The sequence below is a fragment of the Amblyomma mixtum genome, chromosome 10, assembly GCF_055824585.1.
Source record: "Amblyomma mixtum isolate Tamu chromosome 10, ASM5582458v1, whole genome shotgun sequence".
Taxonomy (NCBI): domain Eukaryota; kingdom Metazoa; phylum Arthropoda; class Arachnida; order Ixodida; family Ixodidae; genus Amblyomma; species Amblyomma mixtum.
In genome coordinates, this window is record NC_143021.1 from 158,460,600 (window position 1) to 158,521,547 (window position 60,948).

Sequence of the window (60,948 nt, forward strand, 5' to 3'; positions counted from 1 at the left end):
ATGGGAGAGGCCTTTGCCCTGCAGTGGGCATAGTCAGGCTGATGATGATGATGAACAACAAGCAGGCTGCCTGATATTGAGGACAAGTGTCAGGATAGTGCACCAACAAAGTCGCTTAAGCATTTCTGTGCTGATGCATTTTTACTAAAATCAGCTCATAGCTTAATATCTACATCCATGGGGACATTTAGCATATGTTTGGCATTTGTTTGACTTTTAATTCGCTAGTGTTTGCAGCCTTTAATGTTGGTCTTAAGACAGTGTAAGCATTGTTTCACTGTGTGGGATTTTTTAGCTGTTTTGGAGAGATGTGTGTGTATGCATGCAGTTTTTTTCCACGGGTTTGTTATGTGGCTCATGGAACTTTCATGTTACAGAAGAAATTATTTCGTTTCTGTGTTGTACAGGAAAGTGAGCAGTATTTATATGCACCAGGTGTTTCAGGAAAGAATAAGTAGTTTTCAAAAATATGGCTTTTGCTGCATAATATTACCAGTGTTAGCAGACACCAGAAAGCCGGTGAGGTGTATTTAGTAAGCTGGTTAACTAATTTTTGATAATTAACTTTTTAACTAACACAGGTTTGCAACTGGTTGCAGTTAGAGACTTTTAGCCAGTTGTTCGTAGTAGCCATATCAGTTTCTGGAATGTACAAAACATGATTACTTTCGCCGCTGTGGCTCGACAAAATTTGGCTGCGTCGTGCGAAAATACATGTGCTTTTGAAAGCACACAGGGAAAGAAACCCCTCCAGTGCATGTAACTGCTACAAATCTCTAATGGCAACTAGACGCCTAACTCTGATAGTGAAGGAATCATATTCTTAGCAGTAAGAAACACACACAACACCAAGACACACACACACACAGGACACCCGCTAGACTTCAACTATCTTTACTGGACACTTGTACAACATAAATATGTATCACTGAGCACACGCAGGTGCCTCGTCATCCGCAACAGGTCTAACTACGCCCTGCCCTCTCCTGCAAGGCATACGGTTGCGCCGATAAACAATCTCTTTTTCTGCCAACACCAGGGAGGGAGTGCTTACACATGTCACCCGCCTCTTGAATACGAAAGACTTCGATAATTTTTCTTTCTTTTTTCTCGGCTCCCAGGCCTTTCGTATTCAAGAGGCGGGTGACGTGTGTAAGCACTCCCTCCCTGGCATTGGCAGAAAAAGTGATTGTTTATCGGCGCAACCGTATGCCTTGGAGGAGAGGGGAGGGCGTAGTTAGACCTGATGCCGATGACGAGGCACCTGCGTGTGCTCAGTGATACATATTTATGTCGTACAAGTGTCCAGTAAAGATAGTTGAAGTCTAGCGGCTGTCCTGTGTGTGTGTGTCTTGGTGTTGTGTGTGTTCTTACCGCTAAGAGTATGATTCCTTCAAGCCGTTACCAACTAGCCGAACTTAATGTTTTAACAAAGTTTCTGATAGTGAAAAGGTTCATTAATAAAAATTAGCTAACCAGCTTATTACGTAAGACTCTTCACAAGTTTTCTGGTGCCTGCCAACACTGGTAATACTATGCTGAAAAAGCCATACATTCATCTCAAAATACGTGTTTTTTGAAAATTACTTAGTCTTCCCTGAAACACCTCGTATATATGTAAGAAAAACCTAACGGGATTTAATTGACGATGTTTTGGTTGGAGGGCCAGTCGTTTTCAAGTGTACTACAGCATTTGAAGCGCACAGCTTTTGTTTCGAATGCTATACTATACTCGAAAAAAGGCTGGTCCTCCAGCCGAAACATCGTGAATTAAAACCTGTTATGTTTTTCAATTGCTGTGTGTCAGTCATTGTTACTCAGAGGGAACTGAGGGGAAGCGTGCCGAAGGCAATATTCTGTTCCTCTATTGTTCTCCATAAAATATTTTGATGCATCATGCATGTGTTGTAGTGCCTATGTACACTTGTGCACAATAAATGTAATAATTTGCATTTTGCTTCTATTATTCTTTAAGCACTCCAGGATAGTGTTCACAAAATGATTTTGAAGTGATAAAACTATGTTGGTAAAAGTGTTGTACTGTGTAGTTAACATACACTTTTCCAAAAGTTGATGTAGGAATTATACTTTCTTCGTACTTGAGTCTTTTGAATAACGGTGGCCAATTGTCGGAAGACCATTGATAGGGTGTTGGTAGACATTGTCGGTATGTGGTTGATAAGAAGTGTAAAGACTTTCTATGTACTTGAGTCTTTTGGATAACGGTGGCCAATTGTCGGAAGACCGTTAATAGGGTGTTGGTAGACATTGTCGGAAAGGGGTCAGTAGGAAGTGTATACAAACTCGATAAGGGGATGATAGGAAGTATAAAGACTTTCTATGTACTTGAGTCTTTTGGATAACGGTGGCCAATTGTCGGAAGACCGTTAATAGGGTGTTGGTAGACATTGTCGGTAAGGGGTCAGTAGGAAGTGTATACAAACTCGATAAGGGGATGATAGGAAGTATAAAGACTTTCTATGTACTTGAGTCTTTTGGATATCGGTGGCCAATTGTCGGAAGACGGTTGATAGGTTGTTACTACAATGTACAAAGGCGTTTAAAAGACTTTCTATTCAATGTTGATAGGTTCTATTAACAATTGTCGAAAGACTTTCTAAAGAATGTTACTAAAAATTTTTGTAAGGGATATAGCTCGCCCAGAACGCCGGCACGCGTCCCACTCGGCTGGCCCAGAACGCCGGCACGCGTCCCACTCGGCTGGTCCAGAACGCCGGCACGCGTCTCACTCGGCTCGCCCAGAACGTAACACTGCTAACAAAACAAACCTCTTTGCGAAGGATGCGGAGATGAACATACAGTTAACCACATATTATTTCCTTGTGTGAAACTAGAAAAAACTAAGATAAAATACTTTACTCAGATTTATAATGAATGCATTCCTTTTCATCCGGCATTGGTTTTAGATGATAATCGCATTGCTACCATACCTTCTCTTTTTAGCTTTTTAAAAGAAGCAAGCGTACTTCAAAAACTAAATTTTCATCCACTGGTTCACTTTATTAGATGATACACCTCAGCCGCTTTCTTATTCTTGAGAAGCAGGCTGAGGTTTTTATTTAACTGGTTGGGAGCCTCGGGATTCTTGCTCAGCCAAGGATGGCTGCTGAGACTACCTGACCTTCTTTAAGGCTTTTAACGTTAGCCATTCCTAAATTTCTTTTCCTCTGTCTATTACTAGGTAGTACAATATATTTAGGCCATCTGTACCACCAATGATTTTTCACATTTCTAAAAATTCCACAGAAAACTTACTCTATACCTTGAGCTTGGCACATGATAGCCTTAGCTGCCTATGCGCCATAAAACCCAACACAACACCTCTGCAGACGTAGCACTAAGATGGCCTGGCACCGGTGTCATTAGCCAGGGCTCTAGCGGAGACCCACTGTCCCCTGTGTAACAAACAATGACGCACAGTTAGACATGCCCTTTGTCGTCGCTGAGTTCACACCATTGAAGCAAGTTCTACCGTACAACGCAACATTCACATCACGTAGCTTAGTGCCACGTTTCGAAATGCCTGATATTCATGGATACGCATACAATGCATGATTGAAATGTTAAAGCAACTTTAAGCAACTGCCGCTGCAAAACTAGCCTTGTAACTTATCACGGTGTGCTACGTTTTGCTACACAACACAGACGCCTTCTACATTCTTTTAAATTGCCCAGATAATAACAGTCCACTTCAGCAATGGTTCATATGCCTTGTGTTCGGCGTGATAATAAGTAACATACAGACACCTCGGACAAGGTGTGTATACCATACTACACCGCATCTTCGAAACACTAACTTGAGCGGCTGATTCTTGTAGCTTAAGTGCATGCAGGTGACTGCGTAGTGCTATATATAACCGAGATGGCCCGATATTTCACAGGGCTCTCTTACTGCTTACCGAGCAGAGGCTCTCCTTCAGCCAGTCGCCCTCCCTCCATCTCTCGCCGGATCCACGAACAGCGGCACACAGAGGCATCATGGCAAGATCCCGGGCTCCGGGGATCGACGACCAGAATACGCATGTTGGCGTCGCAGATCTGAGCTGAAAACAGACAGTAAAAATTCAGTCGTGAACTTCCACTCTCGAGGCCTGAACTTGTAGCCGAACACATGTGAGCAAGCAGAGGCCTAAGTCTACTCACGATCTGTGTAATCAGGGCACAGTATCGCTTCCGGCTCCAGAAGGCTGCCCTATGGGCAGCCTTCCTTGCAGTGCATTGATGGCAACGCCTTGATGGCAGTGCCTTGATGGCAACGAGTGTGGCATCGACACACTCGACGACGCCGCAGATACTGGCATTGCGAAGTTAGCGCTCCATCGCCGCCGCCTTCTCCTTAGGGCTCTCGGGAAACTGAACCCAGCCCTTCTGGGCACAAACTTTGCATATTGCCTCCGCCACCCACAGCACGCACTTGCTCAATGGCGGCTGTGCGATGCCGACGTGCGCCTACCGACGCACACCTCCAAGTTCATCAGTGAGTTCCTCGCACAGCCGCCCCGCAGTGTTCTCCACTCGAAAAAGGCATCGAAACAGCTCATGCGGCAAGTCAAACGCGTCTCCGTGCACCCTTCTTCGCCGCTGCTCGCTTTGGCACAGCCGCCTCAGTCATGCTACAAGCAGATGATCGTTTCCCTAGGGGTTGTCAATGACATCCCAATTAAAATCCATAAAAACAGACGAAATAAAAGATAAGTCTATGCAGCTTATTCTTCTCGAGCTTGGAGAACAGTATGAGTTTTTCCCGCTATTGGACAGGCAGACATTATTTGACAGAATAACATCTAAAATACAACCCCTAGTGTATGTTTCCACGCTTCTCCAAAAACCGAATTCAGCATTAAAATCCCCGACTACCAGAGATGGCTCTGGTAGCTATTATAAAAGTGTTTTTAAGTCGTGAAGTGTAACTGTTAGGTGCTCGAGATATATGAAACATACTATTGGGACAGTTTTAAAATGAACAGTGACTGCAAGAACTTCATATCTGGTTTTTAACTTAATTTCACGGGTTGCAGAACCAGACTGGATGATAATCGCAACACCTCCAGAAAGCCTATTCGCTTGCTCTCGGTCACACCGAAAGACATTATAGATTTTTAAAATGTTTAGAACCTAGGTTAGTTCCCTGTGGGCATAAAGCCACAGGGGAAAGCGAGTTTAAAAGCTGTCATATCACTGTTGTTTTTAAAAGACCCCGACAGTTCCGAATAATGAGGAATGCCATGTTGAATAAGTTTTGAGGGTGCAGTTAAACCTATGTGTCCGATTTTGAGGGCCCTGTTACTGCTGTCCTGACCTCTCTTTTTCGCTCAAGAGAACTATGCCGCCGCTTAAGCGAAGCGAGTTCTGTGTTGTGTCTGTCGCCTCACTAAAGGCTCTGGAGGCCCGCGGAGAACTTGTGGGTGTATTGCGGGAGTTTTTCAGGGGTGGCAGGGCAGCCTTAGCCGCATCTGTCGGGGGCGGGGATGGCCCTGCCAGAGGCTTTGCCTGGTCAGTGGCCGAAGCCGGGTGTGGTGCTCCGCCCCTGCGCACCACATCCGCGAAGTTTGTCTTTTCCGTAAATGCAAATAAGTTTGTTCATGCCAATTTTTTTCTGGCTTCTGTGAATGTTGTAGTTTCTTTTCTTTTCAGTGTTATGACCCATTTTTCGTTTTTCCGTCTTGGTGAAGACCTAGAGTAAGCAGGGTGATCTCATTCGCAGTTGGCTCAGTGGAACGCCACTGCATCGCAGTTCTCAACTGCGTGATCTTCGATGGCACATTTCCCGCAGGTTTTGTGACCGCGGCAACTGTTCGACCCATGGCTGCATCTTTGACAGCTGAAGCATCTGCGGGGTTTGGTATATATGGACGGACTTGAATTTTCAGATATCCCGCTTCGATTGTTTCCGACAATGTGTATGTTGTAACTATGCGTCGCTGCCGCTATTCGTTGGCCTAATCATAAATGATCAGACTTGATCCAGTCGATGAACTTAACTCGGTGAATTATATTTACATATTAAATACAAGGATTCAATAGCAAGCAACTTCACATCACCCCGCAGGGGCGTCTGATTCATGCAGACGATGGTGAGTTGCGACACCACGGGTACCTGAGCATCCGCAGGGACATCCCCGCAGGGGGATGATGGTGAGCAGTGTGCCACCACGGACCCGAGCACCCGCGCTTAGCCGTGCGTGGCATCGCCGTGTCCGGGGAAAAGGGGATCCTGATGGTTGAGCCGATGCCGAGCGTTTGGACCCATAAGGCCCCTCGGCGGAGGCAACACACCACTTTGGCCCCAGCTTCCTGTAGACGGCACCTCCGGCCTGACCCGACCGGGGGAAATCGGCAGTCGCCTTTTCCTGTTCTCCTCTCCATCTTTCACTTTCCTATCTCTTTCCCACCACTCTCCTGTCTCCTCCTCTTTTCTTCTTTTTTCTTTACTTTTCATAGGCGGCTAGGGTTAACCGTGTGTGACCAACTACCCTGAGTTGAGTCATATTAGGTTATAGTTAAGGTGTACAGCTGGCGTGGGCAGGACTTGCTTGCAAGTTCCTGTCCCGTCCCCTTGTTGGGCTCCATGGTGGGTGGCTGGCACCATGACCGAAAAACCTGAATTTTTTATGGCTCCCCCCCTTTCAAAACCTGATCGCTCTCTAAAAAGAGTGCGGAACGAAGCAGAGAACTTTTTTCGAAAAAGAAAGCAACATTTGCCAAATTCCATGTCATCCACAGTGAAGTTCACGATAAACAGGCCAGAATTCTTTCTCCATTCATGGTATCGAAATGCTTAACAGAAGCTTTGGGCCCCGGCTACAAAGTATCAAAAATGACCAGTGGCGATTTATTACTGGAACTCCGAGACAATGTCCAAACCACCAAACTCTGTAACATAGTGTCTATTGGGGACACACCTGTCTCCATCACTGCACACCGATCACTCAACACTGTCCGTGGCGTCATCTCAGAAAATGATTTTCTACATCTCACAGAGAAAGAAATGCTGGAAGGACTCTCTGATCAAAGTGTCATAGATGTGTACCGCATCAAAATCCGCAAGGACAACAAAGAAATAGATACCAAACACCTAGTCCTGACTTTTAACACATGCACATTGCCCGAAACCATCGACGTTGGATACCTCAAAGTAAATGTAAGACACTACATCCCTAACCCCCGAAGGTGCTTTAATTGTCAACGGTTTGGCCACGGATCACAAAGTTGCCGCGGCCGCAAAACTTGCGCGAAATGCGCGTCAAAGGACCACCATTCTGAGGAATGCGACGCAGCTCTACGCTGCGCAAATTGTGAAGGAGACCACGCAGCGTACTCCAGGGCGTGTCCGTCCTGGAAGAAGGAAAAAGAAATAATCACCATAAAGACAAAGGAAAATATATCATTTCGAGAAGCAAGAAAGCGGTTCGCACTCACGAACACTTTCTCTTTCACAGCAAAATCCAACTTCGCTGATGTGGTGCGCAGGGGCGGTGCACCACGCAGCACTCCGGCACCTGTCGAGGCCACTTTCACCGAGCCTAGGGCAGGGCCATCCACGCCCCAGGCAGGGACAGCGAAGGCTGCCCTGCCATCTTCAAAGCCGGGAGCGCCGGTCCATGGGTCGACATCCCGCAAGGCTTCCCCCCGTCGGGGGAGGCCTGAAACCCACACACCCGCGGCTTCACCGCGGTCGTCCAGCGCCTCTGACGAGGTGATGGATCTAACCCCCAGCCCGCCTGCTTTACAGCGGCGGAACAGCTCTCTTGAGCGAAAAAAAGACAGGGCCCTTATAACGGGTCCAGAAAATAAGTAAACCCCAAACATAAACATGGCTTTTCTAGTTCAATGGAACTGTATAGGACTGTTGAAGAATTACAATGATATAACAGATATTTTAGCGTCAATGTTGCCGGTAGCTTTATGTCTACAGGAAACAAATCTTGGTCCACAACACATGAATATCCTGAAACATTATAAAACATTTAGACGAGATCGCGAGCTGGCAAATAGACTCTCAGGAGGCGTCGCGATTGTCGTTCAACGCGGTGTCCCTGCTCAAGAGATCAGACTCAAAACAAAACTGGAGGCAGTTGCGGTCAGCATTGTCAGCTACAAAACTATAACTATCTGTTCTGTATATCTTCCTCCACATATAACATTAACAGTCCGTGACCTACAGGAACTCATCAATGAACTGCCAGAACCATATCTTGTAGTCGGGGATTTTAACGCTCACTCCCCTTTTTGGGGCAGCGAACGCTGTGACGCTAGGGGTCAGATGATCGAAGATTTTATTCTCACAAATAATATATGTCTTTTAAATACAGAAAAGGCTACGTACTATTCCCCAATGTCTGGAAGAATGAGCTGTTTAGACTTGTCTTTTAGTTCACCATCTGTTTTTAACGATTTTAAATGGGATGTTTTAGACAACCCGTATGGGAGTGATCACCTACCAGTTTTTATTAGCCTATCATCCTCACCTGCCATCCTCCCATCTAAACCACGACGATGGAAGCTCCATTTAGCTGACTGGGCATTATTCAGCGAAAAATCCAGTTTACAAAGCATTTTCGCAGAGACACTTAGCGTAGACGAACTGAATGAAATTCTCACGAAGTGTATCATCGATGCTGCACGCCTAGCTATTCCCCAGTCCGCAGGAATGGTGCGCCAGAACCACAAGGCTTGGTGGACACAAGAATGTAGGATAGCGAAAAAACATCAAAATAAAGCCTGGGGTGTTTTTCGAAGGTATCCAAGTCACGAGAATCTCGTCAGTTTCAAAAAGGCAAAAGCTAAAGCCCGATACATACGTCGTAACGCTGAAAAAACTTCTTGGCAAAGTTACGTGTCCTCCATAAACAGCACAATAACATCTAAAAAAATGTGGGAGCAGGTTAGAAAAATAAATGGCACCTACTCCCCATTCACAGTTCCTCTTCTAACAGAACCCTCTGTACAGACGAGCATTAAAGAACAAGCAGACATTATGGGCCAACAGTTTTCAACAGTTTCTAGTTCGTCACATTACACACAGTCATTCTTAGCATACAAAAACGCAATCGAAAAACAAAGGCTCCCTACGGCAGGCAGCACAAAGGAACCCTACAATAATTTGATTACGCTTCAGGAAATTCAGAGAGTACTGTCTATAGGTAAACAAACTGCACCAGGTCCCGATGAAATTCATTATGAAATGCTGTCTCATCTATCTGGACCCTCTGTAGAAGTTCTGCTACAATTTTTTAACAAAATACGGGTGGAAGGAAAAATACCAGCAGCTTGGAAAAAAGCAATTGCTGTTCCATTCCTAAAATCAGGAAAACCACCAACCTCCCCTGGCAGCTACAGGCCTATAACTCTTACAAGTTGTTTAGCCAAATCTTTTGAAAGTGTTCTCAATATTAGGTTAATGTTTATTTTAGAATCTCGTGAGCTTCTTGATGTCCACCAGTGCGGTTTTAGAAAAGCTTGCTCCACAGCTGATCATCTCGTCCGCCTTGAAAACACGGTCCGAGAGGCGTTTATACACAGACAACACTGCCTTGCTGTCTTCTTCGATATGGAGAAGGCATATGACACAACATGGAGGTTCGGGATTCTTCGTGACTTGGCAGAGCTTGGCTTCCGCGGGAGAATGCTAAAATGTTTAAGCGACTTTGTGTCGAACCGTTCATTCCAAGTTCGTCTCGGTTCTACCCTCTCGAAGAATTTCATCCAGGAGAATGGAGTCATCATCATCATCATTTATTAACCCTTAAGGGTCCCGTGGGGACATTACATAAGGGGGGGGGGGATACAAGTGTCCGACGGTCATACATAAGAAAAGGCAAAACAAAGAACAAGAAGAGAGAAAAAAAGAATAAAAACTAGAAAGAAAGCTAGACAAAGCAAAACAGTAAACAAATTATGAAGTCAATCAAAGACAATGTGAGAAACAAGCAAAATAGTAAATACATTAATATAGTCAATCAAAAACAATGTGAAAACAAAAAACATACAGAAATACACACCACAGTAAAACAACGCGTCCAATAAAGCGATCATTTTGTAGCACATCGCAGCTGATACATGGAAAGTTTTATTTTTCTTGGAAATGGTCGATGAGTAGCTGTCTAAAGTTGGAAGGATTAGTTTCAACGACAATGTTTTCAGGTAAGTTATTCCAAAATTCGATCGCGCAAGGAAGAAACGATTTGTTGAATGCATTGGTGGAGCCGTGTAAGCGCTGAATGCTAAATGAATTATATAAACGGCGAGATGATCGTACCGGAGTGCGCAGAAGGTTTTCACGAAGTGCTGGAAAATTAAAGTACAGTTTGTGGAATAGGCAGAGGATTGAAATTTTTCGGCGAAGCGCTAATGATTTGAGACCGAGAGATGATTTCATGAGAGTAACACTGAGCCGAGGTGTGTACTGCGAGGTGATGAAACGTGCTGCCCGGTTTTGGATGGCCTCGAGTGAGTCAATAAGGTAGGCTTGGTGCGGGTTCCATATTGTTAAGGCGTATTCTAGTTTGCTGCGAATATATGTTTCATATGCTAGTTCTCTGATGGCTGGGGGGGACATGGCAAGTGATCTCCGGATGAATCCAAGTGACCTGGAAGCGCTAGCGCATAATTTTGTTATGTGATCTGCCCATGTTAGACTGGTCGTTATCTCAATGCCGAGGTACCTGTATGAATTAGTTTGAGACAAGGCTATGGAGTTCAGGGTGTATGGGAAATAAAGATTGGAGCGTTTGCGTGAAATGTGCATGAATTTACATTTTGAAACATTGAGCTGCATTAACCAGTCGGAGCACCACTTCTGGATTCTGCTGAGGTCTTCCTGTAATATTGTCTGGTCACTGCTGTTGCTGATGCGGCGATAGATGACGCAATCGTCCGCGAAAAGACGGACGGTTGATGAGATGCCAGAAGGTAGATCATTGATAAATATTAAAAACAGTAACGGAGCAAGAACCGATCCCTGGGGGACCCCGGAGATTACTCGAGTAGTTTCGGAAGTACGACCGGCGATGACTGTGAACTGTTGGCGGTTGGTTAAGAAGCAATGAATCCAGGATAAAGTAAGAGGGTCGAGTGACAGACGGGAGAGCTTGGACAGCAGGCGTTGCTGGGGGACGCGATCGAAGGCTTTGGCAAAATCTAAGTAGATGATATCGGTTTGAAATGAGGAGTCTAAATTTAAGTGAAGATCAGTAGTGAGCTCGAAGAGTTGTGTTTCACACGAAAAGCCTGCCCTGAAACCATGCTGATTGAGAAAGAAAAAAGAATTCTGATCGAGGTGAGATGCAATTTGTGAGTATAATATGTGCTCGAAGAGTTTACACGAGATACATGTCAATGAAATCGGTCGGTAATTCGAGGGGTCGGTGCGATCTCCAGCTTTGAAAATTGGTACAACTTTGCTTATCTTCCAGTCTTCCGGAAGTTGGCTAGTTTCGAGAGATTGGGCGAAAATCAGTTGTAGGATTTGGCTTGTAATGTATTTTGTTCCTTTGAGGATCTTGGCGGGAATGTTGTCTGGTCCAGGAGAAGTGTGTGGTTTCAGGTTGTCAATGAGATTTAAGATTCCCTCTGACGTGATGACAATAGGTGGCATAGGTGCATAATTAAGGGTAGGCAGGTCAAAGCTGCTGCTTTCTGTAGGCTCATGAGTGAAAACAGAGGTGAAATATGTGTTCATTACATCGGAGCGCTCGAGATCTGCAACATCGGAGCCGTCTCGCGCCTTCAAAGAAATATTGTAGGAATGGTTTTTATTGGGCATGAGTAGGCTCCAGAATTTTTTCGGGTTCACTCGTAGAATGTTCATCAGGTCGTGGCAGTAAAATTTTCTTTTCGAAGATCGTAAAAGGTGTATGTAATCGTGTAGGCAATCGACGTATTTCTGCCACCTCACAGTGCATCCTGATTTCTTGGCACTGCGGAAAAAGCGTTTCTTTTTTCGAGATAATTTTCTGAGCGCATTGGAGTACCAGGGTTTACCGGTGTCCCCTCGGATGCAGATTAGCGGGACATAAGTATCTATAAGAGATAAAAGTTTTTCCTTAAAAAAACACCAGTTTTCATTCACTGATTTCGTGTGTCTGGAGATTCCAAAAGTGCAAAGGAAATCTTCGAGATGGGCGTTAATGCTCGCGAAGTCAGCCTTGGAATAATCTCGGATATATTTAATGGACGGTAGGCGGATGGGAATTTGAATGGAAAGGTTGAAAGATATTAGGCAGTGATCGCTTAGTCCACTAGTACACGAAAGCGATTCGATCAATTCAGGGTTAGAAACGAGGACTAGGTCGAGAATGTTTGAACCTCGCGTTGGAAGGCACACAGCTTGAGAAAGGTTGAAGGTAAGGACTAGTTCTAAAAAGTCTTTGGATTGCCGGGACGATGCAGTCAGGTTTTCCCAGTCGATGTCAGGGAAATTGAAGTCCCCACAGACTGTAAGATTGGCGTGAGGGAAACGATACTGTAAGTCTTCAAGAACAGAGTGAAGGTCATTAATAAACGAGGGATCGCTGTCAGGGGCTCTGTAGCATGCGACTAGTATGTTGGTACCAGAGGGAAAGGAGAATTTAATGCATAATATTTCGCTATGGCTGGTAATACTAACTAGAGTGGAAGAAAAGCTTGATTTCACTAGGGCAAGGATGCCGCCTCCCCTGCGGTCTACTCTGTCTCGCCGGTACACGTTAAATGACTGATTGTCATGAAGTAGTTCGAAATCTTGAATGTCGGGTGTCAGCCATGATTCAGTGAATAATGCGATGTCTGTGCTGAGGTCATCAAGAAGGGCTTCAACTGTTTCTTTTTTAGGCAAGTAGCTTCGAATATTTGTTAACAAAACCGAGGTTTTCTGATAGGCTGCAATAGGGCGTGGGCACTGAGAAGGACTTGAAAGATGAGATTGCGGGTCGTGCGGTGCTTGCGGTAATCGCTATGGTTTCAGCTCAACTACAGAATCCGTATCTGCTTGATAGACGAAATGTTTTTTGCCGATGAGTAGCTTGTCGAAACGAATCTTGAATGATGCTTTGCTTTCCTGACCGTAAGCGAAAAGTTTCCTTCTAGCTAATCGAACCTTAGCTGAATAATCCTCGCGAACAGAAAATGCTGTTTCCTTAAGCTTCGGCCCGGCAAGCAATATTCTCGATTTGTCTTTGAAGTGTGCCAGCTTGACAATGATTGGACGGTTTTTGCCTGTCTCGAAGCGACCCAAACGGTGCGCACGTTCAATCTTATTATTATCAATTGATATTTCGAGCTTTTCGGAGCAAAAGGAAACAACATGAGCTTCGGACTGTTCCCAAGTTTCACCGAGTTCGTCTGTGATGCCGAAGAATAACAGGTTCGAGCGGCGTAAGCGATTCTCGGCATCGTCGTACTTATCCTTCAAAAGTTTGAAGTCGGATGAAAGCTTAGTGAAGTCAGAGGTGGTTTCAGGAGCAGCGCAACTCTCAGGGTTGACTGCTACGATTTTTCAAGGATTTAAACGCGTGATGAAAGTCGACGTACGGAGTCCTCAATGCTAGTTTGTGCGGATCTGATCACGGCAAGCTCTGCCAGAATGGTGTTCTGGCTCAATTCGATGCGCAGTACTGCTTGGGAGATTGTTTCTAAAGACGGAGGGATGTCGTTCTCGGCAGGACCTGGGTTTAGCTCGACATCCCCGGACAAAGCGAGCAAAAGGCAAGTAAGATGAGCATTAAGGCAATAAAAACCAGCAATACATAAAATCCTTCGACAAAAATCACTGGTGTCTTTGGGGCACGACACCGCCAGCAAGAAACGATCACTAGAGCGGAGACATTTGGCACCAGGTAAGTAACTAACCTGCAGGAGAAGAAAATGCTTCTGCATGACCGGTTGATTTGCGGCGGCGTGCCCCGAGTGGCTCCAGCAGGGCAGCGGCTTATGTAGTCGTGCAGTTCCGGTGGTGGTACTGGCAATGGGTTGCCAGATGACGGTCCCGTCCATCGCCAGGAATCGCGGGTGAAGGTGAAGCTTGTAGTCATCACTGCTGTTTCCGGTCTCGGCCGGCAGCCAAGTGAAATGGTCGGTGTCGTTCACCGCGAAAGGGAACGAGCAGTCAATGTCGAGCTGTTCATATGCGATGGTTCAGGATAAGATAGCCTGTAGGAGAAGAAAATGCTTCTGCATGACCGGTTGATTTGCGGCGGCGTGCCCCAAGTGGCTCCAGCAGGGCAGCGGCTTATGTAGTCGTGCAGTTCCGGTGGTGGTACTGGCAATGGGTTGCCAGATGACGGTCCCGTCCATCGCCAGGAATCGCGGGTGAAGGTGAAGCTTGTAGTCATCACTGCTGTTTCCGGTCTCGGCCGGCAGCCAAGTGAAATGGTCGGTGTCGTTCACCGCGAAAGGGAACGAACAGTCAATGTCGAGCTGTTCATATGCGATGGTCCAGGATAAGATAGCCTGTAGGAGAAGAAAATGCTTCTGCATGACCGGTTGATTTGCGGCGGCGTGCCCCCCAGTGCCTCAGGGATGCATTTTAAGTACTACATTGTTCATAGTAAAGATGAATTCTTTATCCAAAATAATTCCACAGTCCATTATATACTCAGTCTACGTCGATGACCTCCAGATTTCGTGCACATCATCTAGTTTATCAACTTGTGAAAGACAAATACAGCTTACCATAAACAAATTAGCAATCTGGGCTGACAGAAATGGTTTTAGGTTTTCCCCGCAAAAAACAGTTGCCGTTCTTTTCTCACTCCAAACAGGACTGCAGATTGATCCCACCCTCCGCTTAAATGGAGCCGTACTTCCAGTAAAACAAGAACACAAATTTTTAGGCCTAACTTTCGACAAAAAGCTCACGTTCCTACCGCACATAAACACCCTAAAAAAGAAAGCAACCCAATCCCTGAATATACTTAAAGTGCTGTCACGAAAACGCTGGGGTTCTGATAGGATGTGCTTATTGCACATCTATCGGTCAGTAGTGCGCTCGTCCTTAGACTATGGATGTATAGTATACGGGGCTGCGAGGCCATCGTACCTTAAAAAGCTAGATCCAGTACAGAACCTTGGTTCGCGCCTCGCAACTGGGGCGTACAGAACATCCCCTGTAAATAGTCTTCATGTAGAAGCAAATGAGCCACCCCTCAACATAAGGAGAACAATGCTTACCTCTGCTTATATACTTAAAATAAGGTCGTTGCCAAAGCATCTGTGTTACGCCATAGTTACCAAATGCCCATCCAGAATACTCTTTACCAATAAACCTCAAGTTGTCAGACCACTCCTGCTCCGCTTCGAGGAAAAATGTCAAGAAATAAACATACTAGACGCACTTCCCGATCCTGCATGGAGACCTGAGCCGTTGCCACCTTGGTACACGTTTCCTGATGTATGCGATTTCACACTAACACACATTCACAAGAGGCATACCCCACAGGAATACATACAGCAAGAGTTTTGTGCAGTACAAGAAAAATACAGAAATTATGCCGATTTCTACACGGACGGTTCTAAAACAGCACTATATGTAGGGAGTTCGATAGTACAAGGTAAATGGGAGAAAGTAGTCAGGCTGCCCCAGTGCGCTTCAATTTTCACAGCAGAATGCTTCGCCATTGCTGTAGCAGTAGATCACATAATCAAGAAAAACATAAAGAACAGTGTGATCTACACTGACTTCCTCAGCGCAATTACAGCAATAAACCCCAAGAATGCAGTCGAACCCATAATAGGAAACATAATACACAATACGATAAAAGCTCACACACAAGAACGTACAATAAAGCTCTGCTGGGTTCCTAGTCACGTCGGAATCAGCGGAAACGAGAGCTGATGCATGTGCCGCACTTGCCTGCAATCGTGAAATAAAACAAGTAAACATACCGCATAGGGACTGCATGAGGTTGGTTCAAAATAAACTTAGAGGGAAATGGCAAGCTTCATGGGACAACGAGGTTAACAAGCTGCACTTGGTAAAGCCCGTCTTGGGTGAATGGAAGACTTGCAGGCACCAGGAACGCTTTATGGAAATAATTTTATGTCGTCTCCGCATTGGTCACACACACATTACACATAATTTCTTACTAACGAAACAAGACAAACCACTCTGTGAAAGATGTGGAGGCGAGCTCACAATAAATCACATTTTACTCTCATGTTCATACCTCGGAAAACTAAGGAAAAAACACTTTATTAAGTTTTATAAAGAATGCATTCCTTTACACCCTGCGTTGCGCTTAGGTGGAACTGCCATTGTTAACCCGTCTTGTGTTTTTAGCTTTTTAAAAGAAGCAGGTCTTCTTGAGAAACTGTAAATTTTAATCGATTGTTTCGCTTTTTATACAATACACTTCAGCCTTGTTCTCATCCTCGAGAAGAAGTCTGAGGTCTTTATTTGATTGGCTGGGAACCTCAATTTCCTTGCCCAGCCAAGGACCGCTGATGAGGTTACCCGGCCTCCTTAAAAGCTTTTACTTGTAGATCTAAAATTTCTTCTCTCTCTATTACTCGGTACAAGAAACTTTATACCCTGTACACCATTTTTTCACATAACAGCACAAATCTGCATAAAAGAAATATCCTATACCTTGAGCTTGGCGCATGATAGCCTTAGCTGCTTATGCGCCATTAAACCCAACACAACACAACACGCAACTTCACATCACTCGGAACGCTCGAGCAGTCAGCGAAGCTAGCTGCTCGTCGTTCGGCGTCCGGAGTACAACTGATTCTCCCCACGCAGTCCAAAGCCCCTTCCAACCGCGGCACCTTTGGCGGGGCATCGGCGCCCGCGCTCACACAAAGAACTTCCGCTTTGGGTGAGCCGGCAAGGCTCCTAATTGATTGCTTCGCAAGACCAGAGCGCGAGCCTCCCCCCCCCCATCCTTGACCGTCGCGCCGGAAGGTCGCAACACTCCCCCGCCGAATGGGTCACCGACTCATTCTACGCTTCCGACAGCTCAGTCAGGCCAAACAGCTGTACAGGTCGTCTAACCACTTTGCCCTTCGGCAGCCGGACTTCGCAAGACCTTATCTTTCCGTCGCGTCCGTGGAACACAGTTACAACTCCGCTTTTCCACGGGAGGCGAGGAAGATTTTCGCGGACCAAAACAATGTCCCCAGGCTTCAGTGTTCATGTCCTTCACCAGTTCTAAATGCACAGCACGCGTCACAGCACAAGTGAAGAGAACAATGTAGGATTTAGCTACACTTGAACCCTCTTTCACGAGGAGTGGGCCAGAAAAATCCACTCCGATGACCTCGAAAAGTTCTGCTTGAGAAGTTCTGTCGGGGGGGAGTTGGCCCGTGTCCACTTCGACGCGGGTGGCACTCAGCCGCCGGCACACAACACAGGAGCGCACTACACCTGTCACCAACTGCCGGCCGCGCACTATCCTAAACCTTTCGCGCAGTTGCACGTGCGTGTCCCGCATTCCTGCATGCAACGACTTCTTGTGAGCCTGATGCACTAACAAGACAGTGTATCTGTGCTGCTTCGGTAGGACGATAGGGTGCCGCTCGTCGTAGTCCTTCTCCGCTGAACAGGGTCGACTGCGTATCCGTAGCAACCCGTTGTCATCGCTCCGTAAAACGAAGTCTTTGAGGGTTGAATCTCGCGGCGTCCTGTCTCCTTTGGCTACGCTCTGCAGCTCGGTAGCGAATGTCGATTTCTGTGCCTGCTTCAGCGAATAAAGTTGTGCACGTTCCAATTCAAGAGCCGTCAGGGGTCCCGTATGCCTTTGTTTTGTTTGCAGATTATTTACGAACGGCAGAATCCAACCTGTCACCCGGTTTACCTTAGTTGCGGAACTGAATCGATTAAAGTCTAGGAGTTCGCTTTCTTCTCCGCAGACGGGGTTCGTGGCTTTTACTCCCCTTTGTTCTTCAAGCTCGACAGGTGTGAAACAGTTCAAAACAGGCTCTACCTGTTCATCTGAAACCGTCGCTCTTAATACGACTGCATGAGCGCAAGTCGCTTCCTGGCAGGAAGATGAAGGTTTGCCTTGCACTGCCCATCCAAACACTGTTTCGAGTGCCGTTAGCCGAGCGTCCAATTTCTCCATCCTGCCAGTTAGAAATTCCCAGATGTGATCTGAACCGACCAGGACATTGATCTGGGCAGTGTGGGGATGCTGAAATTCGTAACCCGGTGACAATGAGAGCTCGCGCAGAGTGTTCCTGATCTGCTCGTCGGGACAAGGGATGGCTTGGTCGCATATAGTAGGTACCTCCAAGGCCTCAATATTATATTTTGTTCTGGGGTCATCTTTTCCGAATAGACGCACTTCGACGCGTCGGAATGCGCGCTGCTGCTGTACTCCCCCGAAAACTCCAATAGTTAGTGTTTCGGTTCCTAGTAGTCGGCAACCGAGCCGTCGCGAGCAATCTTCAGAAATGAAGCTTCTTTGGCTTCCGCTGTCAAATAATATTCGAGATATTCGTTTCGCCTTAGTCCCTTTGTTACAAGCGGTCACCGTTGGCAACTTTGTTTGGGGCGATTCTCCTCGGCTTCGGAAGCATGCAGGATGACTTCTCCAGCTCTTTCGGTAGCTCCCTCTCCTTTCGATGAGTTATTAATGAAGGCGGGATCGCACATGGAGGTCGCATTCCTTCGTGTACATTTTTTACAGTTCAGTCTCACTCTGAAATTATTGGATCTATGCCCTTGCTTCGTGCGGCGAAAGCACCTGCCTTTGGACGTTAAAATTGCTTTTTTCTGCTTTACATCCAGATCTGAATTGCAATCTTCCCCTCCGTGATTGCTTGATCCGCAGATTGGGCAGGAGATGTGTCATGCTGAGCCATGCAAAACTGCGGCCGAGTGTCACCCACACTTCACGAACTTATAAGCGTGAAGTTCCCAGACACCCTTAGAACGTGTGGGGGTAGCGGTCTCGGATTCGAAGGAGATGCCCTCGACTCAGCGTGGCAAGCTCAGCGGAGACCAGCTACCAAGTGACAAGAGGTTTTTGGTCGTTTGGTGCCCAGCTTTCGCCGGTCGCAAGCCAGAGAATGGGTCGAAGCCGAAGGTTCACAAACAAAACAAAGTTTATGCAGCGAAAAGATGATTCAGAGGATTTCAGAATCACTAGTACAAACACATACAAAGTGATTAACAAACGATGCAACTCGTGCAAAGTTAAACTCGAGAGAGAATACAATACAGAGGCAATATTGCACCTAAAGTACACTAACACAAGAGAGAGAGGTAAACAAACAAAACACAATTTCTTCACCGGGCACTGCGACAGTCCGACGACCAGAGGTCCACGATGATGCCCTCCCGCAGACCGGCGAATGTTGCCTCGTTGGTCCGATGCTGGCCGAGTGGTGTTTTCCCGGGAGTCGAACGGGCGCACTTCGATGAAGCTTAAACGGCGGTCCGGACTGACTTGACAGTTGTTGTTGTTGTGACTGAGAGAAGGATGAAGAGGAAATTGCACGGGCCTGCTACTGGCTCGAGCCAAGCCACCACCGCTGCCACGTGCAGATAGAGGAGAGTTAAAAGATCAGAGGAAAGAGAAAAAGGAAAGAAAAGACGCGCGTCGCAGCAACAACTGCGTCCGCCGGAGCGGACGCTGCTCAAAAAAAGCGGCCAAAGCCGCGCTCGCCGAAGCGAGAAGAGATCTTGACTTGACAGCAGTCAACGTCCTTCTTTTATAGGCTCGCTCTCCCGTCTGTTTGTTGTACGCGCCAAAGTAGGCGCGCACATACACGCAGTATCTCCCGTAAAGTTTCCCTTCCTTTCTCTCGCCGGCCGCGCGTCCCCATTGGTCAGAGTACGGGGGTCGCATCTCGAAGTTTCGAGCGTGTTCTGGCGTGGCGCCGTCGCCGACGTCCGAGTGCAGAGGAGGGGGACGTGTCTTAGCGCACGCAAGGCTACCCCCTTTTCCCCCGGTCATCAGTAGAAGCGACTCGCACGTTCCAGAGAAATCTTCGGCATGGATGACTCATTCCCTCGGCGCACGCCGTGTCGGTGGCGGAGGGGAGAGAGAGCCACGCGCTCAGCGGGGGTTTTCTTTCTCCCCCGTTCGCCTCGCGCCGGCGAGACGCCGTGCGCGCGGCGGTGTTTTTCTTTGTTTGTTTTGAAAAATGCGCCGAATTTTGTGACACTGCTCCTTCCTTTAAGAATATTGACAGATCACGAAATTCGCGCGCACATGCATGCGCTCACAAACTGAATGGCGAAGGCCAAAATACATACACCAATACAATGATGTTTCCACATACGTAACTAAATGCAATGATCACAATGCACATAAAAAGCCGCACGCAAGTACAAGGCACACTTTCGCCTATACTTCCAAGTTTGGCCTGCACAGCGGGCTCGGAGAATTACTGTTTGCTTGAAGCTTTCAGTCGCGCTTTTAATTCTCTTTCGCACGCGATTCTGTGTTTTCTTCCTGTCGCGGGTTCGACTCTTTTTCCGCCTTTTGCGGAGGCTTCTCTTCCGAACGCTGTGCTGGCCCAGCTTCATACTCGTACTGCTGTCTGGTTTTGCTACCAGACTTCCAGCTCTTCCACTTTTCCTGCGGCTAGCGCGTCTGTTGCGAACAAATTTTACGCCAGTTCGCTCGTGACGGCTCCGCTTCTCGTCTCTTCCTTTTTCTCGGTGCGCGCTCTTCTGTTTTCTTTTGCGCCTCCGGACGGAGTCCTTACTGAACACTAGGCTCGTTCGTCTCAGCTTCTTCCTTGCTTTGCTGCGATGTTTGTGCAGCTCGCTTGCATTCGACTTAGCTGTCTTTAGCTTGGTTCTGTTCCTTCCCGTTTTCTTCCTGAAATTTCTCCAGGCTTTTCGGCTTCACCTGCTTTGGTGGTGTCCGACTCATTTCTCTTTCTTTTTCCTTCTTCCAAGCTCTTCTACGGAGCACATCCAGTTCAATGTCAGTTGCGTCATCCGAGTTCTTATCTCGCGATGAAGCCATTGGTTCAGCTCTCTCTTCTTCTTCGAGGACTGAACTATCCTCTCTTACCAAGTCCTTTTTCTTCTTTTTCTTCTTTCGGAGCCTTCTTTGTGAGGGGCATTCTGAGCATGGCTCATTAGCCATTGATGACTCATTCTCCTCACTTTCGCTCAGTATTGCTTCCTAAGCTTTCTCCGATACTTTCCTGAGCTCGTCCGTTTCGGTGCAGTGGTGCTCCATTCCTTGTACTGCACTTTCTCCTTCCTCAGCGGGAAGAATTTCCTCGTCTTCCTCATAGGCAGAAATTTCTTCGCCTTTCTCATCGGGAAAGCAGTACTCGCTGCTCGAGGGTTCACTCGGAACGGTTTCCGTGTTTTCTCTGAGTGCGCTCTCCTCAGCTATGATTACATCGGAGCATTCGTTCTCTTCGACATTTGACCGCTCTATCTCGCGGTCTCTACTGCAACCCTCTGACGTGCAGCTCAATGATTTGTCGCTGGAGCTCGAACTGCTTTCGTTGTCTTCAGGCGACTTCCCTATGGTGCCCTCTGACGGAAGCGTCAGGTTGGCCTTCTCCTCAGTGCCTACTACCGCAGCAGTAGCTACACTTTCAACTTTCTGAGAAAGCGACACTCCAGTCTGCCCCTCAATCTCTGCGGTATCAGTTGCAGGAACAGGCTGTTCCACAACCTCACTTACACTAGTGGAGCTAGTTAAAACCTCTTCAGTGGTTGTCAACAAAATAGACCCGGTAGTCTTCCACCCGGCCTCTCCGGGGGTAAGCTCCACTGACTCCCTGACGTTCCTCAAACGCCTAATTTCAGCAAGCTTCCTCTGAAGGATTGCCATCTCTTTTTCAAAAGCCCTTTCGGCTGCTTCTTCTCGCCTTTGTCGTTGCCTCTCTTCTTCACGTTTCCTTTGCCTCTCTTTCTCAGCCGCTTCTCTGGCGCGCTGTCTTTCTTTATCTCTCTCTTCTTGTTTTCTCTGCCATTCTCTCTCTCGCTCCAAAGAGAGCTTCTCCGCCTCTTCTTGTCTCTTCTGTCATTCTCTTTCTCTCTCTTCTCGAGCTCTCTCTCTTTCCTGGTCCACCCACTCTCGCAGTTCGGCGCCGGTCATCCCCATCTGGAGGCCGGCTTCTATTAGCTCCTTTAGCTCCTTAAAGCTCATATGTGGAGACCGAACTCTACATTCAAGGCAAGGGATACCTCTACACGGTGAACCTCACTAACCGCTCCAGCGCGGCACCTCGCAATATCGCTCTGCTGCTAACACTCGTTTACGACCTCTTCGTAAACTCCTTCCGACTCTTCCTCTGTTCTCTGTGCTTACAAACACCAAACGTCCTGTAGCGGACGCCAGAATAAATGTCACCCACACTTCACGCACTTATAAACGTGAAGTAGTTCCCAGACACCCTTAGAGCGTGTGGGGGTAGCGGTCTCGGACTCAAAGGAGATGCCCTCGACTCAGCGTGGCAAGCTCAGCGGAGACCAGCTACCAAGTGACAAGAGGTTTTTGGTCGTTTGGTGCCCTGCTTTCGCCGGTCGCAAGCCAGAGAATGGGTCGAAGCCGAAGGTTCACAAACAAAACAAAGTTTATACAGCAAAAAGATGATACAGAGGATTTCAGAATCACTAGTACAAACACATACAAAGTGATTAACAAACGATGCAACTCGTGCAAAGTTAAACTCGAGAGAGAATACAATAAAGAGGCAATATTGCACCTAAAGTACACTAACACAAGAGAGAGAGGTAAACAAACAAAACACACTTTCTTCACCGGGCACTGCGACAGTCCGACGACCAGAGGTCCACGATGATGCCCTCCCGCAGACTGGCGAACGTTGCCTCGTTGGTTCGATGCTGGCCGAGTGGTGTTTTCCCGGGAGTCGAACGGGCGCGCTTCGATGAAGCTTAAACGGCGGTCCGGACTGACTTGACAGCGGTCAACGTCCTCCTTTTATAGGCTCGCTCTCCCGTCTGTTTGTTGTACACGCCAAAGTAGGCGCGCACATACACGCAGTATCTCCCGTATAGTTTCCCTTCCTTTCTCTCGCCGGCCGCGCGTCCCCTTTGGTCAGAGTACGGGGGTTGCATCTCGAAGTTTCGAGCGTGTTCTGGCTTGGCGCGTCGGCGACGTCCGAGTGCAGAGGAGGGGGACGTGTCTTAGCGCACGCAAGGCTACCCCCTTTTCCCCCGGTCATCAGTAGAAGCGACTCGCACGTTCCAGAGAAATCTTCGGCATGGATGACTCATTCCCTCGGCGCACGCCGTGTCGGTGGTGGAGGGGAGAGAGAGCCACGCGCTCAGCGGGGGTTTTCCTTTTCCCCCGTTCGCTTCGCGCCGGCGAGACGCCGTGCGCGCGGCGGTGTTTTTCTTTGTTTGTTTTGAAAAATGCGCCGAATTTTGTGACACCGAGGAAGGTCGAATGCTCCCTCTTGATTCTTCCTTTGGCCCGTGAAAATGAGACGCTGGCTTACCGGGTGCAGTGTCAGGTCGATGCTCGAAGGCTTTCTCGCGGCTCTCCAACTCCAGTCTGAAGAACCGAAGTAGAGACTTGAGTGGTGTCCGGCTGACCGTCGCTGTTGCTGAGGATGTCGTGGACCGGGCACAGTCTTCTGGCGTTGTAGATGACGCTGTACTCGGTGCATGATATTGGTCATCTGCGTGCGCGCGGTGATAGGCGAGGACGAGCTCTCTTGGAAGTGCACGAAGCAGGACGGTGTACAGCATCGCGTTGTAACTGTCGTCGCCAACACCTAATGCTCTCAAGCCTAGCACACGCACTTGCGCGCTGTCGTAGAGCCGCTGTAAGTCACGTACTTTTCCCGCAGACATAACACCCCGGATATCGATGAGCCCCTGCATGGGTTCCTGTATCAAGGCCGCTTGGTCACCGAATCGCTGCTTAAGGATTTCGATGACATCGGTATAGCACTCAGCTGTAGCTTGAAGCCCGGCGATGGCGGCTTCAGCTTCTCCAGAAAGCAGCGACTTTAGGTAGTTAAAGCGGTCAACAGGGGAGAGGTCCGGATTCGTGTGAATAGCTGGCTCAAACTGCTGCCAGAACGGCTGTCAATTTTTTCTTCTTCCGTCGAATTTCGAAAGTTCCAATTTCGGAAGTTTTATCTTGTGATGTGCGGGAGTCGCAGAGGTGGTCGCTGATTCCTTCCGACTCAGGATTTGTCCTGAGTTTTAATCTGCAGATGCTAGTGGCAATCTTGTCCGTATACTCAAGGACCTGTTCAAACTCAGCGTCTTAGTCGTCATCTTTGATATGTGGCTCGATCGCGGAGCTGCCGTTGCACCAATTGTAAGCGCTCGAGAAGAACGGTCACCTTTTCGATGTCGGGTGCTGTCTCGGCGGCCAAGATGTCATCCGCTTCTTCAGTAAGACGCATCGCTGATGCTCTGACAGCCTTCTTCTTCTTCAGCACCTCCATCTTGTCGTTGTCGTTGGGGTCCGGTCGATCTAAAGGTCCTTGGTTCGATCCTGGGTTTCGGGACCAGAACTTTTTTTGTAACTATGCGTCGCTGCCGCTATTCATTGGCCTAATCATAAATGATCATACTTCATCCAGTCGATGAAACTTAACTCGGTAAATGTATTCACATATTAAATAAAAGGATTCAATGGCAAGCAACTTCACATCTCTCGGAAAGCTCGAGCAGTCAGCGAAGCTAGCTGCTCGTCGTTCGGCGTCTGGAGTACAACTGATTCTCCCCACGCAGTCCAAAGCCCCTTCCAACCGCTGCACCTTTGGGGGGGGGGGGGGGGGGGGGGGGGGGGGCATCGGCGCCCGCGCTCACACAAAGAACTTCCGCTTTGGGTGATCCGGCAAGGCTCCTAATTCATTTCTTCGCAAGACCAGAGCGCGAGCCTCCAACCCCCCCCCCCCCCCCCCCCCCCCAGGCGCTCCCCGGGCCAGAAGGTCATGTGGCGGAAAGCGGCAAGTGGGAGATGGCAAAAAAAAACACACTAATGGGCGGCAGGGTGAGACCATCCTTGACCGTCGCGCCGGAAGGTCGCAACAGTGTATGCATAGAATAAGAGGATGAAGTGCTTTTTAAGGATTTCTTTGGCATCTTCACAGATAGTTATTCGCTGGAAATTTACCATGTTTTGCTCAGAAATACCATCTAGCATTTCTTTTAATGTGATGTGGAGGAAGTCTGAGTGTAGAGGTTAGGCCGTGGACGGTATCTAATGTTCGATGTGAACTGACAGTCACAGGGACTTCCTCAATAGATTGAACGTTCGAGAGCTTTGAATGCTGTGTTTCGTTGTCAAGTTCGAATAGTAGGTCTTCACTGGCAATCTTGCTCACTTTGTATCTTAAGCTTAGGGCATCTGTGAGATATTTTTACACTAGGAATGGGGACAATATTCGGGCTGGTTTTTGTTGGGCTTCAAAGTGAATTGGATGGTATTTAGCAAAAGATTTTTTGTTCTTTCCAGGAATCTGCCGTGCCTTCGGTCCGCCGTCTTTCGTCGGGGCAATCGGTGTCGTGTTTGAAGCAGGATAACGGAGGCAGCATCACTCAAACGGAATGACTTTATTCCGTGACAACGGAATCGAAAGAGGTGCCCGCGGCGGCTGGCGCAACGCGCTTTAATAAGCCACCTTATCACAGTCGGCAAGGGCAAGCGGAGAGAGCGTGACCGAGCTGACGTAGTCACGCGGCTTTGATAACGCTTCGCGACACCACAATGGGGTTTTAAAGAATGAGAAGCGATCAAATGGATATGTTCTTCAGCCACGGTGCCAACCGCCCACCATGGAGCCCAACAAGAGAACGGGACACGAACTTTGAAAAAAGCCCTGCCCATGTCAGTTGTAGAGCGTAACTATAACCCAATATGGCGTAATGCAGGGTGGTTAGCCAAACAAGGTTAACACTCGGCGCCTGAACGAAGGAAAAATCCAAGGCGATAGAAGGAGACAGGAAAGTTATGAGAAAGGGATAGGAAAGTGAAAAATAGAGAGGAGGATAGGAAAAGGTTTCTGTCGACTGTGGCAACATGTTTAACTTTCGGAATTCATGAGCCTGCTGCAAGTGTTATCGGCATCCGGTGGATCAGTAAAAAAAGAAAGAGTGGTGTTGTATTGAAGCCGATGTGCGCCCCACATCCCTCCCGTGCGGCCTGATGAGGCACTATGGACACTGAAACATGGTGTCAGAAGTGTCGGAAAAGAAAGCGACGAGCCAGGGCACTAAGACTGCAGCCAGAGTAAAGACAGCACGAGGGCAAGTAACAACGGTGAGCAAAGGTTGGCAAGCCAACGTGACAAGCTAACCACAACATGGCGTCGGCAGCTCCTATTGACGCGCCAGAATGCATATGCCTGACAGGCGACTTGCGAGCGAATTGGCAGCTTTTCAAGCAGCATTATGAACTCTGCCTCATCGCAAGCGGCCAAGACGCCAAGTCCTCAGAAGAGAAAGTTGCACTACTGCCAACGATTGCCGGGACAGCCGTTATTGAGATATATAATACGTTAGACCTCGGCAGCCCAACCGAAGCGGTGCCAGCATCAAAGGCCTCGCATAATGCTTCAGAAGCCCGAGGAATATTTTGCGCCGAAGTGCAACGAGTTGTATGCGCGCTATGTTTCTCGCTGTAGAAAACAGCAAGCAGACGAACCACTGGACGCTTTTCTGACCGATCTCAAACGAACAGCGAAAGAATGCAGCTTTGCGGACCAACGTGACAAGATGATCCGCGACCAGATAGTTTTCGGCGTGGCCAGCGAGGAACTACGCATGAAACTACTAAGGTTAGAAGTGCCTGCTGTTGATATGGTTGCGAAGGTATGCCACATACATGAAACCGCGCCACAGCAGATGATGTTCTAACGAGAAGGCTCAGTGACAGCGACCCTATCAGTGTCGTCGCCAAACAGAAGCTGCATGTATTGCAGAACCGTGCACGTCATTTTCAAGAAGACACTTTGCCCTGCCTAGGGCAATACATGTTCGAAGTGTGGCAGAGGCAATAACTTTGCAAAAAAGTGCAAGTCAAAGAATTCTGTTCGCCTGGTTAGTGATGGCTCCAGTTTGGAAGAGGTTTTGACTGTGCTTGAGCAGAAGAGGAAAGGCTTCTTCATCAACCTGCAGAACAGAAGAAACGACAATGGTATCAAGTTTCAAGGTGTCAGTGGTGTATCAGTGAATATAATCCAGAGCGCTATGCTTGGGACGAGACACTACAAGATGCCCCCTCGAAGCTTCAGATTGACAACGGCAAAAGGAAAATGTCGAGCCAAAAGGAAAATGTAGAATACACCCGGCCAACAATGCTACAAAGAAGAGGTACTCAGTTCAGTTTGTTGTTGCATGCAACCATACGCCACTCCTGGGCAGGGAAACCTCAGAGCGGGTGCAGCTAATCACTGTCAACTATGACCTTGTTTCGACAGTTGAGAAGACAGCAGTGCCGCAAGATGACTTACTAGCAAGGTACCCAGATGTCTTCATCAATGATCAAGGATGCTTTCCAGGGCATATACAACTCAGGGCTTGTATGTACAACGCAGAACCTCCGTCGTTGGCAGCATGCAGAGTACCCGTGAGCAACACACCGAGGTTAGAAAATCTGCTCAAGGATCTGACAGCCTAGCAGATCATCGCAAATGTGGACGCGTCTATGCAATCGGCTAGTCGCATTGTCGTTGCCACCAAGAAAGATGGTGAGTTGCGTATATGCATTGATCCTCAAGCACTCAACAAAGCTCTGAAAAGAGATCGACACCCTTTACCAGTCCTTGAGGATGTCTTAACTGAGGTATCAAAGGCAAACGTCTTTTCCAAGCTTGATTTGCGGAATGGATACTGGCACTGTAAGCTTGAGCATGAGTCTAGCTTGCTCACAACCTTCCAAACACAATTTGGACGGCACAGGTGGCTTCAACTTCCATTTGGTCTATCAGTCAATAGTGAAATCTTCCAAAAGCGATTTCGGACTGCATTGGATGGCCTACAAGGAGTCACGTGTGTCGCAGACGACAACATATTATGTCGAGCCCACTTATAACGGGCGAATTTATAACGAACGCTCGGTTATTACAAACGAGGGTGGATCTACCGTCACAATATGTATTACGACACTGACGCTGCGTCTCAGATATAACGAACAACTGCGGCAGCGCAGCTCGGTTAGAGCGAACGCGAAGTACCCGTAAACTCGATCCGCTGTCGAAAAATACCCCCCCCCCCCCCGGCCTCCCCTCCGCCTCGTTCCTTCACTCTTCAACGCATCTCCCCATTTGTAGAAAAAAAAAAACAGACGCGCCAAAAAGCAATAAAAAAGGAGCACTGGAACTGCAGAATGCAGACCTACTACACGCCGACGCGCTTCGGCGTTGTCACGTGGTATGGCTAAATTGCCCAGGTGATCACGTGGCATGCGTCGATTCCCCAATCAGCGCACCGCCTTGTGTGCTGCTACCGTGAGCGGGCAGCGCGCAGTTGACGCATTGCTCCTTTACAGTTGTCACGCTCTTGGTGCACGTGGTTCGCGCTGCCCTTGTCGCTGCATCTTTAGAGTTTTGCGGACAATCGGACGCTTTCCTCATAAGATTGCGAGGGCTGCAAATCCACCGAGTGTGATGGCAGACTGTGCTTCGGCTCCAACATCGACTGCGAAAAGAAAAGCTGTCCACGTCGCTATAAAGAAAGCTGTTCTTATTGAAGTTGGTCAAAGAGCGAAGAACTGCGACTTGATGAAGAAATACGGTCTGTCAAAGTCGACAATTTCGACAATTGCCAAAGACAAGGACAAAGTTTTAAAGAGGCCATGACAGCCTATTTTTGCGCATACCCTGCTCATTGCATGTAATTCCCAGAACGCTAAACTACAATTCTCCAAAGTTTCAGTTTATTCTGTGCGGTGGATATTTTTAAATCAATTTCTTTTTCGTTTCTTTTGTGAGCTGCTTCCTGGTCTGGCGACCTCTGATGGCTGACGTCACAAGGGCATACTCTGCCCGCGTCGTCTACTGCGTGCTGTTGGCTGCGTTGAGATGCTTGCTTGCACACGTGGTGACGGTTGCTCGAAGTTTTGTTTAGCTTAGCGAAGTAAAATGCATATTCGATGTTTTCTTTTCGAAAGCCTTCAGCTTAGTACACGAGCTTAGTAATCCTTGGGAAAGCGGACTTGCTCGTCGCGCCTATTTTCCGATTATTGAGGAAACAGAAATCGGTGCACCCCTGCTTTATTTTTACACTCAGAAACAGAGGTGCGCCTGTATGTGGAAAACGGCACGTGCCGTGCATGCCTTCGCCTATGTGTGGCGTGAAGGGCGTGGCTTTCTGTCGCTGGCTACAGTGTTCTTGCCCGCTGTTTGTCGTCTCGATAATTACACTACAATTATCACATGGTGGACCTAGAGTGAGCCTGCGGCCTGAAAGGAGCAGAGAAAAGTGCCAAATGTGACGGCCTCCCCGCTGCATGTGTGTGTGTATAAGTCAAACATACATTCCTTTCGGCTGGCTCGTAGAACCCTTCTGCAGAACCAAGCCGCTGGTTCAGCACTCGAGTGTTTCACTGCCCGCACCGACGAATAGTTGCCGCCGCCTAAATGAGTGCTTCAAGATTATAGTGCATCATATAGCATTTACTGCGCGCGCGCAAAGTCTCCCACGAATGCGACGATTACGATTACTTTAGCTCCGCGCTGAAGTTGTTTACATAGCTGTGCACAAAGAGTACTGTTCGTTTGCTTGGCATGACGCAAGGTGGGCTCTCCATATCTTAAATATTATCCACTCTTGCTTAGGAAGTGTTGTTTGACTCGTTTACACACTATGATAACACTGCAATAGGAGCCGATGCTGCTATCGCCTACTTGGGAAATGCTTCGCGTACATACGGCGCGTGTTTCTAATTGTATTTGCTTCCTCCGATGCCACTAATATTTGATTTTAGATCGCTTTTCTTAAACATACGCTTGGATGCCACTTGCATGAATGAAAACAGCCAAATTTGTTGTCCACAGTCACAGCTAACGAGTGCTGCGGGCTGCCGACCTTCAATACATGCTCTGCAGACTGGGTAACATCGCCACTTCTCCCTTATTGTACGCGCGTCATGGTGTAGGCAGTCATCACCTTGAGGCCACTGCAGCCAAATCCACTGTGGACGGCTATTTGCATGCGCTAAAACTTGTGAATTCACTGTCCGCAATCGCCGAAATCGCGCACACGAATCCTGCGGTCTCGCTAGTCCTCGTCACAAAAGGGACCGGTGGTCCGCCGTCCACCGAAGCTCACTCTTTACACTACTATGATACGCGGTCGTTGGTCGTGCTGGCGTCGTCGTCGGTTGCAGTGTGACGCACCGGTGCGTCAGCGACGGCATCTGCATACTGCATACTCGATGGCATCTGCAATCGTGTCGCATCAGCTTGTAGTGCGACCGGACCCTACCGAAAATCTAAATTATTGTTATCGCTTTTGTGGCATCAGTTGCTCAGATATGAGGGACGGCTGCTACTACAATCGCCCGCGAAAGCACAGGGGACAAGAGACCCCTGCCCACATTGCATCAACGATAGCAGACGGCGTTGCTTCGTGATGTCACGAGAGCATTCAATATGGCGGTTTGGCCGGTGGGAGGAGTTTCCTGGCTTCAATTTTGATAACATTTTTTCGAATATACAGCGGGCCGTGGGCAACTAAATTTTGGAAATTGAATCAGAGGATCTTGTATTAATTGCTGAAGTACGAAACTGCAATATGAAGACGAGGGCCCTTTAAGCGCAAGCATAAAATCTGACCCGCCGGCTAGAAAGCGCCTTCGAAAAGCGACCTACGCGTATGTTGAAGATGCGTTGCTTAAATGGTTTGTTGACGCCAGGTCCCGCAACATTCCCGTCAGTGGTCCGCTGATGCTTTGTAAGGCAAAAGACTTTGCTTCCCTATTGGACTTTCCTGATTTCAGTCCGAGCAATGGGTGGCTACAGCGGTTTAAACCTCGCCATGGAATAGTTCTCAAGACCATCGCCGGCGAAGCAGCCTCAGCGAACATCGAAGACATCGATGCGTGGCTCTCTGAGAACATTCCAACGATAGCAAGCTACACTCAGTGGGATGTGTATAATGCTGATGAAACTGCACTCTTTTATCAGATGCTGCCGTAAAAGCGACCTACGCTTATGTTGATGATGCGTTGCTTAAATGGTTTGTTGACACCAGGTCCCGCAACATTCCCGTCAGTGGTACGCTGATGCTTTACAAGGCAAGAGACATTGCTTCCCTATTGGACTTTCCTGATTTCAGTCCGAGCAGTGGGTGGCTACAGCGGTATAAAGCTCGCCATGGAATAGTTCTCAAGACCATCGCCGGCGAAGCAGCCTCAGCGAACATCGAAGACATCTATGCGTGGCTCTCTGAGAACATTCCAATGATCGCAAGCTACACTCAGTGGGATGTGTATAATGCTGATGAAACTGCACTCTTTTATCAGATGCTGCCGTAAAAGCGATCTACGCGTATGTTGAAGATGCGTTTCTTTATGGTTTGTTGACGCCAGGTCCCGCAACATTCCCGTCAGTGGTACACTGATGCTTTACAAGGCAAGAGACATTGCTTCCCTATTGGACTTTCCTGATTTCAGTCCGAGCAATGGGTGGCTACAGCGGTTTAGAGCTCGCCATGGAATAGTTCCCAAGACCATCGCCAGCGAAGCAGCCTCAGCGACATCGAAGACATCGATGCGTGGCTCTCTCAGAACATTTCAACGATAGCAAGCTACACTCAGTGGGATGTGTATAATGCAGATGAAACTGCACTCTTTTATGAAATGCTGTCGTAAAAAACTCATGCCTTTAAAGGAGACACGTGTGCTGGTGGAAAGCACAGGAAGCTTCACGTGACCGTCCTGTTGTGCACGAACATGGATGGCAGTGAGAGGCGGCTGCCATTTGTCATCCGGAAGTCTCGCATGCCGCGGTGCTTTGGGACTTATGTTCCAGTACGCTACAGACACAATAGAAAGGCTTGGATGGTGCGCGAATTGTTCGCCGAGTGGCTGGTTGAATTCGACCGTGACATGACGAAGGAAAACAGGAAGGTCCTACTTGTGCTCGACAACTGTTCGGCGCACCGCGTGCAGCCTTCCCTCACTGCGATGACCGCACTTTTCTTTGCCATCGAATGTAACGTGCAAGATTCAGCCACTGGACATGGGCACCATTCACGCGCTCCAGGTTTCTTATTGGCGGCGCGTAATCCAGCGGATGCTGATTGCAGTTGAGACGAGATGTGGACGCTCCATTTCAGATCTCTCTGTTTGACGCCTTGGGAATGATTAAGGCCTCTGGGATTGAGCTAACTGCGGAGAGCATCGCGAATTGTTTCCTTAAAGCGGGGTGCGTGGGCCCAGGAACGACGAAGGAAGCTCCAGAAACTGTAAATGCCGCCCCCTTTTTGAAAAGACTGTGGTACTTGGGAAAGCACATAATTAGCATACGAGACAGATTATTGCAGCGTTCCATATCGCGAAAGGAGGGGAAAAGTGTGTTAGTGACGCATCCATCGCCTTGACAAAAAATGAGATTATGTACCTTGAATCGGCTGTTAAGTAACACTGCACGTGTTTTATGTTGCTATGTACTTGCTTGCATCGCCGGCCTTTTATCTCCTTGTATTTTTTGTGTTGTTCTTTTTCTTCCCCTCTTCTAGGTCTATAGTATGTATTGTGATAACCTTTCCAATACACATTCAGTTGTGAGAAGCGCTCGTGTCCTGTCTTCACCTTTTTATTGTCTCGTTTTTCGCGCTACGTTTTTCAAAGACGGAGGAAGCTGTCGAATAGTCTTGCGATCTGACACAAATGGATTTGTGGCAACGCGTCATTGACGCGCAACTGGCCGTCCTTAATGTTCCTTGGAACGGCTTCGTGGGTGCGGACGGTGACTCTGAGCTAGCAGAGCCATGCACTGACGAAACCATAGCGCGTGAAGTGCGAGCAACCGAAGGCGAAGACTCCGATGAAGACGTCGAGGATGATGACTTACCGCTAGTTGCCGTGAGCTCTTCAACAGCGGTGAGATACATCGCGTCCCTGAAACAGTTTTTTGCCAGCAAGGGCCTTGTAAAGGAGCACGTGGCCGCTCTAGACAGGCTAGAAAACATCGTAATAGGGTCCGCTTTGAAAAACCAGATGCAGGTCACAGAATTGTTTACAGAATAAGCGCTATTTGATCGATTTTTTATTCTCGTCTGTATAATATGAGAAATCCACTTACTACGAACTTCAGATATAACGAATGCAACCAGCGTGACCGTCAGGTTCGTTGTAAGTGGGCTCGATTATACACCATTTTACGAGGAGCAGACGGGAGAGAGAGGAATACTCTCGAACACCTACGTACGCGCGACGCCCCACTGTTTCCACCCTCCCCTGGGCGCGCGGAGCAACGTTCTGCCGGTCGTCCGTTTGTTTACCGTGGTGAAATACGTGTTTGCTGTCTTGTAGTGAATGCTGAAATGCCGTACGCAACACCAACTTCATCTGGCCAGCACTGCGTGGTAGTGGGCTGCGGCAATACGCAGCGTAAAGGAAAAAAAAATTGCCAATAGCGTCTGCGCACAGCATGCCACGCCGAAGTCTCAGTGCGGCTGCGACATGTTTATGTTACACCGTTTTCCTGCCGACCCGGACTTGAATCGACAGCGGACAGCGCTGGTAAACAGGAAAAGCTTTGTGCCAACAACGAGCTCACGCGTGCTCGGCTCACTTCGTGGATGGGAAGCGGACGGAAAGGAACCCGCTGCCTATGCTCAGCCTTCGATACGAACGAAAGGTACGCGCTGGGTTCCCACAATTGCTGTGCTATTTTGCGCGGCAAATCGACGACGTTGTCGTTGCTTTGACTAATGCACAAATGAGACAGATAGTAGCATGTTAAATGTTAACCATTTCTACAACATCAAGAAGTGTCTGAGCGTGGGACTGATCGTTCACATCATCACATTACCAGCAATTTCTTGTTAAGCCGCATCTTGACACCAACCTTGCAGAGCCTTCGTCTCGTCATCTGGCAGTATCTGTCTGACCGGCTACAAAGAGATGGCGAGGCGCGGTTCCTGCGACGCTGGCACACGCTCTTCTATTTTGTGAGGGAGGGTAGGCTCGATGTGCCGCTCGTGCCATACTAGGCCCCTCCCGCAAATTTGTCTTGGAGTGAAGTGTGTGAGACTATGCCCTAGTTTTCAAACGGGTTCAGAGAGAGCCCTCCCGCCTGTCATTTGTAACCCCCCCCCTTCTTTTGACCTGTAGCCCACCCCCAGGATTTATTTGAACGGCCCAGAAGGGTGCCTTTACTTGGTGCTAATGTTGCAGGGGAGGCACAAGTTGCCTCCCCCCCCCCCCCCCTGCACTGTTGTACCATTGTTGTAGATGGCTCAGCATTGTTTGGTTCTGTTTGTGTGATCCCTTAGGGGATGATACGTATTTTGCTGGTACACAGTAAATTTTTCTTTAGTTTTTATTGCGAGGGCTTTTGCACTAATACATGCCCGTGACTGCTTGACTTTTCCAATGCCTGTTGACTGAAAGCTTGCCTTTTATGGATCGGTTATGACAATGTTTTCATGTGTTTTAGGTCATCCACGGACGCAGGCGTCTAATGCGTGATGATGGATATCCGCCAGCAGCGAAACGGAAGGTCAGCATATGAAACATGTAGATGAAAACTTCGTGACTCAAATTAGCTTTATTTTCATTTCAGAAACAACACATGACCAGTGATGCTCAAAATATAGCATGCGACACAGCGCAGCAAACGCCTCCACATAATGTAAGAATTGTTTGGTTTTATGGTGTTCATTGTCGCAAAACGGCTCAGGCTATGAGGGACGCTGTAGCGGAGTTCTCCGGATAATTTCGACCACCTGTGGTTCTTTAATGTACGCCAGCATCGCACAGTACACACACCTCCAGCATTTCGCCTCCATCGAAATGCGACCTCCGAGGCCAGGATTGAACCAAAGTCTTTCGGGTCAGTATCCGAGCACCATAACTACTGAGCCACTGCAACGGCCCTGTAAAGAATTGTATCGACAGTGCAAAACATGGAGAAAAAGAGAGGACAGATACCCTCGTTGCAAATTAGACTGTGTTACCTAAATCAACATCTTGAGTTAATAAAGTTTGGTCACATAAAACACACCAAAGCCTCTTTGCATGCAAGCATTAACATTCTAATTTTGGTGATTTTTACGTACGTGTACTGCATTCTAGCTTGCTGGCATGTTACATGCTCACAAATCAAGCTCATTGTTCTTGCCTTTTGTAAGTTAGCAAGCTGCTCCTCCCTCCCGTCTTTCACTTTTCTCAGCACGGTTCAGGCCCCAACCAAGATTAAGGTAGTTACTGTGCCTATCTTTCCCTCATACCCAATTTTTATTTTCAGGCAGCTGCTGACACTGAGCACCTAAGATCTGGCATGGTCTCCCGTAGTAATGTATGTGTAAGTGCTGGGCGTGCTTGTTGTATTCACATGTAACCATATTATGCTATCTCACTGTTGTTGCATTGCCCTTTTACAGGTGTCCTCCAACAGCGAGGACACTGCAGCACATTTGCACTCAATATCTGAAAAAACGTAAGCATGCATGCTGCTCAATAACCATGATACAGTACAGCGTCAAGTCAAGCTCAAAACTGCGTTGTACGTGTTTCGGCAGGATGAATTTTGCATTGAAGATTCTTGCAGTCCTGCTTCTATCTGCAATGGAAATGTATGTGTGATCATATGCCTTTAAAAGTTTGTTAAGTTGTGTGTTATTTCTTCCCAGGTCACTGAAACACTAAGTGCCTCGAGTTCTATCTCTACGAACAGTGAGCCACACGTAAGTACGCAGTGATGAAAGCCTTAAGCTAAGTCCACTGTCAAGTTTTGTTTATCTTGGCTGACAGGTTGCTGCGTTATGCACTGAAAATGCCAGCCTTGGCCTGCCCCTTAGAAATGCATTGGATGTAAGGGCTCTTACAAACACTGAGCCTGCCAGCATACTGCAAATTAGAAGCCTGGATTCACTGTTTTCCTTCTTCCTTAGGAGGTTCTTCCTGTCCATCAAAATGTTTCGAGTGGCATACTTCTAAGCAGTGAACTGAATGTAAGCTCACTTTTTTCCTAACTGCTTGCAGATGAAAGGAAGCTCACTGTTGCTTTTCTGCCATAAAAGGTTGATGATGCTTCTGCTGGCATGCTGCCTTCATATGAAGATGACGGCAGTGTGCATTCACATATATTTCTTGAACTTCCCTTCATGCAGGAGGCATCACACTGTATTTTATTATTTTGCTTCTTTGACAACAGGTGGTTGACGAAGAAAATGATATGTTAATTCCGCATAGAAAGAAGGTACTGCTTTCTTTGGAAAAATGGCTTCGTTAATGTGACTTTGACTTAATGTTTTTCATTGCAGGTCGAGACAAACGACAGCTATACACAGTGGGAGCAGACACCAACAGATCACACATAGGCAGTCACGCATCACTCAAACTCTTCTCTTGCATTGCGATGTACTCACTCCCAATACCTCACGCCACAAGACATACTTTTTTACACAGGGATCCTTGTTCAAGTATTTAACAGCCTTGTTTCAAAGCTAAGAGAAATGGAAGCAGAAGTATCAAGGGTTTTAAGCCTTGAACAGCAACTGCTCCTGACACTAATGAGGCTCAGACTCGGCCTCCTCTGTGCAGACGGAGGTTCGAGGTATCAGTAGCAAGCGTATCTAATACCCCTGTCAAGCGGGCAAGTTAAGTGCATTTACGGGGAGTGTGCTTTGGCATCCCGAGTGACACTTTGCGCTACGCGGTGCTAAACGGGAAAGCAAAGTGCACTCATAGTAAAAAAATAATTGCTACAGAAAATGAGCGGAATTTCTGAACAGGCCGATGGAAAAGAAAAAAGACTAATAATATTTGATTGCTTAACGTGATAGTGCAAATAAAGCGAGGCTCAACAGTTTTTAACGATGAAATAAAATGAAAATAGCAGAAAAGCCAAGACCAGCCAAGACTATCCAGAATTTTGACAACAAACAAGATGGCGGCGGGCCGCGATGTTGCATCTGATCACGTTTACTTGTTTTGTTGCTTCGCTTGTAGCTATAACCAACGAACTTTTTCTGAAAACAGTGTTATAACACATAAAATAAAGTTGTAAGTACTTTTTATGCATTATAAATTTTGTACCATTGGAACCGCTGGCGTCGAGGCTACGCACTCGGCCAGCAAAGTGTGGTCCGTGAACGCACTCCTGGCGGAGTGCACCTTTCCGCGAGTGACACTCCACTTGCGTCGTTTAGATGCGGCAAAGTGTACTTACAGCAAAGTACACTCTCCGTAAGTGCACTTAACTTGCCCGCTTAACAGGGGTATAAAATATTGGCAAATATGCTTTGCAACCTGGAAAACATAATGGAAGACGTTGTCGTTTGGTTGCCACGGGCAGCCGTGTATGACAGCATGCCACAAAGCTTCGTAAAGAGTGGCCATGGTCGAACAATGTGCGTCTTCGATTGCACTGAGGCGCAATTACAAAGACCAAAAAAACTTCTCGCTAGAGCACAAAGCTACGGTCCTTACAAGGGGTCAAATACTGTGAAATTTATCACAGTGATAGCTCCCAACGGCGGGTTCGGATCCCACCGGCGGCATGTGGTTGTTTTTTCTTCTGCTTTTCTATCAATTAGCTTTAAGCGATAACATATTCAGTAATATTCTAAATTGATCAACACCACAAAATAAACATATTATTTAAAAACAAAATCGTGTCCCTTGGTTTCTGTGGCTGTTGGCTTCTGTCATATTTACAACGAGCCCCTCATTCCCTTCCCTTGTTTGCTTATAATGTACGTGTCCGATGTGTATGGTGGCAGGGCCTTGGACAAGTACATAGAGCATGCGGCACTGAGGACTACCTTCTTCCAGGTGATAACATTCTGGCAGATAGAGGCTTTAAGCTAGAACATCACCTGGCAGCACAAGGTATAAATATGAATACACCAGCCTTCACCAGAGGTGAGCGTTTATCACTACAGTACAGCATGGCTGTTTTTGTTCTAGAGTACTCAAAAGCACTCTCTTCACTTTTAGGAAAGACTCAACTGTCAGAACGGGATGTCACAAAGACTAGCAGAGTCGCATCAGTCCGAATACATGTCGAAAGGGCCATAAATCGTATAAAAACTTACAGACACTGGCGATTACATGAACTGGCGATTAAGTCCAGAAAACATATTAATAGAATTGTTTTTGTATGTGCTGGGCTATGCAACTTGAAAGGTCCTTTGATCAAAAACAAATGTGAATAAACGCTTAACTACAGCAGATATATTCCAGTTGTCTGACTTGTATTCAAAGCAAAACATGCAACTTTGTTCTGTGAGAATACATGACCAAGCACATCATGTGCAAGATAACTTAAATTGTTTATTTGTGGACTGGCAATTCCCTACTGCCATCATCATGTGCTGCATAACTGGCCAAGCTGCAATTACAGCCTAGGCAGCACTATTTTTGCCATGAAACTTTCTAGGGCATTTACGTGAGTGTCCATAAAGACCTCTTCCTTCTCTACTCCAATCATCATCCCTCCCTTATCTACGTGCAAGTACAGGTAGCACACAGTGCTGCCCACCAGGTTCAAGTGCAGTTGTGCTTGAACCTGGTAGTAGTACTTGTGCGTAACCTTTAATGAGCCTCTAGCATCCAAGCAAAAGTTTGGCTTTGCTTGCCCTGCTCTCACCAAATCATGTGGATGCACATGACGGAGCGTGTACAGACACTTGACATTGAGCAGCGCTGGAGGATGGCAGTCACAATGAAATGACCCATCTGGACTGCAGCCAAGATACGGATATTTCGGCAGTATCATCAAGCCGCAGTCATCTAGCCTGCCATTCATGTGCTGTGTTTTAAAGGCAGCAAGTGCACGAGCCTTTGCCAGCTCTTCACACTCTATGCCATACCGGATGGCCGGACTGAAAATTGTTGTAGTATTGAATATTTTAGCCAGCAATGATGAGCAATTAAGCTTCTTTGAGCGGCACACGTCCTTGAATATGGAAGCAGTTATTCTGCCTTTATGATGAAGAGACCAGGCAGTGCATTCTCTTTGTTTTTTTTTGTAGCTGCTTCAATATTCAAGGAGGTGGCCATTGTGATTTTTAGGTTTGAAATCACTTCACCTCCGGCTGATTTTCTTTTCCGGCTTTGATCATGTCAGCCAGGTTGAAGTGACAAGGAGGTCTTCCCAGGGTTATTTCAAATTCTGAAACTTGGCGCTCCGGCAAATCTTCTACAATCCCAGCAGAGGCTGATGTTGGGGCAACCTAAACAGACAAACAAGCCACCTTGAATAAACCTCAGTGTGAAAAGGAAGAAAACAGTTTTAAACGTGCAAGAAATTCCATAAAGGAACACAAATACTGAGGTTGCGTGCCAATCACTTGTTCAAAATAAAGAGCGCCTGTGTTGCTTTGCTATGTAGCAGCTAAGCTAAACTCGGCTAAGAAGTGGCTGCTACATTTCTTGTTGCTGCTGACCACCTGTAGCATGTTTTGCAACTTTCCAGCAAGAAACACAGGCAATGTTCACAAAAGCTTCAAATTTTCTGCAGCCACTGCAGTATTGGCGACTACTTTGCAGCTAGTCATTTAGCAAGATGGATTCAGCTTGTTCATCACCATACAGCAAAATATGAAGCAAGCTTACCTGTGCACTGTAACTGTCTCGCACTATAGGCAATAATGCACTTTACAACTATTTTTCAGTACTGTTAGGCCCCTACTTTTTTGACAGTTAAAACTAAACTGAATTTCCCTCACATCCTTTTTCACACAAGGGCCAGAGACAACTCAAGTAAAAGCCTGTAAATTACTGTTGTTTTACCTTTTCTACTGGACCTTCAATCTCCCGAGACAGGGTGTCTCCATATGTCTGGGTGGCCCGCTGGTCCTCCATCTTCCTCCTTGTAGCATGTAATGCAGCTTCGAGGGTGCCTGCATGACACAATAAAACTATGTTACCTGAACATCGACATCGCTTGATTATGTATTCAAGATGTTATTTTCACGTGTGATTCCGTACTGAACAATACTTCACATCCAGTTGCGTCACTGGGTATCAGCATGCAATTCTATTAACACAAGCTAACATTTCAGTTTTTTGAGGCGACAATGGGCCAGCTCAGCAGAATGCTTCACCCGGGTGCCTACCAGGCATGTTGAACAGGTCCCGGAAAGGAGACTTGTTCACATGCTCTAAGAGATCCTCTCTGCGGCCAAAATGTTTTATCTTGCGTGTTGGTCTTGGCTTTTTTTGCTGCCAGGATGCTCGGCAGTGCACTGAAGCTTGAACCCAATGTCGTCAATGAGGGCAGGCTCCACATTCCTTTTTGTGCCTCTGTTCCAGGCAGCCGCCTCATCTGTGCATGTGTTCCCTGTCAGGCCACGCTGTACAGCAATCTCTGCCTTCAATAGAAGTGCACCCACATGGCTGCATACACGTGCCTTGCCTGCCTTGCAGCTGCAGCCAGCAGTCAGCACTTCACCAGCCTTTCTGATGCAGGCCCAAGCTTTCCATAGTGTCTTGTTAATGGCCTGAGAGGGCCGCACCTCTGTCTAGAGACACACAATATACTGCCTCATCTTGATACTTGGCCTATCCAGCCTCTCTGCACATAATTATAGGAGTCTAGGATCTTGTAAGCTTCAGCTTGCTTGAGGTCACAAGCTTTTGTTTTTAGCAAGTAACACACAATATGCGCACTTGACAAATCTGGCTAGAGCTTCATGTCATCTATCCACTGAGTCATCAGCATGGGGTGCACGTAGGTGCCGCCATCTGAAAGAAAAAGGAGTAATAGTAGGGTGAGTTGTTAACAACCCATTTCACCAAACAGCGAGAAAAAAACATGAAGACCGAAGAAACGACGACACAGGCCAGCATTTGTCCACTCTGTGTCATCGTTTCTTTGGTCATCATATTTTTTCCCGCTGTTTGTTGCAATAAAAAGGGACATTCACAGAACATAAAAATAGGAAAATATGCACAGTACGGCATGGATGCAAGCTATGAGTCTTCTGGCTTGTTTCTTCTGGGCCCTTCACATCCAGCACATGCAACAACTAGGAACTAGCCCTGCTGCCTGCCATTCATGGCATACATGATTTCGTCACAGCTCGATTTCGTGACAGCTCGATCAGTTACAATGCGCACACTACACATAGCAAATGTGACGACGACTGCAGCAGTGCCTTTGCCTTAGATTCTAAAGCGCAACACTGACTCAGCAGCTTGGTTTCCTTTTTGCGTTCTAATAACATTCCTTTGGCGTATCAATGGTGGTGGTGGTGGTAAAACTTTGTTACCCGCAGTAGGGGTCCTGAAGGACACTTGGCTAGACGCCAGGTGTAGAGGGCAGCTCCCACGTAGGCACAGAGAGCCCGAAGCTCTCCGCCGCCGCGCGGGCCTCCTGGACAGCCCGAAGCTGGTCGTGAAGTGAAGCACTCTTTAGTACTTTCAATCTCTGATTTTAGTTAATTCAAACTCCATTGGCCTTGAAACGATTGGTGCGGGCAACGGCGCAGTAGCTGAGAAGGCAAGTAGTTCATAATAAAATTGGTTTGCTTTTGGGGGTTCAACGTCCCAAAGCGACTGGGGCTGTGAGCAACGTCATAGTGGAGGGCTCCAGAAATTTCGACCACCTGGGGTTCTATAACGGACACTGACATCGCACAGTACACGAGCCTCTAGAATTTCGCCTCCATCGAAATGCGGCCGCCGCGGCCGCGATCGCATCCGAGTGTTTCAGGTCAGCATCCGAGCGCCATAACCACCGAGCGACCGCGGCGGCCTACTCTCGATAAATTGGCTCGTAGTGGGAGCACTCAAGACGCAAGCGGCCGAAGCGATTGAATTTCAACGGTTTCAACGTGCGTACAACAGCAAACGCTGACATAGCAATGAGTAGCAGCAGTTTCGGCTCGTTCACGTTGCTCGCTGTAGTCGCTCGTGCGTCAGTTTATGAACGAATTTCGTCCATTTTAAATGATGTTTTCGGTTTCTAAACCCGAGCTCTTGGATCGCGATTGCTACTTTCGTTCTCAGCGTACGGCGTGTCACGTTTATTATTAAGAAAACCGGCTACAAAAACTACACACGTGAACTGGGAGCACAACACTTACCGATGCTGATTGTTAGCTCTCCCCGCAGGGAGGCGTCTGCAGCATGCAGACGTTGGTGAGTGGCGACACCACGGGGTTAACCCGAGCATCCGCAGGGACATCCCCGCAGGGGGATGATGGTGAACAATGCATCACCACGGACCCGAGCATCCGCGCTTAGCCGTGCGTGGCATCGCCGTGTCCGGGGAAAAGGGGATCCTGGTGGTTGAGCTGATGCCGAGCGTTTGGACCTTTAAGGCCCCTCGGCGGAGGCAACACACCACTTTGGCCCCAGCTTCCTGTAGACGGCACCTCCGGCCTGACCCGACCTGGGGAAATCGGCAGTCGCCTTTTCCTATCCTCCCCTCTAACTTTCACTTTCCTATCTCTTTCTTACAACTCTCCTGTCTCCTCCTCTCTTCTTCGTTTGTTCCTCTTTTTCCTGGCGGCGAGGGTTAACCGTGTGTGACCAACTACCCTGAGTTGAGTCATATTAGGTTATAGTTAAGGTGTACAGCTGGCGTGGGCAGGACTTGGTCGCAAGTTCCTGTCGCGTCCCCTTGTTGGACTCCGTGGTGAGTGGCTGGCACCATGACCGAAAAACTAGAATTTTTATGGCTCCCCCTTTTTCAAAACCAGATCGCTCTCTCAAGAGAGGGCGGAACGAAGCAGAAGAGTTTTTTCAAAAACGAAAAGTCAGTTTTCCTAAGTACCATGTGATCCATAGTGAAATACAAGATAAGCAAGCTAGAATCCTGTCCCCCTTCCTAGTGTCAAAGTGTTTGACAGAAGCATTGGGCATTGGCTACAAGGTATCTAAAATGGCCAGCGGTGACTTACTGCTCGAACTGCGGGACAACGTCCAACACTCAAAACTCGTAAACATTGTATCTGTTGGGGATATTCCTGTCTCCGTGACGTCACACCGATCTCTGAACACCGTTCGAGGCGTTATATCCGAAAATGACTTTGTCCACATCACTGAAAAAGAGATGCTCGAAGGTCTGAGTGACCAAGACGTGATAGATGTTCACAGAATCAAGATCCGGAAGGATAATAAGGAAATAGACACAAAACACATGATCCAGCACACTGCCCGAAACAGTCGAAGTAGGATATCTGAAAGTTAACGTAAGACCATACATTCCCAACCCTCGCCGATGTTTCAACTGCCAAAGGTTCGGTCACGGCTCACAAAGTTGCCGCGGCCGGAAAACGTGCGCGAAATGCGCCTCGAAGGATCATTCTGATCAATGTGACGCAGCCCCGCACTGCGCAAATTGTGAAGGAGACCATGCAGCGTACTCCAGGGCGTGTCCGTCCTGGAAAAAAGAAAAGGAGATAATCACCATAAAGACAAGAGAAAACATTTCATTTAAAGAAGCGAGAAGGCGTTTTGCACTCACGAACTCATTCTCCATCACAACAAAACAAAACTTCGCCGATGTGGTGCGTGGGCGCGGCGCACCACACCAGGCTTCGGCACCCGTCCAGGTCACACGCAGTGAGCCTGTGGCGGTGCCATCCGCGCCCCAAGGCAGAGCAGCTAACGCTGCTCCGCCAACTGCAAGTCAGGCTGCGCAGACCCCCGGGTCGGCAAGCCTCAAGACCTCTTCCCACAGGTCGAGGTCAAACTCGAACGCGAACGCGAACGTGCCTTCTGCACGGTCGTCCAGCACCTCCGCAGAGGCGATGGACACGGCCCCGGGCAGCCCCGGGCAGCCCCGCGCCGTCCACGTCGGACGGTCGGCGGAGCTCTCTGGATCGATCAAAAAAAGACAGGCCCCGAGTCACGGGGCCATCAACAACTTGATCTACCTTTCCACCCTATAGAAACACAAAATTAAGATGGCTTTCATAATACAATGGAACTGTAGAGGACTTTTAAACAATTACAGTGACATAAAAGAAATACTAGGAGCACACGCTCCAGTCGCCTTATGTCTACAAGAAACAAATTTAGGTCCCCAAAAAAATAACTTTCTAAAGAATTACACTGTTTTCCGCCGCTATCGGGAACAGGCGAGCCGGCTGTCGGGAGGCGTAGCCATCATAGTGAAACACGGTGTCCCGGCTCGAGAGCTTAAACTAAAAACAAGACTCGAAGCTGCCGCAGCCACTCTGGTTGCCCATAAAACCATCACAGTGTGCTCACTGTATATCGATCCGCACTTTAATTTAACATTACATGACTTAGAGGATCTTTTAGAGCAGCTACCAGGGCCATACCTGGTAGTTGGAGATTTTAATGCACATTCATGTTTTGGGGAAGCGAGAAAACCGACGCTAGAGGCCATCTCGTAGAGGATTTTATTTTATGCAATGACGTCTGTTTACTCAACTCTAATGAACCAACATACTGCTCCCCAACCTCGGGGAAAATGAGTGTTTTAGATTTGTCTTTTAGTTCACCGGCTGTTTTTAACGATTTTAACTGGAGTGTTTTAGACAATCCATATGGAAGTGATCATCTCCCTGTTGTAATAAGTCTCTCATCATCGCCAACAGTCGTTCCCACAAAACCACGGTGTTGGAAGCTAAATTTAGCTGACTGGCAACTTTTTAGTGCAAAAGCCACATTAGAGAAAATAGTTTTAGAAAATACTGACATCAATGAGATCAATGAAAAGTTCACAAATTGTATCTTAGCTGCCGCACATTTAGCTATTCCTCAATCCTCTGGAATAGTAAAACAAAATCACAAATACTGGCACACAAAAGAATGTAAAGATGCAAAAAAGAAACAAAACAAAGCCTGGGGCATTTTTCGGAGATGTCCAACACATGAGAATCTCATAAACTTTAAAAAAGCAAGAGCAAAAAGCACGATACATCAGACGCAACGCAGAAAGGGCATCATGGCAACAGTACATATCCTCGACAAACAGCTCAATAACATCCAAAAAAATGTGGGAGCAGGTGCGGAAATTCACTGGAAATTTTACTCCTTTCACATTTCCAATGCTAGCAACACCCGGTACTCAAACAACATTAGAAGAGCAGGCTAACATATTGGGTGAGCATTTTTCTACAGTTTCAAGCTCATCCAACTACACACACTCCTTTCAAAAGCACAAAACAATAGTAGAAAAACAAAAACTTCCCTTCAGAACATGTATACATGAAGACTACAATCAGCTTATTACAATGCAGGAACTAAACACAGTACTAACATCCGGTAAAAAGACAGCACCAGGCCCAGACAATATACATTATGCCATGCTTGCTCACCTCTCTGAGACTGCCATAGAGGCTCTCCTAAAATTTTTCAATAAAATATGGATGAGTGGAGAAAGCCCCCAAGCATGGAGAGAAGCAATCATAGTACCCGTTCTAAAACCTGGCAGACCACCAACTAGTCCCGCCAGTTACACGCCAATAGCACTCACTAGCTGTATAGCAAAATCATTCGAAAGCATTCTAAACATCAGACTAACCTTCATACTTCAGTCCCGGCGACTTTCAGATATACACCAATGCGGGTTTAAAAAGACATGTTCCACAACCGATCACCTTGTTCGCTTTGAGAACACAGTCCGGGAAGCGTTCATCCACAAGCAACACTGTATCGGGGTCTTCTTCGATCTGGAGAAGGCTTACGATACCACGTGGAGGTTCGGTATCCTCCGTGACCTAGCGGACCTAACTATCCGCGGCAGGATGCTGAGCTGTTTGAACGACTGCCTAACCAACCGCACGTTCCGAGTCCGCCTAGGCGCAACCTTCTCCAACACTTTTGTACAAGAAACTGGCGTACCCCAGGGGTGCATCCTCAGCACGACCTTATTCATCATAAAAATGAACTCCATAGGAAAAGTAATCCCAAAATCTATAATGTACTCAGTTTACGTAGGTGACCTCCAAATAGCATGCACGTCTTCCAGCATACCTACTTGTGAGCGACGGATACAAATAACAATAAATAAACTGGCTACCTGGGCAGATAGAAACGGATTTAGATTTTCCCCTCAGAAAACAGTAGCGGTTCTGTTCTCTTTGAGACGAGGCCTACAGGCCGACCCTACACTATATCTAAACCAGACCCCACTACCTGTCAAACAAGAGCATAAATTTCTATGAGTAAGTTTCGATAAAAAGCTCACTTTCTTGCCACATATAAATAGCTTAAAGAAAAAGGTTCCCAGGCCCTCAATATACTGAAACTACTGTCAAGAAAACGCTGGGGGTCTGATAGGGCATGCCTGTTGCATATATATCGTTCTCTGGTTCGCTCTAAGTTAGACTATGGGTGCATAGTATATGGCTCAGGAAGACCATCCTACATAAAACGACTGGATCCTATCCACAATCTTGGTTTAAGGTTGTCTTCCGGTGCTTACAGAACTTCACCAATAACAAGTCTGTATGTGGAAACGAATGAACCTTCCTTAGAAGATCGAAGAACTGCACTAACTTGTACATACATCCTCAAAATCCTTTCTCAGCCCAAACATTTGTGTTACTCAATTCTGACGAAATGCCCATCCCGAATACTCTTCAACAACAAGACTCACGCGATTAAGCCGTTGCTCTTGCGCTTCGAAGAAAAATGCCAAGCTCTGAACATACTAAACGAAATTAAAAATATTGCCCCAAGACACGAAGCGGTACCACCGTGGTACACTCTCCCCACAGTGTGTGACGTCACATTAACACGCCTCAGTAAAACCTGTACGCCACACGACCATATAATACAAGAATATCTAGCACTACAAGAAAAATACAGAAATTACACTGCATTTCATACTGACGGGTCAAAAACTCATGCTCATGTAGGAAGCGCAGTCATACAAGGAAAAAATGAAAATGCAGTACGACTGCCCTCATGTGCTCCAGGTTTCACCGCGGAGTGTTATGCCATTTGTGTTGCGGTACAAAAAATAACAAATGAAGACATCAAAAACAGCATCATTTATACAGATTCACTGAGCGTCCTTACAGCATTAAACTCCAAAAATGCCACGGAGCAACTGATTGGAAGCATCATACACAATATAGTAAAGGTCACAACACAAAAACATGTTATAAAATTCTGCTGGGTTCCCAGTCACATTGGCATTAGGGACAATGAGAGAGCCGACATGTGTGCTGCACAAACCAGAACCATGGAAATAAAACATGTGAATTTGCCTCCTAGGGATTACATGAAGTTATTGCATAGCAGACTAAGAGCCAAGTGGCAAGCTTCTTGGGAAAATGAAGGACACAACAAGCTGCATACCATAAAGCCCATTTTAAAAGAATGGAAATCATGCCGCCATAAAGAGTGTTTTATCGAAGTAATTTTATGTCGTTTACGCATAGGTCACACACACATCACCCATAACTTCTTATTAACAAAAAAAGACAAACCTCTGTGTGAAATGTGTGGTGAGGAGCTCACGGTAAATCACATTTTAATTTCTTGTTCGCATCTCGAAGAACTTGTAAAAAAAATTTTTTACGGTATTTTACAATGAACACATTCCATTTCATCCCGCATTGCTTTTAGGCGAGCAAACACTTGTCGAGTTTTCACTTGTTTGTAAGTTTCTAAAGAAAGCCAATGTTTTAAATCTATTATAATGTAACCACCGTACACTTGACATAACATCATCTAACCTTGTGTTTGGCGCATGATAGCCATAGTTGCTTATGTGCCATAAAACCCCATATAACTAACTAACTTGATTGTTAGCTCCGTCAATGCCTGATCGTCGGATCCTTGTTGATTGCTATGGGCGCTTGCGGTCGCTAGCGCCATATCGCCCACGCAAATGCAATCAATGAATTCTCCAAAGGCGTGCAGCGAGCGGATACCGATGAGTAAGCAATTCGTAGCTCCGCGAGTATCTCACACACCTGCAGCGACGGCAGCGTTTATCAGTCCAAAATGGCGTCGACACTAGAGAGCACTAGAATCTAAAATCATGTATACGGTCCAGACGACGCCCGTTCCCACCACCAGGACTGGAGTGCCACTGAGCGAAGGAATTCGAAGGTGGCGAAAGAAGACTGAATTTATTTACATATTTGCATGAGTCAAGATCAGAAGTGTTTGTCCTAGTGTACGTCCCCCGCCCCCCCTGTCTCCTGCCAGAACGTCGCGGTGCTAGGTACGCAGAAGAGCCACCAAAACGAGGGCCCTTGACTTCCGCCATGGTCGCTAAGGATTGGGAGAGGGAACGTCCACCTGCTCGACGTCTCCCCGTTGGGCTTTTCTTTTGTATAAAAAGGGAATAAACTTTTCTATCGCTGACACAGTTCTTAAGGCTTTGAATGTAACGAGGTGTTACGACTCCACATACTGCGCGGGTCCACACGGGATGGAGAGGCATCGAGACACCGTTTGACTGAGTTGAAACAAAACAGATATATTCAATAATTACATGTTAACAATATTTCATAACTATTCTTACTTTGAATTTATACATTATGTTACAGCTAACAGAAGCTATCTCAGCTTAAAGTGTGAGGCCACACTGAAAACTTTTTTTTATTCAGCAGCCAGGACAATAATAATCATTTTTTCTGATTAAGCATGTTTTATTCAACTTATCCAAATATTTAAAGTACAAAAATTGGTTCAATTCAATTTTTGCAGTTAATGTTTCTCAGAAATATCTTATATCTACTAATCGCGCTGGCAATGATAACTACTGGAATGTTGAACTGAGGAAAGCTTTGGCATTTATGTAGCTGAATGTGTGACCTCACATTTGAGAATATACTTCTTGAGTCCCACTTTTTATCATCACCAGCCTATGACCACTGCTGGCCAAAAATTTCTCCAGTTAGCCCTGTCCTGTGCCAGCGGCGGCCACCTTATCCCAGCAGAATTGCTCACCTCATCTGCCCACCTGACCTGATCCTCTCTGCGGTACTTGCTTTTTCTCTGAATCCAGCCGTCCGTTACCCTTAATGATAGTAGGTTATCTCGCCTTCATGTTAGATGCGCTGGCCATATGCCTGTTCTGTTATTCTGACTATGATGTTTTTAAATTAAGTTAATAACATCGTAGTTAAAATAACAAAGCCAGCATGGGTCAATAAAAAACGCTATTGTGTTTTTTCGTAAAGCATGCGTAACTGCACAAAGCATTGGTTGCAAGCACTCGTGCCTTACGTGCTGCATTACAAAAATACTCGTATAAGGTCCTCATCCCACTGTCCCTTGGGCATTTCTTCCTGTGAGAGTCCGCTAGCATTGTGAACATAAAACTTTCTGCATTATAATGCTCTTTGCATTAGGATGTCCTTGCAACATAATGCTTTTTGCATTATGTTAGCATTATCATAGCATGCTATAGCAGAAGCCTCTAGACAAGTGGTGATCCAAGGAACAGTAGGTCGAGGGCGTAAAAATCTTTTTCAATGCAGAGTTTTTCGGTTATTACAACTGCAGTATTTAAGCCAAATAAATGTTCCATTGGAAATTGAACTGGGAGTAACTGGTTTCAAATGGGAGTAACTGGTTCCATTTGGAAGCCACCTGGTACCTCTTTGAAACTCGGTTAGAATTCAACTGGCCCAGTTGGGGGCCAGGGGGGAGGCAAATGTTCCAGTTTTCCAGCAACTGAAGAACATCGTTTCCCAGTTGCTGGAAACGGAGAAACATCGGGAAACTGGGTTGGGAAACTGGGAAACATCGTATGAAACATCGTTTCCCAGTCTAGAGGCAAACGGGAGGAACTGGAGACAAACTGGGAAGTAAGTGGTTGCATTTGTGGGTCAAGTGGGAAGTAAAAATCCCCATTTGAAGGGCCAACTGGGCAGAACTAGTCGTGGGTAAAAACCAAATGGGAAGTTTTTTTACCGTTGGAGGGACGACGAAAAGGAAATAAACGCTGCTATGGCTCAGTAGTCATTAGGCGCAGAAACGAACGTACTGTGCAATTAGATTGAAGCTGGCTTATCGGCGAACATCAATCCGATAGCACTGTGTGCACTGCATGCGAAAATGCCGGTAGGCGCTCTCCTGGCGAATATCGCCACTTTCCTCAAAACTCTGCATTGTGTGTTTAGCATGGGTCGCGCTGCAGCGAACATATCGTTTGCCCATGTTATTAGCAATGCTATCTTTTTTTATTAAGCCCGCTCTCTTTCTATCTCCAGCCCGTTGTGGCATAGACGTTTCGGGCAGGGTGGCATTACAATTATTTATTTATAATTGCCCAACCACCGAAACGAAGTTCTATTGCTGAGACCGTGATTACTGAGACATGCCGTTAGACGTGACTGCCGCGGACCGGCGGAGGTGCGAAAATCGCGGTAAAATTGTCTACTCCGCCATGGCGTTGACTTTCGTATCCTATTTTATCAATAATAGCGCAAACTACGCATGGCGATTAGAGCTGTGAAAAAAGTGATATGCTACAATTTAAACATTACGAACTTACTTTTCGTGTCACAGCAAGCAGACTACTAAGTGCAAAAAAGTGACGATACAAAACTGCGTCAGTTTCGCACACTCCGCATGAGGGTAGGGCATGGAGGAAGGGCTAGGGTCAGCCATGGCGGCAGTGGTAGAGCGCACGGCGTGTGCGATTTCTCATCGTGTTCCGTGGGAACGTTCTGTTTGAAGAACCTCGGCACAGAAATAATTATTCCCTTATTATTTCTGGCGAGATTGTTCAACCGTTCTTTCCTTGATGGAGCTGAAGGAAGGCAGTTTTCTTGCTTTTACTACTCGTCGAAAGTATATGCAGGTTCGGGAATGTTCCTGTCTGCAATCTTCGCCAGCGATAACGGGACACTTTCCCGTGGTGTGGCAGCAAACCACCGTTGTACCACATCACACGGGAATACATTAAGAACGACAGCTTTCGTAAAGAACCGAGTGCGGAACAGTGGGAGAGCCGGCTGTCCAGCAGCGATCTGGGTTGCCAACAAGGTCTGATCCAGCACGCCCAACGAGCAGGGAAGCTCAGCGGTGTCCTGAAATAGGAGCACCGACCCTGGAAGAAAAAGGAAGATGTACCTCTTCTTTCTCGTCTGCTACTAGCACAAGACCTTTCTAGAGCAGTAAAAGTCTTTCCTGCCTACCTACATACTCGTCGAAGTGAACCCGTCAGTACGAATTAGGACTACAGGTCGTTTTCATCGGCTGGAATCGTGACCTTTCCAGGTGCGTACTCAGTTCGCACATTGAAGTGTATTTTATGCTATTTTTGCGTTCGTAAAGAAAAAATTCGAACGCATTTATCGGCACGTTATATTTTTATGCTCACTCGTTTGGCTGTTTTGCCAAACTCGCTGTGCATTCAAACAGGGGCTGGCGATGAATGAAACTTACCTCTACTACCGAAATGTGGGCATGCGTTTGGATGGTGTGCCGAACTGCGTGTAGGAGGACGCTCCGGTCAGCACGAGTGCTTTTTAGTGCCGCAAGGGCATCCTTTGACGCTTCACAGACTTGCGTCGGTAAAAATGGCGTAAATTACTGGGCTTGTTTGTAGTGGTTGCTGTGCTATTCTCTTGTTTGTCACCTATAGAAGTGAACAATTATGCTTTGTTTTGTAGCAACCCTGATTTATTGAGCTCGGCAGAAGAGTATTGATGCCACCGCAGCTATAAACCTAATGATTATGCTCAACGAGAAGATTCCAGATTCAGTGAAAGCGCTGAGAACAATAAAACACTGACGCACTCAAAGACATCTGCAGTGTTTTGGGCTCCCGTGATAGCCATGTACTCGCTTACTCAACTGTATTTGAGCTAGCTGGAGTGCTTGGACGTCCCGACGCCTCCAAAGTGAAGTCTGTGGCTGGGATGCAGTAGGCCCCCTTGTATCTGGAATCGCAACGGGTGCCAGCTGCATCTGGTATTGCAACTGGTTCCAGTCGCAACTGTTTTAAGGAACAAACTTCTAGTCGCAACAGCTGGAAATGTGTTCCTTATACCAACTGGACTGGAACCAGTTAGAAATTTTCTCCTGGGTATTGGTCTATGTATAATCATATTCTCTTTATATAGACGTCTAGACTACGTAGACTGGGCGTACTTACACAGTCCACAAATATCTGGTAAATGTCGAGCTGGATGTCTGCACAACGCACTATACCTCAGTGCGGATTCTAATTGTGGTGTTGTAGGTACGTAGATTTTTAGTAAACCGTACTTAAATGGATGTCTGGCGGAAGTGTCTGATGTCCAGCGTAAATATCTCGCTGATGTCTATGTGACGTTTTATGGTTTACTGGGAAGATGAGACACCAAGAGAGTGTGCAAAAGCTTGAATCTTGACAAGCTTTTTACGAGCATGAATACAGCTGACAAGAATAGCTTTGGCGTATTCTTCACAGCGAAGACGCATGAAGATGAATGTCCTTTGCTGTCAATTTCCATGTCACCAGACATGGCACGTGGAAGACATCCTTGGGGATACTCCTCCATACCGGAGTGAAGGTTTTGACACTAGATGATCTTTTTAAAGGATCCGAGTAAACTCTTGACTTTTTCTACAGTGGTGCGCTCATGCCATTTTCGGTCTCGGTCTACACTGAAGGCTTTCTTTATTCACTGCCACATGACGAGCCTCCGATGTCTGTCGAAAGCTGCAGTGCCCGCGTTTGGCTTTGTCACGTTTAAGGTTAACGTGTTGCGTACATAGCGCATGTACATCTCGGGTAGATTTGCCCGCGTCCTGTTTATCGCTTTGCTTGTCTATGGATGTGCAATGATTTCTGCAGTAGGCGGGTAGATAACAGTTTTTAACTTTCCAGTATCCGTGCGGAATCGCAGTCAGTCAGGTGGCCCGTGTCTTGATTGTGCTCTGCTAGAGCGTTAGAAGTCACTTTTTTGCTTTTTACGTCACGTTGGTGTTCCTTCAATCGTCTTCTGAAATCGCCAGTTTCGCCTATGTAGGAAGAGCTGCAATCTTTTTCAAGGAATTTTGTAGACGACGCCAGGGTAGCTTGTCTTCTCCAAAGGGTCTTTCACCCGTACCAGATGATTTCGGAGCTTGCTGGCCAACGGCTATCTTGCAAGGGCGCTTGCAGTCGGTGTCCGGCAGGAGAAAACCACGTGCTACCATCCCCAGTCCAATGTCAGCGAGCTCCGAAATCGAGACATCAAGCCGCTCCTGGGCGCATATGCGAGATCGCACAATGATTGGGACGAGCACTTGGGCGCCATCTCCTTCGCTCTGCGCACGAGGACAAATCGCTCGACCGGCTTCACGCCGGCTTTTCTCATGTTTGGCAGGGAGCTGAATACGCCTGGGGACACAGTCTGACGGAAAGTTGACACCGAGACGTCGGAGAGAGCGGACGCGACACCAGCGGCGGCCTAGGTGACCCGAACTGTTCTGTGCCTGTTTCCTGTGCCCGTTTCCCATGCCTGCTGCCTCCGCGCGACCGAGGGAAGTCATTGGGAGATCCGAATAAATGGTTTTGCCTGCGGGCTTATTCCTCGGTGGTGTTGTTCTTCGCGGCCACAGGTGTGGTCGAGCTAGCGGAGTGGCGTTGGCCCTGAGTGCAGGGTGCAAACCGTGCCAGTAACCCCTCAACTGGAACCACCTTGGCGATCCTCCAGTCGTCATGCAGTGATGCGGTGCGGATGGACTGCGTAAAAATTTCGGACAACATCATGGATGGATATAAACATGTACTCTTCAAGAACGTGTGACTAATACCGTCGTCTCCTGCAGCTGAAGCAAGCTTTCCTTTCTGAATAAGCCTGGCAACGCCTTCATCACTGATAGTTATAGGCTCCATCTGAACAGATTCTGAAACCGCAATATCGGGTAAGGTGGAACCCACGGAATTAGTAAAGGATGAGAAAGCGTATTGTTCAAAGCAATGCAGCACTTGTGAGGAAGAACCGGGATATTATTTATGGAGCGAAGTCGGGCCTCTTTTGTTTTGCGCATATTAATGACGTTCCAAAATTTTTGCGGGTTGGAAGCGAGCAAATTACGCAGTGTGTCATGATAAAAAACATGCTTAGCGCTCTGCAGCGCCTGCTTGTATTGTGACGCGATAGCACGATAAAGGTGCCATTTATCAGCAATGTTTAAATTTTTCAGCTGCCGGAAAATGCGCTTTTTCTTCTTTAGGAGGCGCTTTAGCGATACGCTGAAGCAGGGTGCTTTTTTGGAGCAGGAAACGCGATGAGTGGGAATATATTCATTTATGAGATCATTCACCGTCGTTTTAAATATGTGCCAGTTTTTTTGAGTGGAACGACTCCAGAACTGCGGGAAGAAGGTGTCGGAAAAGCGCTCGAGCTCTGCATTAGTAGCTTGAAAGTCCACCTTGTTGTGGTTCCTAAGTAGCTTGTATCTTTTTGGAGAGCGAGCCGAGCGTGAAGGCGTAGTTAGGTGGATTGCACTATGATCACTTAAGCCCGGAAGAAAGCTGATTGAACATATAGTTTCAGGAGAGGTGGTTAGCACAAGATGAAGTATGTTGGCAGATGTCCGAGTACCACGGGTTGGTGCTTTAACGATTTGATCAAGGTTGAACGTAGAACACAATTCAATGAATGCAGACAATTCTGAGAAAGGACGTAAGAAATGAAAAGAGGGGCTGTTCCATGAAATTGCGGGAAGGTTGAAATCGCCAAAAATATAAAGAGGAGACCTCGGAAACTTAGAAAGGACCGAATTTATGGCGTCATGAACGTCATCGCAGAAGCAAGGCTGTGAGCTAGGTGGTCGATAGCATACGCAGAATAAAACGTCCTTGTGGTTCAAACGTAAGCAAGTGCAGAGAAATTCCAGTCAAGAATTCACGGGAACGCTATGGGAAGCAATTTCATCTGAAACGGCAATCAAAACACCACCACCATCGCGCTCTCAGCGATCATATCTGTAAATGTTATAATTTTTTTCACAAGTGAACAGTTCCCGAGAATCAACTTTTTCAGACAGCCACGTTTCGGTCAGGACAATCACATCGCGGCAAGACACGTGTCGGCTAGAGCTGACAATGAGTCTCGTTTATTTAAAGTGCTGCGAATGTTAGTGAAAAGAATCCAGTAATCTGGATTCGGTGATGCCTGTACAGCTGCGTTTTCCTATGGCGAACCTGAGGAAGAAGTTGATGCAGGCGTGTCTGATGCAGGCGGAGGTGATGCAGGCGGAGGTGATGCAGGCGGGGCTGTTGCGTCATTTTCAGAGGCACGCCCGCTAGGCGCTTCAACTTCGCATACGGCATCCGTGTCGGCAGAATATACGTAGCATTTTTTGTTTACGTACAGCCTGTTCTAACGCAGGTTGTATTTATGGCCACTTGCTTTAGCGTAGTCCATGAGCTTTTTCCGCGAGAGCCTAGTTGCTCGGCAAAAGTCCTCCTGTATAGACACGCCTGTATTCTTCAGATTTGTTCTCTGAGCCCAAATGCCATCTTTAATTTTGAACGATGCGAACTTCACGACGATCGGCCGGCATTTCTTTTGAACGAAAGCGCCAAGGCGATGTGCCCTTCCAATGCATTCATCGGTTAGTTCCAGGGAAAATGAGCTCAGAAGGCGCCTCCGTATCTCCTGCTCAGTTTCCGCCCATGTTTTATCTGTTGCATCATCGACACCGTAAAATATAAGATTATCTCTTCGAGACTGATCTTCAAATTCATCAAGGCGTGTCCACAGAAGATAGTTTCATCAAGAACAACTTTAGTTACGAAGTGTTTCACGTCAGCCCCATCCAGAAGAGCTGTAGAATCGCTTGTCCTTGCTTCGAGAGCTGCCAGTCGATGCAATGCGTCTGACACCGTATCTTCAAGCTGGTTTTGACTGGCCTCTAGCTGATTTTGACCGGCCTCTAGCTGTTCTTGACTGGCCTTTACCTCGCTCAAAGATGGCATTACTTCCCCAAGGCGCGATTCGATAGATTTTTTTCAGGTCATTAATTACAACTAATATATACTCATTACTCAGGCCTTGCTTGATGGGACCAGGGTTCGACTCTACATCACCTGACAACAAAAGCGACTTCACAACATGGATACAATCAGCAACGGTGCATCCCAAAGTGTATGGGCATGGGACAAGCAGTGAACAGCGATTACTTGTACGCTTACAATATAGTTAAAGTGGGCAACTGACCTGCGTAAGCAAGCAGAAAGGCTTTAGCACCATCATTGCTGCTGTCCCATGCCCACTGACGAGCGGATGTATCGGACAACTATTTATACACTGCACGCTGATTGATGACGGTGGCGGTGCGTCTTGCTTGTCGTAGCGCGGTGGCAGCGCCCTTTCGTGGTCCAACGGCGCGAAGTTCAAAGTGGCAGGACAATGACCGGCTGAGAAGAATCCGTGGAAACGGGCAGCATTCGGAAGCAGTTGTCCTCCAGGCAAAAAGCAGGGAAGTTGAAGTCGATCCCGAGCAACTGCGTAAGTAAGTAGAAAGGCTTTAGCAACATCATCGCTGCTGTCCCACGCCCACTGACGAGCGGATGCATCGGACAACTATTTATACACTGCACGCTGATTGATGACGGTGGCGGTGCGTCTTGCTTGTCGTAGCGCGGTGGCAGCGCCCTTTCGTGGTCCAACGGCGCGAAGTTCAAAGTGGCAGGACAATGACCGGCTGAGAAGAATCCGTGGAAACGGGCAGCATTCGGCAGCAGTTGTCCTCCAGGCAAAAAGCAGGGAAGTTGAAGTCGATCCCGAGCAACTGCGTAAGCAAGTAGAAAGGCTTTAGCACTATCATCGCTGCTGTCCCACGCCCACCACGAAGCTCCCGCTCTCACACATACACACATTCCTAATAGTCATCCTAATGCCGTCTGCCCTGAAAAAGCATGCACAGAAACATATCGACAGTCTTTTTTTCTCAGAACAGCCAGCGACTCGAATGGTCTTCCTTCCAAAGTGGCGAGCATCATCAGTACCGTTTCACTCAAACATGCTATCCAAGACCATCTGTTATCATGCTAATGCCTCTTTTTTTCACCGCCCACACCTCATGTAATGTTCCCTCTAGACCACTGAGGAAAAATAAATAAATAAAAACAAGGTGCTATGGAAGTGACAGGCACAGAGAACATCGCTTGTCCCTAAGAAACAATCAAAGCTCCAGCCTATCACAGCCTTTAAGGAATGTAAAGGATGCTCCCGCTCCTCCATAAAGCAGAGTAATTGCCCGCAGGAAAAGAAAGAAGGGAAGATATGGGAGATGACCCAAATCAAGCAGCGGGGTCGAGATATGCGCATCTGTGCAGCTTTGGTTCATGTGTCTAAGAAATATTTCATGTTTATTCAATAGGATTAGCCTGCAGGCAAAGGAGTTCGAGCACTTTTCGTCTCTCTAGCCCAGTTGACTGTAGTTCGCGCCTTTGTGCACTGTTTCGTTGTTGCTCTCTATACTTCTATTGCTTCTTAGAACCAGTTCTTATTGATCCCCATGTGATTGCCATTATTTGATAAAACACCCACATTTGTTTCAACGCTAGACTCTTATCAGGTGTGAATGGAGGGGAGCGCATGCACGTTTGCTTGCCTAAGTGAAAGATCAAGTAAATGTGCAGTTGCAAGTTAGCGCCCCTTTGTGTGCCTCATTGTTTTTCTACAAGCGTTTCAGCGCTGAAACACTTTAAGAACTCGTCAGAGAAAATAAAAATTTCTGTGCGCACTATGCATAATGAGCGAACAACGATGATATATGTCATCAGTTGTAGCACCTATTGCAATCAAAATTGAGCACCGCTTTCTTTTTTTTAAGACGCTAATTTTTACTCAAAATTTTAATTAAGGTATAGCGGTGAGGGTACGTTGCAGCGCCTTGTGTATAAGTGTGTGTGAAGGTGAGTGGGTTCCTTCGTACTTTCTTAACATCTTTTGACCTTACAGTCTAGCGTAGTTTGAAGGTTCGTTTCGGCTGAATCTGGCAAACAGTTTTTTCCTGGAGCGTAAATTGCTGGGCTAGTTGGTTCATAATGTTGTCAGGGTGGAACCAGCGGAACACAGACGCAGGACAAGAAAAATGAGGTACACACACCACACCGCTGGTGTGGTGTGTGTACCTCCTTTTTCTTATCCTTCGTCTGTGTTACGCTGGTTCCACCCTGACAGTTTTTTCCTGACGTGGAGGCCACTTAGGCCGCAACAGATTCCATAATTCTACAGCGCGAAAGACGAAGACAAACGAAAACGACGCGAGACAAACACGGCGCTGTATTTGCTGGAGCCTTCATGAAAAAATAAATCTTGTTAAAGCAGCTTATTGCGAGTAGGTTAGGGCTGAAGTGATCACCTTCAAATCGCCTTTGATCAGCGATACGCGTTTGTGCCTGCACGCCGAACTGCTTACGGAGCAAGAGCCTTTTTCTGAGCCCTATAGCTTTATGTCGTTACTCCTCTTTGTGCATCCGCAATGAAACTGATGAATGAAAAGTAAAAGAGTTTGAGGATTGCACTTAAGTCTGCTTAAGAGCGAAAATGCGATAGCCTTTCCCTGTCCTCTTTTTCTCCCTGCAGTTTTTTTTTCTTTTTTTTTTGTTTTAGATCACTGCGGCCACCCGCATTGGAGCAGTGTGAAAGCAAAACGCCCACACTCTTTAACGACGCCATGTCTATAGCGACGTCTAAATGTGTTTGTGGCGTTTAATTCATTAATTACTCCACACCAACCAAATTTCGAATTTAGCGACATTTTTTTACCCACTACCCAATGCAATCAAATTTTTTGTCATACATCTACAGAGCGGTATGAACATGCGGACAAAATCTGCGGGCGCTTTGATGACGCGTACATAGCCATATAATGCTCTCGCGTTAAAAAAAAAATGATGCTTGTGCAGCTGCCCGTATACGCTTGACACGAATGTCCAAGCGAATGGTTTGGACTGATATTAGCGCCGCTTAGCGCTAACCGTTGGGCCCGAGTCCATAATGCACGTTTTGTTGGCGACGGCTGATAATGGCTTGCAGCTTGCCGGCGCCGTAGAATTATCTCAGCCTTACCGGTCAACGCTCAGCGGCGATAATGTCACTCCAAGCAACGCGCTCGAGCGCTCGTGTTATTTATTTATTTATTTTAAATACTTTCAGGGCCAGAAGGCATTACAGAAAGAAGTGGTACAAAAAATACAGTGCATAGTTATACAATACTGAAGTTATCTGAAGGCAGAAAACACAGTTTTCTTGAAGTTCTCAACATCTGTAATAGCCGCCGCGGTGACTCAGTGGTTATGGTGCTCGGCTGCTGACCCGAAAGACGCGGGTTCGATCCCGGCCGCGGCGGTTGAATTTCTTTGGAGGAGAAATTCTAGAGGCCCGTGTACTGTGGGATGTCAGTGCTCGTTAAAGAACCCCAGGTGGTCGAAATTTCTGGAGCCCTCCACTACGGCGCCTCTCATAGCCTTAGTCGCTTTGGGACGTTAAACCCCATAAAACCAAACCAATCAACATCGGTAATGGCAGCGATGGAGGGAGAAAGGTCGTTCCAGTCAACGCTGGTTTTAGGAATAAAAGAATCATGACACAATTTGGTTCTCGAAAATGGAACACCATCTTTAAATATATGATCGGAACAGGATGAAAAGTATGAAGGGCTCGAAAAAACATGATTCTTTAATAGAGGGTTATGATGCTACAGAGGGTTATGATGCGACTCATTATAAAGTCTTACGGAGGAAATTCTATTTAATTTATTTTGAGTGCGAACGGAGTGAGTTCATATAGCGAAGGTACAAAACAAGATCTATAAAATTCTACTCATTAAGAAGTCTTACGGAGGAAATTCTATTGAATTTGTTTTGACTGCGAACGGAGCGAGTTCATATAGCGAAGGCACAAAACATGATCTATAAAATTCGACTCATTATAAAGCCTTACGGAGGAAATTCTATTGAATTTGTTTTGACTGCGATCGGAGCGAGTTCATATAGTGAAATCACGAAAGAAATTCTATAAAATTTGGCTCATTATGAACTCTTATAGAGCCAATTCTAAAGAATCTAATTTAGACTGCGTACAGAGCAAAATTTTATAGTTAGGTCTCGTTAAAGAGTAAATAGACTACTTAATGAGATGGAAGTTGGCAGCGATGGCAGCGATGGCGTAGAGGTAGAGCATCCGCCTCGCGTGCAAGAGGACCGGGGTTCGAATCCCGGTGGCAAGCAATTCTCCACCGGATTAAAAAAAAGGCTGCGGCTAGAGTTCCGTCCAGACGGAACTGCAATTTGCGCTAGAGTTCCGTCCAGACGGAACTGCATGTAGCGATGGGGTTCCGTCCAGACGGAACTGCATCTGACACCATACAGTTCCGTCCAGCATTATCTGCCACAAGAGTTATATCAAGACGGAATTAAAGCTGGCGTTAGGGATTGGGAAACCAGTTTGCTTGCAGAGTTTTGCATGTTCATTTAAAAAAATGGCAATCCTATTCCGCCTAATGTGTGACAGGATATTCTGCTGCATCATTTTATTTTCCAAGCAGTCAGTGAGAAATGGCAATAGAACGAGTTTTGGCTTGGGTTTGTTGGTGCGTTTGCATAACGCTTGTTGACCGTTTGTGTACGTCTTAGTTTTTTTCGCGCTACGTTATCTTGCAGCCCAAACAACGACAGGGCTTCACATCACTTCGCGAAGAGTTTCTGCACTCTGCTTCTAACAGTGTCATTTTCCCGATCCTGCATGCATGCACGTGAGTTATGCCTTCGAGGATGCAACTAAACGCAGTACGCGGACAGACATTTTGGTGCCGTGTCCATGCGTAGATAGGACATGTGGATACAGCTTTGTCAGCCGTTTATTCCAGAGGCAAAAAAATGCTTTACGTGGGTAGAAATCATCCGTTTTGTATACTATGGACAGTACAGATATTAGACGGTTTCATTTTGACGTACGGAGAACGTACACGTACGTAAACGTGAGCTGTCTACGTAGCGTACGCTTGTGTCGCTTCGTACAGTTTTAGCTACACG

General features: G+C 47.0%; 2 long non-coding RNA genes and 3 pseudogenes across 3 annotated transcripts in view; 3 read left to right on the forward strand and 2 right to left on the reverse strand.

Annotated features, from left to right (window-relative positions):
* LOC149327484 (uncharacterized) overlaps nucleotides 1-912 on the forward strand; it is a 6,933-nt gene extending 6,021 nt beyond the window's left edge. Inside the window, exon 3 of the long non-coding RNA XR_016285908.1 lies at nucleotides 1-912. This exon is cut by the window's left edge and continues 122 nt beyond it. This is a non-coding gene — a long non-coding RNA (uncharacterized LOC149327484).
* A 32,484-nt stretch (nucleotides 913-33,396) lies between these two features.
* Nucleotides 33,397-36,478, forward strand: LOC149327485 (uncharacterized). Of its 2 annotated transcripts, XR_016286157.1 has the most exons (7): nucleotides 33,397-33,714; nucleotides 34,516-34,578; nucleotides 34,642-34,710; nucleotides 35,326-35,517; nucleotides 35,711-36,031; nucleotides 36,235-36,279; nucleotides 36,344-36,478. It is a non-coding gene; the product is annotated as an uncharacterized LOC149327485 (long non-coding RNA). The 2 variants fall into 2 exon arrangements; XR_016286158.1 differs by lacking the exons at nucleotides 35,711-36,031; nucleotides 36,235-36,279; nucleotides 36,344-36,478 and having other exon boundaries at nucleotides 35,326-35,531.
* LOC149327486 (uncharacterized) lies at nucleotides 36,141-38,352 on the forward strand (annotated as a pseudogene).
* On the reverse strand, nucleotides 38,240-39,890 carry LOC149327487 (uncharacterized; annotated as a pseudogene).
* Nucleotides 39,891-40,115: 225 nt separating this feature from the next.
* LOC149327488 (uncharacterized) lies at nucleotides 40,116-50,588 on the reverse strand (annotated as a pseudogene).
* Nucleotides 50,589-60,948: the final 10,360 nt, after the last annotated feature.